Source organism: Nicotiana tomentosiformis, chromosome 12 (genome assembly GCF_000390325.3).
Source record: "Nicotiana tomentosiformis chromosome 12, ASM39032v3, whole genome shotgun sequence".
Taxonomy (NCBI): Eukaryota; Viridiplantae; Streptophyta; class Magnoliopsida; order Solanales; family Solanaceae; genus Nicotiana; species Nicotiana tomentosiformis.
The window spans coordinates 7,499,115-7,571,203 of NC_090823.1; the positions used below are offsets into that span (position 1 = coordinate 7,499,115).

Sequence of the window (72,089 nt, forward strand, 5' to 3'; positions counted from 1 at the left end):
AATAAAATTCTATTTATAACACTCTCCCTTGAATGTTTATTCAATAAATAATATGCCTCATTAAAACCTTAACTAAAATAAAACTCAATGGAAAACAATTCTAGAGAAGGAAAAAGAGTACGCGCATTTAGAAATACGCCTTTTGGTTGCCTCGTTAAAAACCTTGCAAAGAAAACCTAGTGGGACAAAAACTTATAAGGGAAAAAGAGTACAACGCATATTAACTCTCCCTGATGAGAGCATTCACATCCCAATCTTGTACACTATTTTATTGAAGGTTGACATTGGTAGAGATTTTGGGAACAAATCAACCATATCATCACTTGAACGAATCTGTTGCGCATTAATTTCACCATTCTTTTGAAGATTATGTGTGAAAAGTAACTTTGGTGAAATGTGCTTTGTCTTATCTCCTTTTATGAATCTTCCTTTCCATTGAGCTATGTATACTGCATATTCTTCATACAAAATCGTGGGTAGTTTGTCACAATTCAAACCATAATTTTCTCAAATAAGTTGTATTATAGACCTTCGTCATACATATTCTCGACTTGCTTCATGAATAGCAATTATCCCACCATGATTTTATGAAGTAGCCACGATTGATTGCTTAGTCGATTGCCAAGATATGGCAGTGCCTCCACATGTAAACACATAGCCTGTTTGAGATCGAACCTTGTGTGGATCAGATAAATAACCAGCGTCGGCATAACCAACAAGATCGGGACTGCAATTATTGCCATAAAATAAGCCCATATCGGTAGTCCCTTTTAGATACCGAAGTATGTGTTTGATTCCATGCCAATATTTCTTTGTAGGAGTAGAGCTATATCTTGCCAATACATTAACTGAAAAAGTTATCTCAGGCCTTGTAGTGTTAACAAGATATATTAGTGCACCAATTGCACTAAGATATGGTACTTCAGAACCAAGTAGCTCTTCATTCTTTTCTTGAGGTCGGAATGGATCCTTATTCACATCAAGTGATCAAACAACCATCGGAGTACTTAGTGGATGTTCTTTATCCATGTAAAATTGTTTCAATACCTTTTCTATGTAGGTAGATTGATAAACAAAAATTCCGTTTGCCAAATGTTCAATTTGCAAACCAAGACATAATTTTGTCTTTCCAAGATCTTTCATCTCGAATTCCTTCTTTAAATAATCAATTGCCTTTTGGAGTTCTATAGGATTTCCAAAAAGGTTTATGTCATCAACATATACGGAAAGTACAACAAATTTTGATATTCTTTTCTTTATAAAAACACATGGGCAAATGACATCATTTATATAATCTTCCTTTGATAAATACTCACTAGGACGGTTATTCCACATTCATCCCGATTGCTTTAGACCATACAAAGATCTTTGTAATTTGATTGAAAATATTTCTCAGGACATTGAATTATGTGCGTCAGGTATTTTAAATCCCTCAAAATATTTTATGTATATCTCATTATTAAGTGAGTCGTAATGGTAGGTTGTAACGAAATCCATTAAATGCATGTCAAGCTTTTCATGGACAACAGAACTAATGAGAGTGATATGACTTATGATGTGGAGCCGGTGGCCATTTTGGATCGGCAGATTCAGAAGTTGAGGTCAAAGGATATAGCTTCAATTAAAGTGCATCGGAGAGGTCAGCCTGTAGAGGAGGCCACCTGGGAGACCGAGAGAGATATGCGGAGCATATATCCACACCTATTTGAGACTCCGGGTATGTTTCTAGACCCGTTCGAATACGAACGGTTATTTAAGAGGGGGAGGATGTAACGACCCGGCCGGTTGTTTCGAGAGTTATAGCCCCGTTTTCCCTATTTCTTCTTTCTTTTGTTCTTTTCAGCTATATTATGATATATCGGGTTAGTTGGTTCGGGTCTAGAGTGGTTTCAGAGTGAATTGAGATACTTAGTCTCTAAAGTACAAGCTTAAGTTGAAAAAGTCAACCGGACGTAGACTTATGTGTAAACGACCTCGAATTTGAATTTGATGGTTCTGCTAGCTCCGTTGGGTGATTTTGGACTTGGAAGCGCGTTTGGATGAGATTTGGAGGCCCGTGGTAGAAGTAGGCTTGAATTGGCGAAAGTTAGAATTTTGCTGATTTTGGTCGGTAGTGAAAATTTTGATATCGGGGTCAGAATGGAATTCCGGAAGTTGGAATAGGTTTGTGGTGTTATTTTTGACTTGTGTGTAAAATTTGAGGTCATTCGGACGTGGTTTAGCGGGTTTCGACATCGTTGGTGGAATTCGGAAGTTTAAAAGTCCTTAGGCTTGAATCCGAGTGTAAATTGGTGTTTTGATGTTGTTTTGAGTGATTTGATGATTTGTCTAAGTTTGTATGATGTTGTGGGATATGTTGGTATATTTGGTTGAGGTCCCGAGGGTCTCGAGTGAGTTTCGGGTGGTTAACGGACTAATTATGGCCTTTGAGAGATAGTTGATCTGCTGGTTTTTGTTGTTGCTGGTTTCCTCTTACGCGTTCGCGAGGTAGGTCTCGCATTCGCGAAGAGTATCTGGAGATTTAGGAAGAATTGTTGTTCGCGTTCGCGAAGGTTTAGGAGTAGAGTGCATCGCGGACGCGAGATGAGTAACGCGTTCGCGAAGAAGAGAAGAGGCAGTTGGGGACCCCATTCATTTGGTCTACGCGTTCGCGGGGGTGAGGTCGCGTTCGCGAAGAGAAGGTTCAGTAAAGATTTGCGTTCGTGAGTAGCAGATCGCGTTCGCGTATAAGGGATTTCTGGGTAGAGGGAGTTGTGCTTTGCGAACGCGAGTGTACTTCCGCGTTCGCGAAGAAGGAAATCTGGGCAGCAGTGTTAAATTTAAAAATCGAGGGTTTGAACTTTGAACCCATTTTTCATATTTTGAGCTAGAGACCACAGATTTAGGCGATTTTGTAAAGAGATTTTAAGGGAGTTGATTGGGGTAAGTGTTTCTCACTTGAGTTTGGTTAAATTCCATGATTATATCTTGATTTTTATCATCCAAATTGTGATTTGGGGTGAAAAACTAGGGGAAAAGTGGAAGAGTTCTTGAGATGGAATTTTGAGGTTTTGAAGGGGCTTTTATTGTCGGATTTGAGGAAATTTAGTATGGTTAGACTCGTAAGTGAGTGGGCTTTCGGGTTTTGTGACTTTTGTCTAATTTCGAGAAGTGGGTCGGGGGCCGGGTTTGAGCAAATTTCAGGTTTTGAGTCTAATTTAATAGTTTCCTTTTGGAATTGATTACTTTAGCATATATTAATGGTATTGTACTGTTTGTGGCTAGATTCGAGATGCTCGGAGGCCGATTCGAGGGGCAAATGCATTGCAGAGTAGAGATTTGCTCGGATTAAGGTAAGTAACGGCTGTAAATCTAGTTCTCAGGGTATGAAACCCCGAATTTTTGTGTCATGTGTCTATTTGGAGGTGACGCACATGCTAGGTGAAGGACGTGTTGGCATGCACCATTGGGGATTTGTGACTTGGTCCGTCCCGTAGCAACTGTAAAGTTGAACAACTCGTTGTAGCTATATGCTCTTTATGTGCTTTAGAAAGATATACTGTAATTCATGTTAGATACCATGTCTAGGCCTTATGGCAGTTTTGTTTGGACCCTTAGAGGTCGTTTCTTGCTGTCCTTTCACTGCTTTAGTTGATATCCAGTACTCAGTCATGTTCATGCATTCTTACATCATAGCTTAGTATCTGTTATTCTATTTATTACATCATGTTAATGTTGTTTGGGCTGATTTCTTTGATTTCTGAAAGCCCGAGAGATTGGAGAGGTTTATCGCTGAGTGAGGTCGATAGCCTGTTTGTGAGGTATTGTACCTTAGCACGTGAGTTGTCCGTGCGGATTCTGATATGATATTATAGCACGTGAGTTGTCCGTGCAGCACGTGAGTTTCCCGTGCAGATTATAGCGCTTGGGCTGTAGGAGCCCCTCCGGAGTCTGAACACCCCCAGTGAGCGCATGTACCTACTGAGTGCGAGTGCCGAGTGCTGAGTGATTGGAAGGCATGTGCTATTGGGAGGCATGAGTGATTGTGAGGTTGGAGTGATTGGGAGGGCTGAGTGATGTTTTGCCCATGGGGCGGTATATGATTTCATCATATGTGCTCATAGATGCTTTGAGTCCTTGTTTGAGAACTGCTGAAAGATATTTTTATTGGTTTTATTTAAACAAGCGGATTTGACTTAAACACTGGTTTTTAAAGCATGTTGTACTTTACGGAATTTTTGTGACATGAACTATACTTGCATCTAGCTTGTCACTACTTCTCAACCTTTATTTACTATTGTTACTTACTGAGTTGGTGTACTCATGTTACTCTTTGCACCTTGTGTGCAGATCCAGTCATTTCTGGCCACGTTAACGGTTGTTGATATATTCAGTAGCGGATCATCGGAGATAGCAAGGTAGCTGCCTGGCGACCGCAACCCTATTTTTCTCCTTCCTTATCTTCCCCTTAGTTGTATTGGTTGTTTTTTCCCGGACTATGCTAGTGTTGATGTTATCAGACAGTTTGTAACAGTTTCTAATGACTTAGTGACACCCCGATGTCGGGTTATCTTTTTCGCATTTTAATTTTTTATTTTGGTTTGAACTCTTTAATGAAGATTCTAGTAAAGTAAAGTTTTGACTTATCTTTTAAATAAAATATCGATGTGTTTTGGAAATGTGTCGGCTTGCCTAGTACCACGATAGGCGCCATCACGATGGGGTTAGGTTTTGGGTCGTGACAAGTTTGTATCAGAGCCTAGGTTACATAGGTCTCACGAGTCATTAGCGAGTTTAGTAGAGTTTTACGGACCGCTACGGAGACATCTGTACTTATCTTAGAGAGGCTGCAGAACCTTTAGGAAAAATTTCACATTCTTGAATTCTTGTCGTGCGAATCTGTTGATTCTAGTAACTAAACATCTATTATTTCATTCTCTCACAGATGGTGAGGACTCGTACTACCGGACAGGATGGACAACCACCAGTACCACTAGCCAGGGCCGTGAGAGGCCGAGGTCGCGGTAGAGGCCGGGATAGGGGCAGAGGTGCAGCCTGCACATCATCTGGGGCAGTACCTGCAAATCCACCAGTTGTCCCAGATCAGGACCAGATTCCAGTTGTTGATGCACCAGCTCAGGCACCACTTGTGCCTATTATGATTCCAGGACTTCAGGAGGCCATACATCAGATTCTGACCGCGTGCACCAGCCTTGCTCAGGAGGTGTCTATTCCGACCACAACAACCACTTCTCAGGCTGGGGGAGGCACTAAGACTCCCGCCGCTCGCACATCCGAGCAGGTTGTTCAGGGACTCCAAACACTGGGGGACCACCAGCACAACCGGTTGCATCTGCTCAGGACTATGTGGTTCCTGCTATGCCTGAGGATGATCAGCGTAGGTTGGAGAGGTTTGGGAGACTCCACCTTTCAGTGGCACAGAGAGAGAGGATGTTCAGGACTTCTTGGACAGGTGTCAGAGGATACTCTGTACAACTGGTATTCTGGAGACTTGTGGGGTCTAATTCACTACTTTTCAATTTTCTGGGGCTGCACTTAGATGGTGGGAGACTTACGAGAGGCGTAGGCCTGTTGGCGCAACACCCCTTACTTGGCAGCAGTTCTCTGTGGTCTTTTTGGAGAAGTTCGTGCCTCAGTCCCGCAGAGAGGATCTGCGCAGACAGTTTGAGCAGCTTCACCAAGGTGATATATCTGTGATGCAGTATCAGATGTGATTCTCGGAGTTGGACCGTCATGCTATCTGGTTGGTTCCCACAGACAGGGAGAGGATCATGAGGTTTATAGATAGTACCACTTTTCAGCTGCGGTTGCTTATAACCAGAGAGAGGGTGTCTGGTGCTACTTTTGATTAGGTTATTAACATTGCTCGACAGATTGAGATGGTTCGTGGTCAGGAAAGGATTGAGAGGGAGGCCAAGAGGCCTCGAGGACAGGGAGGATTTAGTGGTGCTCATTATGGGGGTCAGTTACAGCACGACAGAGGCCGTCTATTCAGGCATGCTCAGCCAGCCCGCCCAGTTCACCATGGTACATCATCGGGCCATCGTTCTCACAGTTCTCATCGGGGACACTCATCACTCAGTGCCATCCTAGCCCAGAGTTCGTCTTGTGCTCCATCAGTTCAGGGCTCCTCCATGCCAGGTTCTTCTACCATTTATCCCGGTGCTAGGGGTTTCCTTCAGTCCCTGTCACCCGCATCAGGGAGTTGTTTTGAGTTTGGGGAGTTTGGGCATATATGGAGGCAGTGTCCTCGTCGCCATGGGCGTCCATCTCAGTAGAGAAGTCAGCCTTCGACTTCAACACCAGTTACTTCACCACCCGCCCAGTCTGCTAGGGGTGGAGTACAATTAGTAGGGGTCACCCTAGAGGGGGAGGCCGATCAGGAGGTGGTCAGGCCCATTTCTATGCCCTCCCAGCCAGACCAGATGTTGTTGCTTCAGATGCTGTTATTACAAGTATTGTCTCAGTTTGCCACAGAGATGTCTCTGTATTATTTGACCCTGGTTCCACTTATTCATATGTTTTCTTGTATTTTGCTCATTTTCTAGATATACCCCATGAGTCTTTAGTTTTATCTGTTCATGTATCTACTCATGTGGATGATACTATTATTGTGGACCGCGTATATCAGTCATGTGTGGTGACTATTAGGGGTCTGGAGACCAGAGTAAATCTCTTATTTCTTAGTGATGTCTTTTGTGCTGACCAATGCCCCAGCATCGTTCATGCATTTGATGAACAGTGTATTCCAGCCCTATTTGGACTCATTCATTATTGTATTAATTGATGATATCCTGGTGTACTCTCGTAGCCAGGAGGAGAATGCTCAGCATCTGAGGATTATATTACAGATATTGAGGGAGGAGAAGCTTTATGCAAAGTTCTCCAAGTGTGAGTTTTGGCTAGGTTCAGTAGCATTCCTGGGGAACGTGGTGTCCAGTGAGGGTATTCAGGTAGATCCGAAGAAGATAGAGGCGGTGTAAAGTTGGCCTAGACCATCCTCAACCACGGAGATTAGGAGCTTCATTGGTTTGGAGGGCTATTACCGTCGCTTTGTGGAGGGATTTGCATCTATTGCATCGCCCTTGACCAAATTGACCCAAAAGGGGGCTCCATTAAGGTGGTCAGATGAGTGTGAGGAGATCTTTCAGAAGCTCAAGACTACTTTGACCATAGCTCCAGTGTTAGTTGTGCCATCAACTTCAGGTTTTTATACTGTGTATTGTGATGCCTCGAGGGTAGGTATTAGATGTGTTCTGATGCAGGAGGGTAGGGTGATTGCCTATACCTCGTGCCAGTTGAAGATCCATGAGAAGAACTATCATGCCCATGATCTTGAATTAGCAACCATTGTTCACGCCTTGAATATTTGGCACCATTATTTGTATGGGGTTCATTGTGAGATCTATACTAATCACTGGAGTCTGCAACATCTGTTTAAGCAAAGGGATCTTAATTTGCTTCAGTGGAGATTGTTAGAGTTTCTTAAGGACTATGATATCACTATTTTGTACCATCCGGGGAAGGCCAATATGGTGCCCGATGCTTTGAGTCACCAGGTAGAGAGTTTGGAGAGTTTAGCATATCTTCCAGCAGCATAGAGACCTTTGGTATTGGATGTTTAGGCCTTAACGGACCAGCTTGTTAGACTGTATATTTCGGAGCCGAGTCCAGTATTGGCTTGCGTGGTCTCCAGGCCTTCTCTTTATGACCGTATCAGGGAGCGTCAGTATGATGACCCCCACCTACTCGTTCTTCATGACAAGGTTTGACGAGGTGATGTTAGGGACATGACTATTGGTGATGACGGCGTGTTGAGGATGCAGGGCCGGATATGTGTGCCTAATGTAGATGGGCTTCGGGAGTTGATTCTTGAGGAGGCCCACAGCTCGCGGTATTCCATCCATCTGGGTGCCGCGACGATGTACCAGAATTTGAGACAACACTATTGGTGAAGGCGGATGAAGAAGGATATAGTTAGGCTTGTGGCTCGGTGTCTCAACTGTTAGCAGGTTAAGTATGAGCATCAGAGACCGGGTGGCTTGCTTCAGAGGTTAGAGATCCCAGAGTGGAAGTGGGAGCGAATCACTATGGACTTCGTAGTTGGGCTCCCACGGACTTCGAGGAAGTTCGATGCTATTTGGGTGATTGTGGAATGGCTGACCAAGTCTACACACTTTATTCTAGTTGGTACTACTTACTCTTCAGAGCGGTTGGCGGAGATTTACATCCGAGAGATTGTTCGCCTGTATAGTGTCCTAGTTTCCATCATTTCAGATAGGGGCACTCAGTTTACATCGCAGTTTTGGAGGGTCGTGCAATGAGAGATGGGTACTCAGGTTGAGTTGATCACAACTTTTCACCCTCAGACGGATGTCCAGTCCGAGTGCACTATTCAGATATTGGAGGACATGTTGCGCGCTTGTGTCATTGACTTTGGGGGTTCATGGGACCAGTTTCTACCGCTCGCGGAGTTTGCATATAATAACAGTTATCAGTTGAGCATTCAGATGGCTCCGTATGAGGCTTTATATGGGAGGAGGTGTAGATCTCTATTAGGATGATTGGATTCGGATGAGTCTAGGCTCTTGGGTACAGACTTGGTCCAGGATGCACTAGATAAGGTGAAATTAATTCAGGAGCGGCTTCGCACGGCGCAGTCTAGGCAGAAGAGCTACGCAGACATGAAGGTCCGTGATATGTATTTTATGGTTGGGGAAAAGGTTTTGCTGAAGGTATCACCCACGAAGGGTGTTATGAGGTTTGGGAAGAGGGGCAAGTTGATCCCCTGGTTTATTGGGCCTTTTGAGGTGCTTCAGAGGATAGGGGATGTTGCTTATAAGCTTGACTTGACACCCATCTTGTCGAGTGTGCATCCAGTGTTTCATGTTTCCAAGCTCCAGAAGTATGTTTTGGACTTCAGCACGGTTCAGTTGGAGGGTGATATGACTTATGATGAAGAGCCGGTGGCCATTTTGGATCGGCAGATTCGGAAGTTGAGGTCAAAGGATATAGCTTCAATGAAAGTACAATGGAGAGGTCAGCTTGTGGAGGAGGCCACCTGGGAGACCGAGCGGGAGATGCAGAGCAGATATCCACACCTATTTTAGGCTCCAGGTATATTTCTAGACCCGTTCGAGGACGAACGGTTGTATAAGAGGGGGAGGATGTAACGATCCGGCCGGTCGTTTTGAGAGTTATAGCCCCATTTTCCCATTTCTGCTTCCTTTTATACTTTTCAGCTATATTATGATATATCAGGTTAGTTGGCTCGGGTTTGGAGTGGTTTCAGAGTGAATTGAGACACTTAGTCTCTAAAGTCAAAGCTTAAGTTGAAAATATCAATCGGATGTTGACTTATGTGTAAACGACCTCGAATTTGAATTTTCATGATGTCGTTAACTCCGTTAGGTGATTTTGGAATTGGGAGAGCGTTCGGAATGAGATTTGGAGGCCCGTGGTAGAATTAGGCTTGAATTGGTGAAAGTTAGAATTTTGCGATTTTGGTCGGTAGTGGAAATTTTGATATCGGGGTCGGAATGGAATTCCAGAAGTTGGAATAGGTTTGTGGTGTTAATTTTGACTTATGTGTAAAATTTGAGGTCATTCGGACGTGGTTTAGCGGTTTTCGGCATCGTTGATGGAATTCAGAAGTTTAGAAGTCCTTAGGCTTGAATGTGAGCGTAAATTGGTGTTTTGATGTTGTTTTGAGTGATTTGATGATTTGACTAAGTTCGTATGATGCTGTTGGATATGTTGGTATGTTTGGTTGAGGTCCCGAGGGTCTCGAGTGAGTTTCGGGTGATTAACGGACCAATTATGGCCTTTGATAGATAACTTATCTGCTGGTTTTTGCTGTTGCTGGTTTCGTCTTACACGTTCGCGAGGTAGGTCTGGCGTTCGCGAAGAGTATCTAGAAATTTAGCGAAGTAAGGGGGGCGTTTGCGAAGGTTTAGGAATAGAGTGCATCGTGGATGCGAGATGAGTAACGCGTTCACGAAGAAGAGAAGAGGCAATTGGGGACCCCATTCATTTGGTCTACGCGTTCGCGAGGATGAGGTCGCGTTCGCGAAGAGAAGGTCCAGTAAAGGTTCGCATTCGCGTAGAAGGGATTTCTGGGCAAAGGCAGTTGTGCTTCGCGAACGCGAGAGTACTTCCACGTTCGCAAAGATGGATATCTAGGAAGTAGTGTTAAATTTCAAAATCGAGGGTTTGAACCCATTTTTCATATTTTGAGCTAGAGACCATGGATTTAGGTGATGTTTGAAAGGATTTTGAGGGAGTTGATTGTGGTAAGTGTTTCTCATTTGTTTTTGGTTAAATTCCATGATTATATCTTTATTTTTATCATCCAAATTGTGATTTGGGGTGAAAATTGGGGGGTGGGGGGGTGGAAGAGTTCTTTAGATGGAATTTTGAGGTTTTGAAGGAGATTTGTTGTCAGATTTGAGTAAATTTGGTATGGTTAGACTCGTGAGTGAGTGGGCTTTCGGATTTTGTGACTTTTGTCGGATTTTGAGACGTGGGACCGAGGGCCGGGTTTGAGCCAATTTCGGATTTTGAGTCTAATTTAGTAGTTTCTTTGTGGAATTGATTACTTTAGCATATATTAATGGTATTGTACTGCTTGTGGCTAGATTCGGGACGCTCAGAGGCCGATTCGAGAGGCAAGGGCATTACAGAGTAGAGATTTGCTCGGATTGAGGTAAGTAACAGTTGTAAATCTAGTCCTCAAGGTATGAAACCCCGGATTTTTGTGTCATGTGGCTATTTGGAGGTGACGCACATGCTAGGTGACGGGCGTGCACTATTGGGCATTTATGACTTAGTCCGTCCCGTAGCAACTGTAAAGTTGAACAACCTATTGTAGCTATATGCTCTTTATGTGCTTTAGAAAGATTTACTGTAATTCATGCTAGATACCATGTCTAGGCCTTATTCCAGTATTGTTTGGACCCTTAGAGGTCGTTTCTTGATGTCCTCTCACTACTTTAGTTGATATCCCGTACTCAGTCATGTTCATGCATTCTTACATCATAGCTCAGTCTCTGTTATTCTATTTGTTGCATCATGTTAATATAGTTTGGGCTGATTTCTTTGATTTCTGAGAGCCCGAGAGACTGGAGAGGTTTATGGCTGAGTGAGGCCGAGGGCCTATTTGTGAGGTATTGTACCTTAGCACGTGAGTTGTCCGTGCGGATTCTGATATGATATTATAGCACGTGAGTTGTCCGTGCAGCACGTGAGTTGCCCGTGCAGATTATAGCGCTTGGGCTGTAGGAGCCCCTCCGGAGTCTGAACACCCCCATTGAGCGCAGGTACCTACTGAGTGCGAGTGCCGAGTGCTGAGTGATTGGGAGGAATGAGCGATTGGGAGGCATGAGTAATTGTGAGGTTGGAGTGATTGGGAGGGCTGAGTGATGTTTTACCTGAGGTGCGGTATATGATTTCATCATATGTGCTCATAGCTGCTTTGAGTCCTTGTTTGAGAACTGTTGAAAGATATTTTTATTGATTTTCACCTGAACTGGTTTTAAATAAGCTGATATGACTTAAACTCTGGTTTTTAAAGCATATTGTACGCTACGGAATTTTTGTGATATGAATTATACTTGCATCTAGCTCGTCACTACGTCTCAGCCTTTATTTACTGTTGCTACTTACTGAGTTGGTGTACTCACGTTACTCCCTGCACCTTGTGTGCAGATCCAGCCATTTCTGGCCACGGTAGCGGTTGTTGATATATTCAGTAGTGGATCATCGGAGATAGCAAGGTAGCTGCGTGGAGATCGCAACCCTTTTTTTCTCCTTCCTTATCTTCCCCTTAGTTGTTTTGGTTGTTTTTTCCCGTACTATGCTAGTCTTGATGTTATCAAACAGTTTGTAGTAGTTTCTCATGACTTAGTGACACCCCGATATCGGGCTATCTTTTCCGTATTTCTTATTTTTTATTTTGGTTTGAACTCTTTAATGAAGATTCTAGTAAATTAAAGCTTTGACTTATCTTTTAAATGAAATATCGATATGTTTTGGATATGTGTCGGCTTGCCTAGTACCACGATAAGCGCCATCATGACGGGTTAGGTTTTGGGTCGTGACACTTCATAATCAACACAGGGCCTTTGTGAAAATCCTTGTGCAACAAGGCGTGCCTTTTATCTTTGTACCTCAATTTTCTCATTCCTCTTGCGTACAAAGACCCATTTATAGCCAAAATGCTTAACACCATTAGGTGTTTGGACTACAGGCCCAAAACTTCATGTTTTGCAAGTGAATTCAACTCTGATTGGATTGCTTCTTGCCATTTTGGTCAATCACGCATTTGTCAATATTTTCTAATAGATTGAGGTTCAAGAGCCTCACTATGTTGCATAATGCTAGATGCAAAATTATATGCAAAGACATAATCCACTACTATATTCCACTGATTCAAATCTGTCTTAATATCGATTGAGTTTATTGATAGTTCTTTATTTTCTTGAGTCTCAGGCTCAGTGATTTCCTCATGAATCTCATGATTGGTTAAATTGTGGATTTGTTCATGAGACTCTTTCGTAGTGTCATCTTGATCATTTATTTTCTTTTTCTAGGATTTCGATCCTTAGAACCCAATGATTTTCCACGCTTTAGGTGTCCTTTTGACTCATTAGCTATGACATTAGAAGATTTTCCAACATGGACATCAATACGTATTAGAACATTCTCTGTAGGGATATGTGATTTTATTATCCTTTTCAGATCCTTAAATGTGTCTGGAATTTGATTTGCTATTTTCTGCAAATGAATAATCTTTTGCACCTCTTTTTCACAAATATAGGCATGTGGATCAAGATTAGACAATGATGGATTTTTCCACAAAATTTCCCGTTTGATTTCACCAATTTCTCCCCCTAATTTTGGGAAAATTGTCTCATCGAATCGACAGTCTGCAAATCGAGCAGTGAACAAATCCCCTGTTAATATTTCGAGGTAGCAAATAATGGAGGGTGATTGAAACCCAACATATATTCCTAACCTTCTTTGGGGACCCATTTTGGTATGATATACCGGTGCTACAGGCACATATACTGCACATCCAAAAATTCATAAATGGGATATATTATATTCATGACCCAAAACTAATTGCAGTGGGGAATATTTATGATAATGTGTCGGTGTGAGACGAACTAGCATTGCTGCATGTAAAATGGCATGACCCCAAACAGAAGTGGGTAACCTCGTTTTCATAAATAACAATCTTGCTATTAATTGTAGATGTTTAATCAGAGATTATGCAAGGCCATTTTGAGTGTGAACATGAGCTACAGGATGTTCCACTTTTATCCCAATTGATAAGAAATAATCATTAAATGCTTGGATGAAAACTCAACAGCATTATCAAGTCAAATAGACTTAACTGGATTATCAAGAAATTGTGCCCGTAATCGAATTATTTGTGCCATTAATTTTGCAAACGCCAGGTTGCGAGATGATAATAAGCACACATGAGACTATCTAGAAGATGCATCTATTAAGACCATAAAATATCTAAACAACCCACTAGGTGGATGAATAAGTCCACAAATGTCCCCTTGTATACGTTCCAAAAACGCAGGAGACTCAATCCCAACCTTTGTTAGTGATGGTCTAATAATTAACTTGCCTTGATAACAAGAAGTCCAAAAAAATTCATTATTTAAAAAAATCTTTAAATTATTTAATGGATGCCCATTTGAGTTTTCTATAATTCGTTCCATCATAATTGATCCAGGATATCCCAATCGATCCAGGATATCCCAATCGATCATGCCAAAGTACAAAAGTATTGGAATCAATAACCTTTTGGTTTACGATAGAATATGCCTCAATTGCACTAATTCTTGTCCAATACATGCCACAAGATAAAGATGGCAACTTCTCAATAACTTTTTTTCTGGCCAGAGACAGTTTTGGTAACGATGATATATTCAATATTATTCTCATCTATTGTCTCAATATGATATCCATTTCGGTGGATATCTTTAAAACTCAACAAGTTCCTCTTGGACTTGGAAGGAGAACATTGCATTATTTATGATAAGTATTGTTCCCCTAGATACATTATAGTAGCTCTTCCAGAGCCTTCAATTAGGTTACTGCTACCAGAAATTGTAGTAACATCTTCCTTACACATAGTTAAATGAGAGAAATATTTCTTCTCTTTGAATATTGTATGTTTCGTATATGAATCAATTAAACAAATATTTTTACAAATAAACTTTGATCCAAGTTTGCTTTATGAGGTATCCATATTTTCTTACCATAGTTTGACATACAAAAGAAATATACGAATAAACATTAGTATCTTCAGAGAAAAAGGAAAAGAAACAAAGTTAAACCAGTGATTCAATAATTACTTTTAATACAATTTCGAGCAAACTTTGATTATGATACAAATAAGTACGTTGCTATATAATATTGTAATTAATTGGATGAATTTTAAATGGACATAAGAGTGTAAAAATATTTAATTGCAGCTAATATATAGTTAAATCCAACGTAAATCGTAATACTTTCATCACAAAGGACTGTGCACCCAATGACTACTGTTAGAACGAACAAAATTGTCACGACCCAATTTCACCTATAGGTCGTGATGGCGCCCAACATCACCACTAGGCAAGCCAACTAGTGAATTAGACATATTATTCCTCTTTTAATAAGTTTCCGAGCAATTAAGCTTTCCTGATTTGCAAGATTTGAGAAAATAAAAGGTTTAAATAAATAAAACCAAAGTAGTAATTCAATACCATAATTCTACTAGTGTGTGTGCCAAGACCTGGTGTCACAAGTATATGAGCATCTAGTAGATTATACAAAATTCCATCTGTTGTTTGAAATTGAAATAGACATGATACAAATACAAAAGAGAGACACTAGGTGTTGCGGAACGACTAAGGAAAAGCAGCTCACCACTATGCCTCGAGGTAACGGGGATGTGCGCCGGTAGGACCGCCTAATGCAGTTGGCTCAGATCCTGCACAAAAAGTACAGCAAGTGTAGTATGAGTACGTAAACAACGTGTACCCAGTAAGTATCAAGTCTAATCTCGAAGAAATAGTGACGAGAGGTCGACTTCGACACTTACTATAGGTCAATAATATTCAAATAAGATCTTTAAATAAATATTGGATATATAAATAAATTCAAATCATCTCAAGAAGCAGAAGCAAATAATTCTTTCACAGTTATATAATTTCCAAATAAGTCATTCCCTTTAAAAGTTGTAACCTTACAAGCCACAACAAAATATTAATGACAGCAAGTATTATTATTAAGCACGATTTATGCCGAGGTTATATAGCCTAATCCAGAGTGACGTGTACACTGCCGAGGGACGTGCGACACCATCCATAGATACATCTATCTAGTGCCGAGCCATTCGGCCCGCTCCACAAGAAGAGAAGTATACTTTATAAGCATTTGACTTAACATGATTAAGGATTTATATACAAAGTAATACAAATTTCATTAACTACTTTTCACAATTTCTCTAACAAATTCTAATATAATTTAGGCATTTTAACTTAACAAGTATGGTGCAAAAATTCCAAATAGTACATGCATTGGGTCCTAAAACTACCCGGACATAAGCATAACTAGTAGTTACGTACGGACTCTCGTTACCTCGTACGCACGTAGCCCCCACAATTACAAACAAATATTTATTTACAATACCTATGGGGTAAATTTCCTCTTACAAGGTTAGACAAGAGACTTACCTCGTCTCAAGGCTCACTTCCCAGTCACAATTTCGCGCTAAAGTATCAATTTGGTACCGAAAAATCCGAAACTAGCCAAATGTTATATAATTTAATCAATACATGGTCAAAATTTCATAATTTGTCTTTTAGAGTAATTTTCCAACCCAATTTGAAAAAATTCCTACACTTTACCCCGGACCCACGTGCCCGGATTCCAAAAACTTTCCGAGAAAATCGTTACCCATAACCTTAAGAACTAAAGTATACAATTTTCATATCATTCCATAATCATCTTCATGGTAAAAATTTCATTTTTATCAAAACTTAGGTTTTTTCATCTAACCCACGATTTTCCACAATTTATATGTTAAAAGCTACCCATAATCTATGTATTTAACTCACAATAGGTAGGATTTATTTACCTCTAAGTTGATAAGTGAATACCCCGCTCAAGAAGCTCAGAAATTGCCCAAGGATGAAGAAAATGGGCTCAAAAATGTCTGAGCCCCGTTTTAAAAACATTATGCCCGGCACAGAAAAATCCTTCTTCGCGAACGCGATATGGGCCTCAGGTTCGCTAAGGCAAACCTCCCAGGCCCAGAAATTTCCCTTCGAGAACGCGTTAGGGGAATCACGAACACGAAGGCTTACTTGGCCTACCTTTCGCGAACGCGAAGGTTAAATGTGCTGACCCCCCTCCAGGCCCGTTCCTTCTATGCGAACGCAAGATGGCCTTCGCGAACGCGAAGGTCTGGGATTCCCAAGCTTAGCGAACGCGACCCCCTTCCCACGAACACTAAGGGTAACTGCCTAGCTCTCCAAATCCTTCATCGCAAACGCGAGAGTTCTACCGCATTCGCGAAGAAGGAAATCAAAACTGAAAATTTTTGGTTTTTCCAACTTAGCTCTGGGTGGTTCAAACCTCACCCGAGCCACTCGGAACCCCGTCCAAATGTACTAACAAGTCCATAAACAAAATACGGACCTGCTCGAATTCTCAAAACGGGTAAAATAACAGCGAAACTAGAAATTTCACCTTAAAACCAAATTGAATCAAAATATAAAGTTCAAATTTTAAAATTGCTACGAACGCGTTGAATCATACTTAGACTACTCGGAGTGACACCAAATTTTGCGTGCAAGTCTTAAATCACCATACTGAACTATTCCCAGGCTGGGAATTCCAAACGGACCTCAATTACTCCAAAACCTACTCCAAACCAAATTTGAAGAACTTTAAACCTTTAATTAGCCAACTTTCACTATTAAGCGCTGAAACGCTCATTGGTTGTCCAAAATCCAATTCGAGCATACGCCCAAGTTCAAATTCATCATACGAACCTATTGGAACCGTCAAATCCCGATTCTAGGGTCATTTACTCAAAACGTTTACCGAAGTCAAACTTAGCCTTTTTAAAGCCAACTAAGGAACCAAGTGTTCCGATTTCAATCTGAACCCTTCCAAATCCCGAACTAATCATCCCTGCAAGTCATAAAACAGTAAAAGCACATACGACGAGTCTTACTTAGGGGGACGGGATTTTAGAAGGTAAAACGATCGATTGGGTCGTTATATTCCCCACCTCTTAAACAAACGTTCGTCCTCGAACAGGTTTAGAATCATACCTGGAGTGCCAAACAAGTGTGGATATATTCTCCGCATGTCCTCCTCGGCCTCCCAAGTCGCTTCCTCGACTGGTTGACCCCGCTACTGAACTTTTACCGCAAAAATCTTCTTGGACCTCAACTGGAGAACCTGCCTATCAATAATGCCAGTTGGCTCTTCCTCATAACCCAAGCTCTCATCTAGCTGAATCGTGTTGAAGTCTAACACATGCGACAGGTCAGCGTGATACCTCCGGAGCATAGATACACGGAATACCAGATGAACTCCCGATAGACTGGGAGGCAAGGCAAGCTCGTAAGCAACATCCCCAACTCGTCTCAATACCTCAAATGGGTCTATAAAACTTGGGCTCAACTTGCCCTTCTTCCTGAACCTCATGATTCCATTCATCGGCAAAATCTTCTATAGTTTCTCACCTACCATAAATGATAAATCACGCGCTTTCTGATCCGCGTAAATCTTATGTCTGGACTGTGCGGTATGAAGTCGCTCCTAAATCAACTTTACCTTTTCCAAGGCATCATTCACCAAATCCCTACCATATAACTTGGCCTCGCCGAGATCAAACCATCCGATGGACGAACGACATCGTCGACCGTATAGAGCCTCGAATAGAGCCATCTCGATGTTGGATTGGTAACTGTTGTTATAAACAAACTCGGCCAAAGGCAAGAAGTGATCTCACTGCCCTCCAAAGTCAATCACACATGCTCTGAGCATCTCCTCCAAGATCTGAACTGTTTGCTCCGACTGCCCGTCGGTCTACGGGTGAAAGGCTCTGATAAGCTCTACACAGGTCAACAATTAACTCTGCATTGCTCTCCAGAAATGTGAAGTAAACTGAGGGGCCCTATATGATATGATGGAAACGGGCACACCATGCAACCGAACTATCTCCTGAATATAAATTTGTGCCAACCTCTTTGAAGTATACGTAGTCACAACCGGAATAAATTGTGCCTTGATCAACCTGTCGACAATGACCCAAACTGTATCAAATTTTTGCAAGGTCCGCTGCAACCCAACTACGAAGTCCATAGTAATGCGCTCCCATTTCCACTTCGGTATAGTCATCTGCTGAAGTAGGCCATCTGGCCTCTGGTGATCATACTTAACCTGCTGGAAATTTAGGCACCTAGCTACATACTCAATTATGCCCTTCTTCATCCGCCGCCACCAATAATGCTGCCTCAGGTCGCGATACATCTTTGTAGCACCTGGATGAATAGAATACCGAGAACGGTGTGCCTCCTCTAGGATCCTTTCCCTCAGCCCATCCACATTAGAAATACATAGACGACCCTGGAGTCACAGAACACCATCTTCTCCGATAGTAGCTTCCTTGGCACCTCCCCGCAGTATCGTCTCTCGAAGAACCAACAAGTGTGGATCATCAAACTGGTGGGCCTTGATCTGCTCAAATAGTGAAGGCTGGGCAACAACACGGGCAAGAACTCGATTGGGCTCTGAAATATCCAACTCACAAGTCTGTTAGCCAAGGACTAAATGTCCAAAGCTAGAGGTCTCTCCTCTGCTGAAATGAATGCCAAACTACCCATACTCTCTACCTTTATGCTCAAGGCATCCACCACTAAATTCGCCTTGCCAGGATGATAAAGGATCGTAATATCATAATCCTTCAGTAACTCAAGCCACCTACACTACCTCAAATTTAGATCACTTTGCTTGAACAAATACTACAAGCTGCGATGATTAGTGTAAACCTCATAGGACACCCCATAAAGATAATGCCTCGAGATCTTAAGAGTGTGAACAATCGCAACCAACTCAAGTCATGCACCAGATAATTCTTCTTGTGGGGCTTCAGCTGACGTGAAGCATATGCAATAACTCGCCCCTCTTGCATCAATACACAACCCAAGCCAACGCGTGAAGCGTCGCAATACATTGTATACACCCCTGAACCGGAAGGCAACACAAACACCGATGATGAAGTCAATATGGTCTTGAGCTTCTGAAACCTCACCTTATAATCATCGGATCATCGGAACGGAGTACCCTTTTAGGTCAATCTAGTCAAAGGTGCTGCAATAGATGAAAAACCCTCCACAAACCGACGATAATAACCTCCTGATCTCAGTCGCTGAAGTGAGACGATGCCAATTCTGAACTGCCTGGATTTTTTTGGGATCAACCTTAATACCCTCGCCTGATACAATATGCCTCAAGAATGCTATAGAGTCTAGACAAAACTCACACTTGGAGAACTTAGCATATAACATTTGTTTCCGCAGGGTCTAAAGCACCACTTTCAAATGCTGCTCGTGCTCCTCCATACTATGCGAGTAGATCAAAATGTCATCAATGAAGACAATGACGAATGAATAATTATGTGGCATGAACACCATGTTCATCAAATCTATAAACGTCGCCTGGGAGTTAGTAAAACCGAAGGACATCACCAAAAACTCATAATGGTCATATCTAGTCAGGGAAGCAATCTTCAGAATATCTGAATCTCATATCTTCAACTGATGGTATCCCGATCTCAAGTCGATCTTAGATAACACTCTGGCACCCTGCAACTGGTCAAACAAATCATCAATACGTGGCAACAGATACTTATTCGTAATGGTAACTTTGTTCAATTGGCGATAATCAATACACATCCGCATAATCCCATCCTTCTCCTTCACAAATAATATCGGTTCACCCCAAGGCGACACACTCGGCCTGATGAACCCATTTGCCAACAACTCCTAAAGTTGTTCCTTCAACTCTTTTGGAGCCATACAGTACGGTGGGATAGATATAGGCTGGGTATCTAGAGACAAGTCAATATAGAAATCAATATCACGATCTGGTGGCATGCCTGGAAGATTAGAAGGAAACACATTAGAGAACTCTCAGACTACGGGCACTGAATCAATCACCGGAGTCTCTGCAGTAGTGTCCCGAACATATAGGCCAGATAAGCCAAACAACCCTTCTCGACTATGTGTCGATCCTTCAGAAATGAAATAACTCGACTAGATGCACTGGCAGACGAACCCTTCCACTCCAATTTAGGCAACTCTGGCATCGCCAAGGTAACAGCCTTGGCATGGCAATCTAGGATGGCATGATATGGAGATAACCAGTCCATGCCCTTGATGATATCAAAGTCGATCATCTCAAGCAGCAGAAGATCTGCTCTAGTCTCGTCACCACAGAAAGTAACAATGCAGGACCGGTATATCCGATCCACAATAACAGAATCGCCCACAAGAGTGGACACATAAACAGGAGTACCTAAACACTCACGAGAAACACCCAGGAAATGAGCAAACCGAGATGAAACATAAGAATACGTAGACCATGGATCAAATAATACTGAGGCATCTCTATCGCAGACGGAAATAATACTTGTGATCACGGTATCTAAGGCCTTTGCATCTGGTCTGGCCGGAAAAGCATAGAACTTAGTTGGAGCGCCACCTGACTGACCTCCACCTGGTTGGTCTCCACCTCTAGGACGCCCCTACCCACCTGACTTGGCTGGCCTCTAGGCAACTTGACAGCTGGTGGAACAACTGGTGCTGTAATCATAGGATGTTGACCATGTTGCACTGCCCTACCCCGAAGCCTGGAGCAGAACCTCCGCACATGACTGTGATCTCCACACTCGAAATAACCTCTCGGTACGGTGGCCTGTTGACCTGAAGTCTGGCTGTGATGACCCGAATACCCACTGGAGGAACCCTGAATAGCTGGAGAGCGGTAGGAACTCTCTGGCTTAGCACTGAAATAAGGCCGCACTGGAACACCCCGAGGAGGCGGCAATGCTGGGTATAGGGGACCGTTGGACTGACCTCTCTCAAACTGACCTCTACCCCCAGCCGGAACACCTCTGAACTCCCCAGAATATCGGAACCGCTTATCTCTCATAGCCTATTCTCGGCTACGCTGACGCACACCCTCGATCCTCCGGGCTATCTCCACAACTAGCTCGTAAGAAGTCCCTATCTCAACTTCTCGGGCCATAGTGGCCTGAAGACCAGTGTGCAAACCCGCAACAAACCTCTGTACTCTCTCTACATCAGTAGGTCATAAGTGCATGGCAAGACAACTCAGAGAATCTCGCCTCATAGTCAGTCACTGACATCTAACCTTGCTGGAGCTGCTCGAACTGAAACCACAACTCTTCTCTTTGAGAGGGTGGAATATACATATCCAGAAAGATACAGATGAACATGTCCCAAGTCATGGGAGGAGAATCTGCTGGCACCATCTATGGGCCCTGCCTTCCAGTTGAAAAGTAGTAAAGTCTACCCCATGGGACTCCAATATCATCATGTTGTGCAGTCTGTCCCTACACCGATCAACGAAGTCCTGGATTGGCTTATTTTAAGTGATTTTAAGACAAAATAACTTTTAAGTTATTTTGTAGTGTTTGGATAAAGAGCTCGTTTGGATTAGCTGATTTAAAGTAGCTAATAAACATTAGGTGCTACAAAGTGTTGAAACTGATTTAATAAAAAAGCAGTTACGTGTTTGGATATAAGTGCTGAAATTGATAATAAGTTGCTGCAATATTTGATAAAAAAAGGTTTTGATAAGCTCTTTTTCTAGTAAAATGACTTAAATAACCTTAGAACTGTTTACACTTATAATGGCGTAATTTATTCAAAATTTTAGATACTAGATCGATTCAAATACAAAATATTCTATTTGTCATTTTATTTTAAATACAATTGTGCTTAGATAGGATAATTTTTATGATAAATATAATTTATTTTATGATAAGCATATAATCATAAGTTATAATAATTAATAAATTGACAAAGGTTTCTTAGTAAAAAATAAACCTAAATAGGATAAAATCTTTGAAGAGAAACAAACATTGTCTTCATCACCACAACACTTAGAAAGCAATACACCAAAATTTTTATATGTCATCATTTATTACATATAGTTCAAAGATTAATACACAATCACATAGATACAAATATGCAAAAGGAATAGAGAATTTGCTTATCTTAAATAGTCAATGAGAATTACAGACATGAAGAGAGGGGAGGGGGGTTAGGTTGTAAAAATACTTGAGGCAGCGAGTATCGATGTAATAATTTTGTTCCAAAGAGGAATATTTTAAGGATAAAATAGTAAAAATTTTGGTCAAACTTAAAGTGCTTATAAGCTAAAAATTCATAAGTTGGGGGTGACCAGCTTTTGGCTTATTTTTGACTTATAAGCACGTTTAACTTTACCAAACGCGTAGATAAGCCGCAAAGTACTTATAAGCTAGTTTGACCAGCTCACAAGCTTAGCCAAACACTCTCAAAGTAAAAAGTGCTTTTAAGTTAAAACGACACTTGTTTAACACTTGTTTTTAAGTTAAATTGACAAAAACATGCCAAAAGCCAAAAGATAGAATTCCTAATTTATAACTTAAAAGCTATTTTGGCTTAAAATTCACTCCAAATGGGCTCTAAGTTATTTAATGACCAGTCAATTCTCTTTTTCTTTCAACAAAACCCAACAGATTATTACTTGTATATTTTACGAGCCATCCGTAGTTAATTTTATTGAGTTCTAGAAACTGAGGTGGAATGAATAAAAATTTATCCATTCTTAACTAGAAGTCTCATGTAAGAGCTTTAGGAATGAATTATTTTTAGCAGAGATCGCCTTCCCCTTTAATAGGCTTTACGCGTAACAAATTCAGATTAGTAGAAACTTCAATATAGATAACGAACCCCGAGTTGAAAACCAAAAAAAAGAAAAGAAAAAAAAATAGAAACTGGCTTTGTCATTCGTTATCCCATTAACTTCTATAAATCTTTACTTGCTTTAGTTGCAACTATTTACTTACTTTAGTTGTAATTCTAATTTCTAAGACCTTACATGCAGATTAGAGGTGGTGGAGTTAAGGTGCAAATACAGCAAAGTCAAACGGAAAATAAAGGGGTACAGGATTACCCCATTTAAAAACCTGGATCCGCCTCAGAATACATATTCCTTGAGCATCTCTCTCTATAGAAACGTCTGTGCTGACACTTCATGGAACAAGTGGTTTTCTATCCCAGGCCTCTCTTGCTCCAACCAAATCAGGACGGTATCTCTTAGCTAACACTTCTACTTGTGCAGCAAATGACTTGTTTTCATGTTGACTTATTTGACGAACCATCTGTTTCCATCTTTTTCGACATAACTCTCCATCCCTGTGGTCAAGAAGATTGTCCCAATCCACGTCCTCTATGCAGCACGGATCCAGTTCATAAAGGGCATCAATTAGGCGATAGTCATCAGTGTTTGCCCATTCACCTGCGGCCACCATCGGTGATGTTAATTGTTTGTACCATTTAACGTAGCAACATACACTATTCCTGGTGGACAATTTGTCACTAATTTTACTCCAGCTAATATTGTCCCGTAACATCCCATGCTTAGATTTCTTCTCTTCACAGAGCTTCAGTAGCAGATCAGCGTTTACCAAATCAAACAAAGTCTGGATTTCCTCCTGAGCCCAATTTCCTTTCTTCTGATTGGTCAGTTTTATCCTATTCCATGCATTTCCCACATGACTCGAATGTCTCCCAAGTTCATCGGCCAAGACCTTCCACTTGGTTCCATGTTCTCCATGGAACTTTCGTATCATCTCATACTCTTCTTCAGTATATTTACGCTTCTCACCACTTCGAAATAATCGTTGTGCACGCTGATAAACTGCGCCATAAGGCCTGTACGGTATAGCGCTCCCTATTTGTTTCCAGCAGCCCCTTACTTCAGGATGAGATATACAGTTCATAACCTTTTGCAATCCTTCTTTGCCCAAGTTATGTACCTCGATGTATCTATAAACAGTGTCTTTGACAATTTCATCTTCTTCTTTTGTGAACCATTTGCCGTACAGTAATTTTTCTTCATTAATTTCATGCATCTCATCACTTGGATAATCAGATGGAGGGAAAACCTGAACATCACCTGAAAAACTCACTCTTTTTTCACTCCTTTCTTGTGAAAGATCTTTAAAATTGTTTCCTAATTTTTTCTTTTTCCTCTTTCTGATAGTAGCATCATCTGTTTGGTTATCTTCTATCTCTACTATGGTTGAAACATCACCTTGATTGACTCCAGTCACAATATCTACCTGTCCATCCTCTTTCTTCCTCTTCTCCTTCCTTCTCTTCCTCTTCATCTCACTATGCTGTGTCTCACTATCACTTTTATGAGCAATTGTTTTGGTGTCTACAAGTGCATCATGCATTTTCTCCCACTCATTCTTGAATGTATTTTTCTTCTTCACAATATTTTCAACAGCATCCTCGCACCTGTCTATACTGGACTTCCCAGGCTGTTTTCCACCAGCTCTTTCTTTCTTTCTCTTGATGTCACCATCTTCACTTTCTCCGGGTGCTTTAATTCCCATCTTTTCCTTATCCCTTTCTTTCCTGATAGTGATACCTACAAAAGAGAGCTTCTATTTGTTGGAAATTAAATCACGCTCAACGGCTTTAACATCACCCTTTGTCACCCGTAAACCAGTGGTGCTAGCACTCTTTTTCCTTTTCTTGGATTCTTCTCCAACTTCATGAGCATACTCTTCTTGCAATGCACCAAAAACGATTTCTCAAGGAGAAAGAGAGAAAAAGCATGGTTAGGAGACCGAGTATACTACTACCCCCTGATGAGATTACCATAACCCACTTAAAATACTTAAAATTTAGTTTACTTTTGTTTCGTATTATCCAATTCAATTGAAAGTAAAAGCAACACTCAATAAACTACTTACTTCAAGACCGAAGTTCTCAATTTCGGAGTTTCTGATTTTAATTATCAAGTTGCACAGAAGAGTCAATGTTATTTCAGACACTAACCCCAAAACAAAATATTAAATCTAACATCTGTAAAAACGAAAAACTGTTTCAGTTCCCATATTACCATCACAAATTAGAATGGCTATTCAATTAAAGCATGGCGCTAAAACTCCAAAGAATAAGGAAATATATCCCACCTTTAAGTGCACATAGAATTACCTAATCAATTTTAAGCACCAAACTAAAACCCTTCATGCTAGAAATTAGTCTCTAATATGAGACCTATATTTGTGACTAAATTTCTATCAAACTACCAAAACTTAAAACTGCTATTCTCTCTGGCAGTCTCCAAAAACCCTTTAAAACAGAAAGAGTTCCAAAAAATAATTCAAGAGGAGCAGTCTGACTGTACTTATCACCCCCCCCCCCAAAAAAAGGAACAGTATGAGTGCATAATTCCATAGACTCTTGAAACCTCAATATATGTGATAGAAAGAACATATCGATCTTTTTTTTCTGGTGACAGTGGTGTCCGGCCAAATTGCTCGCACCTCTACAATTCCATCGGGTAACCTTCCCCACCAATGTTTAGGCGGATGGGAAGAAATCACTTGTGTCTCAAAGCATATCTATCTGATAAACCAGAACAATCAAGATCTTGCTAAATTTCTATAAGTTTAGCTTCCTTAAAGGCAGATAAAGTCCAAACAAATAGACTTCAGCATTCTATTATTTATACTTATTTAGTGAAAAAATTTTAATACATATAAAGAGCCTGAGCAAAAGTTACTGGCTTCGGATGAACCTATAACTAAAGCACTACATCTGCCTCTGTATTGATCACTCCCCAACAAGATATCTATCAGATCTAACAACTAAGATAACTGATTTTTTCTCCTTTCAGCGATGGGAATCAAACTTTGTAACTTATATAGCATTAAAAAGACCATCTTTTTTCCTCACCAGAAGAATATGCTACAATTTCAAAACTCAAACTCTCTTTCTAAACCCAAGAAAAAGTGACCAGTCAACTTCAAGAAGCCTAAAATCCTTTATCTTTGAACATTTTGTGGACACAAACTCAAGAAAAGGGGTTGGGAGCTATGTTGTGCAGACTCTTCAAAATCCCTGGCGCACCCATGTCGACACGACAGAGTTGTGGGTGTGAGATCCACACAGGATGGTCTTGCACTGACTACACAATCGTGGCAAAGAATGGTTTTTAAAAAAAAACATAGTACTTCGTTTCAAAGTTTATGAAATCTTTGCAAAAAATGTAGGATTGAAGAGAAATTGGTATGCATAAGACCTCCAACATTTGCATAATAGGAAGATAAATAATACCCAAAAATCAACAGCTTGACAAAAAAGACTTCGAAAGCTAAATGTTGTAGTCAAATTTGTCAAACCCGAATGTTCAAATCAATGGTGAGCAGGGATGTATAGGCCAAGTGCGAGAGCTCCAACAGGGTACACACTGCCTTGTGTACGGTAAGGGCATATATGGGCTAAAGTATTAACAAAGGGCAAATGTGCTCAATTTCGTATAGTACAAGAGCATATTTGGACCTTTTCCGTACTTTTAAATTAAAAGCAACAGGCAGTAAACTACTTATTTTCTTGTTAGTGGCTAGCTCCAAGATCCCATCATAACATCTTGTAATGGAGTTAGCATATTTATTTTTGTAATCATTGCATCTACTTGATGCTTTTCAATAAAGCAACTTACCTTATCAAAAAAAAAAAAAAAATACTCCAGACTTGAGGATTATCTAACACTAGGGATTCTCTAGTGGTTATATCACTAATATACTAAGAGTCTTCTAGTAAGCACTAATATTTTAGTTAGTACTACCTATACGGATTTTCAACTTCCATTGTTTTCTATCTTTTTCTAGATTTGCTTGGATTCCGAGATTTCTACGTCTTTTGAGTTAACATATTTTCATGTGATTTTAGGTCTATTTCCTCTTTTAGCTCGTTCAATCATCATGTATTCATTCTAAGAACTGGTGCATCTAGAAGCCTATCTAACACGTGGCAAGTGACATTCTATCATTTTATCCTCTACATGTGATTTTAAGTCTATGTCTTCCTCGTTTAGCAACTTTAATTATCATGTTTTCACATCTAAGAGGCGATGCATCTGGAGGTCTACATAACACGTGGACCATCTCAAACGACATTCTCTCATTGCACAAGAACGATGTGGCTTTACTTAACCAAAAAATAAAGAGGGGGGGTTGTTGATGGTATGAGTGATTATTTCCCATTGACCCTTGAAAACCTCAATTCCTATCAATCTGATGCCCATCAGATCTAACACCTAATATATTTGATTTCTTTTTCCCTTCTAAAGATGGGCACCAAACTTTGTAAACAACATAGCATTAAAAAGACCATCTTTTTTCCTTACCAGAACAAGCTGCAACAAACAGCAATATTATGTTACATTTCAAGACTCAAACTCACCTTATATACCCAGAAACAGTAACCAATCAACTTCCTGAAGCCTAAAAATTCACCAAATTTAGGAGGCATTTGTTCAACACCACTTCTTGCAAAGAGTGAATTTCTAGTTGTTGTTTTTTAAGTTTATGAAATGTTAAGCGAAAAATCTATCAATTTTTTGCAAGAACTTCGTCGAAAGGACACCTTAACATTCGGATAATAGCAAGTGAATAAAACAAATACCTAAAAATCACCAGCTTCAAAAAAAATTTAACTTCAAAAGCTTAAAATGCTGTAGTCAAATTTGTGAAACCTGAATGTTCAAAGGCAATGGCGGGCAGCAAGGAGTCACAGGCCAAGTGCGAGAGCTTGAACAGAGGTAGATACTGCCTTGTGGACAGCCCTAAAGTTTTCTCTTTGATTCATTTTATATTTTGAGGTATCTGATTAGCAGGTAGTTTAAGGGAGAAAGAAACATTTTTTATGCATACTGAAAGTATATTCATATGAAAATATATTAGTATTCTTTTTTATAACAAACTAAAACAATAGTGACATAAACGAAACATTAGTTGCGGAAATAAGTTGTTGTTTGGACATAAGAATTGTAAACATCCGGAAAAAAAGTGAAAAAAATTTCAAGTGATAATGTTATTTAAAAATTAGAGTTGTATTTCGACATAAATACAATTTTGGATTGTTTTTTAAATTTTGTGGGTGTTTTGAAGTGAAAATTTTCAAATAATTAACTTTTTACATCTTTTTAAATTTTCGAAAAATTCTAAAATTTATCTGCAACTAAAAATTGAAAATTTCATAGTCAAACACTGACTTCGAAAAAAAGTGATTTTTTTTTTTTTGAAAAATATACTCTATGTTTTTATGGTGGTGCCGTTTAGTTTTCTCTCTCTCTCTCTCTCTCTCTCTATATATATATATATATATATATATATATATATATATATATATGTGTGTGTGTGTGTGTTGAATTTCCTATATAGTTAGTTGTATTTACTCGCTATCTAAGTTTGCTTTTTTTTATTTCTTTTTTTTGAATCCCCTTACTATAGTATGGAAACATTAACTTTTTTCAACCTCATTTGATTGTAAAATAATTGTAAATATTGGTTTGGTTCTCAACATAACGAACTTTACTACTCGCAATACTGGTGAAAAATAAAAAATTAATTTGAAAAATATTTCAAGTGAATGATAGTTTTAATCACAAATTTTCAGTTTTTTATTCCAACTAAACTTCATGTTCAAACACAACTAGTAAATATTCTTCTTCACCTTAACTGCAACTGCAAATACTACGACAATATTTTTTCAACTTCAACCAAAATATGTCCAAACGCTTAAATAGACGTTTGAATGCAGGGATTAAAACACACTGGATTCAACTACATTATAAAAGACAACAAAAGCCAAAAGTTTCATGCCTAGCTTGGTTTTCCCATAAGGGAAGATCTAGTATACAACAGACTTCTTGATCGAAGCTCTATCACTCATTCAGCCCTTCGCAAGCTTTGAACTTATCTTTATAGCTTCTCGGGCTCTAGGCTCCACAATGTTCACAATTCAGTCTTCAGCTAGTTGTTGATTCTGCACTCTCCTAGTAATATTCATCCATCTGAACATTGGAACAAAAAAAAAAAAAAAAAAGGCAGCCCGGACCAAGCTCTCGCTATGCGCGGGGCCTGGGCACAAGAAAAGGGACGGATCACATGGGTCTATTGAACACAACCTCACCCTACATTTCTGTAAGAGGTTGTTTCCACGGCTTAAACCCGTGACCTCCTAGTCAGATGGCAGCAACTTTACCAGTTACGCCAAGGTTCCCTTCATCTGAACACTATAACAGTCACAAGAAAATGCCCTACTCCACATTCATAACAGTTACCTTTGGCAGACACACGTACACTATATCAGGGCAAGTTTTTCTGGCCTCTTTAACATACAGGAGAAAACCTAGTAATTAAAACTACAGTCCTACCATGACTAGAATTACGAATTGATTATTTTATTTGATGAATTGTCAACATTGCGTTTCATCGCCAACTTTACGTACAGGGAATGAAATGGTCTTCAGGCTTTTGGATTGACATTGTGAGATCAGCGTTTGGTAGCGATATGATCCTGCCCCTTCCTTCCACTTAGCAACATTATGATTCTTTGCATCATGCCATGGCAAATGAACAGATATATTTCCTGTATTAAAAATGAAACAAACAAAGGCAGTTACTACGATATTTCCTGGACACACACATATAGCCCCCTTTTGCACTAGATCAGTCTTTTTGGAGTCCTCTTATCTAAAACTCAGTCTAAAGCAACTACTACTTATTTTTCCCCACCAGACTCCCAAGTCTTAAAATAAGTATATATTCCAAAATATGTCTTAAGTAATACTCAAGTTGATGAAGATGCATTCGAATATAGGAGTAGGATGTATTTAGTACATCCAGTGACGTATTTAGTGTACGTATTGTCTGCACTCAATGCCTTTGATTTGACCTATATACAGTTGAATAATTTTAAAAATTATATATTGACGCAATGTTCAAACTGACTGGAAAATAAAGGGTACAGGATACCCACCTACCGATTTAAAAACCTGGATCCGCCTTTAGAATACATCTTCCTTGAGCATCTCTCTCTATAGAATCGTCTGTGCTGACACTTCATGGAACAAGTGGTTTTCTATCCCAGGCCTCCCTTGCTCCAACCAAATCAGGGCGGTATCTCTTAGCTAAAACTTCTACTTGTGCAGCAAATGACTTGTTTTCATGTAGACTTATTTGACGAACCATATGTTTCCATCTTTTTCGACATAACTCTCCACTCCTGTGGTCAAGAAGATTGTCCCAATCCACGTGCTCTATGCAGCTCGCATCCAGTTTAAAAAGGGAATCAATTAGGCGATAGTCATCAGTATCTGCCCATTCACCTGCGGCCACCATCGGTGATGTTAATTGTTTATACCATTTAACGCAGCAACGTACACTATTCCTGGTGGACAATTTGTCACTAATTTCACTCCAGCAAATATTATCCCGTAACATCCCATGCTTAGATTTCTTCTCTTCACAGAGCTTCAGGAGCAGATCAGCGTTTACCAAATCAAACAAAGTCTGGATTTCCTCCTGAGCCCAATTTCCTTTCTTCTGATTGGCCAGTTTTATCCTATTCCATGCATTTCCCACATGAGTCCAATGTTTCCCAAGTTCATCTGCCAAGACCTTCCACTTGGTTCCATGTTCCCCATGGAACTTTCGCATCATCTCATACTCTTCTTCAGTATATTTACGCTTCTCACCACTTCGAAATAAACGTTGTGCACGCTGATAAACTGCACCATAAGGCCTGTACGGTATAGCACTTCCTATTTTCTTCCAGCAGCCCCTTACTTCAGGATAAGATCTAGAGTTCAACACCTTTTGCAATCCTTCTTCGCCCAAGTTATGTACCTCGATGTATCTATAAACAGCGTCTTTGACAATTTCATCTTCTTCTTTTGTGAACCATTTGCCGTACAGTAATTTTTCTTTGTTAATTTCATGCTTCTCATCACTTGGATCACCGGATGGAGGGAAAAACTGAACATCACCTGATAATCTCACTCTTTTTGCTCTCCTTTCATGTGAAAGATCTTTACAATTGTGTCCTAACTTTTTCTTTTTCCTCTTTCTGATATTAGCATCATCTGTTTTGCTATCTTCTATCTCTACTATGGTTGAAACATTACCTTGATTGACTCCAGTCACAATATCTACCTGTCCATCCACTTTTTTCCTCTTTTCCTTTTTCCTTTTCTTCCTCTTCTCCTCGGCTATAACATTTCCACCAGAGGCCTCGCTGAGTGTCCCAACCACCTCACTATCATGTGTCTCACTATCACTTTTATGAGAAATTGTTTTGGTGTCTACAAGTGCATCATGCATTTTCTCCCGCTCATTCTTGAATGTATTTTTCTTCTTCACAATATTTTCAGCAGCATCCTTGTACCTGTCTATACTGGAACTCCCAGGCTGTTTTCCACCAGCTCTTTCTTTCTTTCTCTTGATGTCACGATCTTTGCTTTCTCCAGGTGCTTTAGTTCCCATCTTTTCCTTATCCCTTTCTATCCTGGTCCCTACAAAAGAGAGCTTCTCTTCGTTGAAAATGAAATCACGCTCAACAGCTTTAACATCACCCTTTGTCACTCCTAAACCAGTGGTGCTAGCACTCTTTTTTCCTTTCTTGGATTTCTTCTCCAACTTCATGAGCATACGTTTCTTGCAGTGCACCAAAAACGATTTCTCTGCAGAAGGAGAAAGAGAGAAAAAGCATGGTTAGGAGACCGAGCATACTGCTGCCCCTGATGAGATTACCATAACCCACTTAAAATACTTCAATTTTAGTTTACTTTTGTTTCGTATTATCCAATTCACTTGAAAGTAAAAGCAACACTCAAGTTGCACAGAAGAGTCAATTTTATTTCAGACACTAACCCCAAAACAAAATATTAAATCTAACATCTGTAAAAATGAAAAACTATTTCAGTTCCCATACTACCATCACAAATTAGAATGGCTATTCAATTAAAGCATGGCGCTAAAACTCCAAAGAATAAGGAAATATATCCCACCTTTAAGTGCAAATAGAATTACCTAATCAATTTTAAGCACCAAACTAAAACCCTTCATGCTAGAAATTAGTCTCTAATATGAGACCTATATTTGTGACTAAATTTTTATCAAACTACCAAAACTTAAAACTGCTACTCTCTGGTTGTCTCAAAAAAACCTTTAAAACAGAAAGAGTTCCAAAAAACAATTCAAGAGGAACAATCTGACTGTACTTATCACCAAAAATAAAAAGGAACAGTATGAGTGCATAATTCCATAGACCCTTGAAACCTCAATATATGTGATAGAAAGAACATATCCATCTCTTTTTTTCTAGTGATAGTGGTGTCCGGCCAACTTGCTCGCACCTCTACTATTCCATCGGGGAACTTTGCCCACCAACGTTTAGGCAGATGGGAAGAAATCACATGTGTCTCAAAGTATATCTATCTGATAAACCAGAACAATCAAAATCTTGCTAAATTTCTATAAGTTTAGCTTCCTTAAAGGCAGATAAAGTCCAAACAAATAGACTTCAGCATTCTATTATTTATACTTATTTAGTGAAAAAATTTTAATACATATAATGAGCCTGAGCAAAAGTTAATAGCTTCGAATGAACCTATAACTAAAGCAATACATCGCCTCTGTATTGATCACTCCCCAACAAGATATCCATCAGATCTAACAACTAAGATAACTGATTTTTTTTTTCCTTTCAGCGACGGGAATCAAACTTTGTAACTTATATAGCATTAAAAAGACCATCGTTTTTCCTCACCAGAAGAATATGCTACAATTTCAAAACTCAAACTCTCTTTCTAAACCCAAGAAGCCTAAAATCCTATATCTTTGAACAATTTGTGGACACAAACTCAAGAAAAGGGGTTGGGGGCTATGTTGTGCGGACTCTTCAAAATTCCTGGCGCACCCGTGTCAACATGACATAGTTGTGGGTGTGAGATCCACACTGGATTTGGTCAACGTACCTTGGGTGCATTGACTACATCAATGACTGAGAAGTGAGAAGTATAAATTGATTGGGCATTTAGTTTGATATTTGGGTTTATTATGTCATATTAGTATGGTTATATAAAGCATGAGAATACTTAGCTATTGCCCTAGATATCTGATGGATAACATATTACTAGGTGTTTATAAGGAATTAAATTTTATTAGTTTTAGTTTCATAGCTTTAATTAATCAAAACATATACTTTATATGTCATAATAAACATTTATTTGCTGTATCTGCACTCGAATCTATACCCCCAAATCCTAAAATTTATGTGATGAGGCATCCGACTTCTAGATACGCACCCGTATCGGATACCCGCACATGAGTCTGAGTCCGACCAACATAGGTGGGAAGTTAGCTAACTGTAAGATCATCTTAAATTCACAAAGCTTAGGTGCCTTAGTTTGACACAATCCTGGCAAAGAATGATTTTGTATTTTTTTGAAAAACCTAGTTCGTTTCAAAGTTAATGAAATCTCAGCAAAAAAAATGTAAGATCGAAGAGAAATTGGTACGCATAAGACCTCCAACATTTACATAATAGGAAAAGAAATAATACCCAAAAATCAACATTTCGACAAAAAACTTCGAAAAGCTAAATGTTGTAGTCAAACTTGTCAAACCTCAAGGTTCAAATCAATAGCGAGCAGGGATGTATAGGCCAAGTGCTCGAGCTCCAACAGGGTAGCAACTGCCTTGCTGACGGAATTCAAGCCCTAATCAGCTTCTCTCTTAATCTCTATTTTGGCCATTAATAATGCTAGTACTCGCTCAAATACAGAGAATGTTTTAAGGCTATTTTGACAAGAACGAGAGTGATCATCATGTTTAAAAAGATTCTTATTTTGGTTAGTTTTGAAAAAATGTGGCCGGATGTGATAGGGTTCGCTACGTATCTCACATCCGCTTCAAATCAGACGTGCGTAGGGTACGTTTTGGAGCGATAGGAAAACGCAACTTATTTTAAAAATGACTTTTTTTTTTTTTCAAAGTTTCAGTACTTTTCAAATACCTTAATTTTCAAAACCGGGTAAAAAGAATTTTTTTTTCTCCTACCTTACTGTTTTATTTTTCTTGGTTCCCTTTCCCTATTCTAGAAGTCGGTCAACATGCAAGCCGAAACAAATATATGCACAAGTAGCACGTAAAATGCATCAAGATGGTCCAATATATTGGGTATGTCTGTCCTAGACGGACCCAACTCCTGTATTGAGTCCCCAAAGTCAAATGCACGTGATGCAAATAAACGTTCCTACTAGGAATCTGGCATGAGGCTATGTTATTCTAGGTTTAAATCCTAGGTGTGTTGTTCTAGACCTTGCTTACCCGAGCAGACAACTCGAGCCGAGGGGGATAGCGTACCGGGAATACACAAGCTTCACCGGCTTTGTAACATGTCCGAACCTCGTTCTAAAATTAGGGTATGACTCTAACAGAAGAGAAGCCACGCGAAGCGCATGCTTCCCAAAAGATTTAGAAGACTCAGAGAGAAGAGGGTTTCGTAACAGTTTATATACATTTCAAGCAATATCAAAGCGGTAAAAAGCGGCATTTATCACATTAGGCTCAAACACGTAAAAATCAAATAATAAATAAAAATCAAGTATAACAGTTATTCTAAGCTCGAATTCTGAACCATGAACCAGAGATTCTGGGTTCTTAGTCCCCAACAGAGTCGCTAGAGCTGTCACACCTCCTTTTTCCCAAGGGTATAGGGGAATAGGGAGTTTTTCCAATTTAAGTGACATTATTCAAAATGGGATTATTTATTTATTCAGAGTCGCCACTTGAAATAATTTATGGTGTCCCAAGTCAACGATTTATTTTAGAATCCCAAATCAAGGAAAATTGACTCTTATTTATGGTGTGCGAACACAGAAGACCGGGTAAGGAATTCTGTTAACCCGAGAGAAGGTGTGAGGCACACGAGTTCCGTGGTTTTAGCACGGTCGCTCAACTATTAATAATTGGCCTAGTTATCTGATTTAATACATGTTTTAAACCTATATGTGCATTTTTATTCCTTTTACCGCTTTTATTACATTACTGCATTTTAAACTTTTATGGAATTAATATGAGACGAGTTACGTTGTCGTACACTCGTTGTTTATACACATCGCAAAATCGCGTCACGTGAAACGCACCCGCAATCTACAACGTGTTTGATTTTATTTATTATTGTTTGAAGTTGTGGTCGAGTCACGTGAAACGCACACTCGAATTGAGGATTATGTATCGTGACCATGCCACGGGAACCGTACCCACAATCACGATGATTTATTATTAATCGCGCCTAAAGCAAGCTACGATGTTCGAATATTATGCAATTACTAATTTTGAGATTATTGTAAGGTCATGAGGTATGTAATTATTTGTGGAAGAATTGATTTATTATTTATAGAAAAGTGGGCTAGTTTAGAGAAAGATGGGCCAGCTATGTTATCTATTACTTTGGGTTTGATGAGACTAAATCTTTTGGCCCAAAATCTTTTCTTCTCCAATAGCCCAAAAAAAAACTCCTTAGAAACAAATCGTGGCCCAAGCAAATTATCCAACACATTATCCCATATTCTGTACATTTTTTAAACAAAACTAATGACACCATAATCTCATGAAACAAGCCAAATTACAGTGATTCAACAGACCCTTTATCCGGTTAAATCAACTCAAAACAAAACTTTGCAACTCTAAATTAACATCATGGTCCAATAAACATATGAACAAGGAAACAATCAGATTCAAATGATCCAAATATCAATAGAGTGAACTATTACTTCATGCTACCCAATAACCACACCAATAGTCAATAGACAAGAAGGTAGATGGACAATTATAATCAGTGAAGAAAGGGAAATAACGGGCCTTTGATATAAATTAACAGAGATGAAATTACAAGAGCGCTAAACAATTCGACGAGTGTTGACTAGAGCTTTCACCGGCCACAAAACCTCGAACAACAAATCGCGACTTGCAACCCCGATCGACCTTGCAAGACCGGTGATTTAGTGACTTGTTTTTTGCTAGGTTTAAGGCTATTTTTTGAGGGGGTGATTTTGCTGGATTTTTTGAAAGAAAGACGAAAAAAGAATAACACAAGTAGAAATTTTCTAATCCTAGATGAAACCTGAATGTTCAAAGGCAATGGCGGGGCAGCAAGGAGTCACAGACCAAGTGCAAGAGCTTGAACAGAGGTAGATAGGCCATAAATAATTTGTCTTTGATTCATTTTATATTTGAGGTATTTGATTAGCAGGTAGTTTAAGGGAGAGAAACATTTTTTATGCATACTGAAAGTATATTCATATGAAAATATATTAGTATTTTTTTTTAGAACAAACTATACAATAGTGACATAAAATAAACATTAGTGGCGGAGCTCTCGTTGAGGAAATGATCAAAACTGTATAACACCAAATGGAAAAGGCAAAAGCTAATCAGTTTGGTCTTTAGCCTTAAAAAGTGACGGTACCCACTACAAATCCGTTAAAATGAACGGAACCATGTGAGAAACAAAAGTACAAACAAAAACCTTGCCTTCTTCCATCATTCCCTAATGTGAACCATCTTTTTTCCAACAAAAATCTTTTTTTATCTCTCTTACCAATTAAAAGTCTTATTTGATTGTGCTTTTTGTCATGAATATGCTACTGTATTTTGAAGGTCAAAGCTAAAAATCAAGAAGAACTTTACATAACAATGAGACAAAGAAAATAAAGTCTCTCTTTGGTTTAAGAAACACCAGAAAAGATAGCTACACAACAATAGTTGACATGGCTTAAACAATTAACTAAAACTACTCTTCTAAGACAGTAGATTCATTCAACAAAAAAGCAGCATCTTCAGGTTTTATCATAGCAAAAAGCAGCAGCATCTTATCCCATTTAACAAAAAATAACAGCAGATCATGTTAAATATTCCAAGAATCATGATTCAGTCCAGTATCTTGAGTTGGTCCAGGATTTGCTCTTCTAACCTGCAAGCAAGATAAAAAATAATATTGTATTATAAATCCTATAATGGAGAGTCAAAATTCATATATTACGCCAAAGATTTTACCAGCAACTTCTCAGAAACTGTTGATGTAGGAGGCATCCAAAAAGTTTAGTCATGTACACCTACTTTTGATTCCACATAGTTTAATTTGCATGTTCTCTTATTGTGTCCAGGTTTGTGACATAAGCTACAATTGACACATGTTTGTTTTTTCTTCATTCTTGTTCTACTTGATCCTGCTTCATCAGACTTTCTTCTCCTCAATTTTTGATTTCTTCCCCGCTTGTTTTGTCTTACAAGTATCGGAGGTAAATGAGGGACTTTATTCGATTTAGCCCGCAATTGTGACCCATTGATAGGAAAGATAGCTTTTTTCATAAATTTTTCTGTACGTGTCAACTTTATAGCAATCATCAACGTAGTCAATAACATCATCATGTTTAGCCCAGATAGCCGATATTGCATGTTTGCAAGAAATTCCTGTTATTGTCCAATTCCTATAACTACATTTTCTATTTTGAAGGTCAACAACCCAATTGTCGGCAGTGGATGATCCAAGAATTTCATAGTTCCACATATTCGGTTTTCTTGGAATACATGCAGTTGCCGCAGACTCATTCTTATGCAGTAAGCTCTTGATCTGAGGGCAAATATTACCCAAGTTCCATCTTTCTGCTTTATCCCTATTAGCTTGGAATCTTGCCATAAGAAGATACCTTAATTTCTCCAACAAGGTAATAATTGGCTTGTCTCGAGCATCAAGAATCATATTGTTAAAACTTTCACACATATTATTCAATAAAACATCACATTTAGCACCTGAAGAGAAATGTGATTTAGTCCATTCACTAGGTGCCTTTTCATTCAGCCACGTAGCAGCTTCGGCATCCAATTCATACATTTTCTCCATGCAAATATCAAAGAACTTCACACTTGTAGCCTTGGCAGCAGCCCAAAGTGCATGCTTGAGGGATTCTCCAATAAATCCGGCCCTCCGGAAAAAAGCGAAAAATATTTCAAATGAAAATGATATTTAAAAATTAGAGTTGTATTTTGATATGAATACAATTTTCGGTTATTTTTTAACTTTTGTGAGTGCTTTAGTGAAAATTTTCAAAAATAAATTTTGGAGCTTTTTTAATTTTCAAAAAATTTTAAAATTCATCTTCGAGTAAAAATTGAAAATTTCATAGCCAAACACTAATTTCAAAAAATATTAATTATTTTTGAAAACAAAAGTGTTTTTTATGGGCAAAAGGCACCTAAGTGTGTGAAGGGGTGTTCAATTCGGTCTCATAAATAAAATAAAATAAAATAATTCTATATATATATGTTGAATTTCCTATATAGTTAGTTGTATTCACTCACTATCTAAGTTTTTTTCTTTTTTTTTAATCCCCTTATTATAGAATGCAAACATTAACTTGTGTTTCGTCCATTACTTTTTTCTATCTCATTTGATTGTAAAATAATTATAAATATTGGTTTGGTTCTTAATACAACGAACTTTACTATTCGCAGTACTGGTGAAAAATAAAATAAAAAATTGAAAAGTATTTCAAGTGAATGATGGTTTTTAATCACAAATTTTCAACTTTTTTTTACAACTAAACTTCATGTTCAAACACAACTTCTTGTAAATATTCTTCTTCACCTTAACTGCAAATAGTACGAGTATTTTATTTTTCAACTGCAACCAAAATATGTCCAAACGCTTAAGTAGACGTTTGATTGCAGGGATTAAAACATACTGGATTCAACTAAATTATAAAATCTCTTAGACAACAAAAGCCAAAGTTTCATGCCTAGCTTGGTTTTCCCATAAGGGAAGATCTAGTTACAATATACTTCTTGATCTAGCTTGGTTTTCCCATAAGGGAAGATCTAGTTACAATATATCTAGTTACAATATACTTCTTGATCTAGCTTGGTTTTCCCATAAGGGAAGATCTAGTTACAATATACTTCTTGATCTAGCTTGGTTTTCCCTTCGCACGCTTTGAACTTATCTTTATAGCTTCTCGGGCTCTAGCCTCGACAATGTTCGCACTTCAGTCTTCAGCTAGTTTATTCTGCACTCTCCTAGTAGTATTCATCCATTTGAACATTGGAACAAAAAAAAGGCAGCCCGGATCACAAGGGTCTATTGAACGCGACCTTACCCTACATTTCTGCAAGAGGTTATTTCCACGGCTTGAACCCGTGACCTCCTGGTCAGATGGCAACAACCTTACCAGTTACGCCAAGACTCCCCTTCATCTGAACATTAGAACAGTAACGAGAAAATGCCCTACTCCACATTCAAAACAGTTAGCTTTGGCAGACACACGTATACTATATCCGGGCAAGTTTATCTGGCCTCTTTAACATACAGGAGAAAACCTAGTAATTAAACCTACAGTCCTACCATTACTAGAATTACTAATTGATTATTTTATTTGATTATTGCGTTTCATCGCCAACTTTACCTACAGGGAATGAAATGGTCTTCAGCTTTAGGATTGACATTGTGAGATCAGCGTTTGGCAGCGATACGATCCTGCCCCTTCCTTCCACTTAGCAACATTATGATTCTTTGCATCATGCCATGGCAAAATGACCAGATACATTTCCTGTATTACAAATGAAACAAACAAAGGCAGTTACTACGATATTTCCTGGACACACACATATATAGGCTATAGCCCCCTTTTGCACTAGATCAGTCTTTTTGGAGTCTTCTTACCTAAAACTCAATCTAAAGCAACAACTACTTATTTTTCCCCACCAGACTCCTAAGTCTTAAAATAAGATAAGTATATATTCCAAATATGTCATAAGTAATACTCAAGTTGATGAAGATGCATTCGAATATAGGAGTAGGATGTATTCAGTACATCCAGTAACGTATTTATTGTACGTATTGTCTGCACTCAATGCCTTTGATTTGACCTATATACAGTTGAATAATATTTTCAAAACTTCAAACTGACTGGAAAATAAAGGGTACAGGATACCTACCGACCGATTTAAAAACCTGAATCCGCCTTAGAATACATGTTCCTTGAGCATCTCTCTCTATAGAATCGTCCGTGCTGACACTTCATGGAACAAGTGGTTTTCCATCCCAGGCCTCTCTTGCTCCAACCAAATCAGGACGATATCTCTTAGCTAACACTTCTACTTGTGCAGCAAATGACTTGTTTTCATGTTGACTTATTTGACGAACCATCTGTTTCCATCTTTTTCGACATAACTCTCCATCCCTGTGGTCAAGAAGATTGTCCCAATCCACGTCCTCTATGCAGCTCGGATCCAGTTCAAAAAGGGCATCAATTAGGCGATAGTCATCAGTGTCTGCCCATTCACCTGCGGCCACCATCGATGATGTTAATTGTCTGTACCATTTATTGCAGCAACGTACACTACTCCTGGTGGAAAATTTGTCACTAATTTTACTCCAGCAAATATTATCCCGTAACATCCCATGCTTAGATTTCTTCTCTCCACAGAGCTTCAGTAGCAGATCAGCGTTTACCAAATCAAACAAAGTCTGGATTTCCTCCTGAGCCCAATTTCCTTTCTTCTGATTGGCCAGTTTTATCCTATTCCATGCATTTCCCACATGACTCGAATGTCTCCCAAGTTCATCGGCCAAGACCTTCCACTTGGTTCCATGTTCTCCATGGAACTTTCGTATCATCTCATACTCTTCTTCAGTATATTTACGCTTCTCACCACTTCGAAATAAACGTTGTGCACGCTGATAAACTGCGCCATAAGGCCTGTACGGTATAGCACTCCCTATTTTCTTCCAGCAGCCCCTTACTTCAGGATGAGATATACAGTCATAACCTTTTGCAATCCTTCTTTGCCCAAGTTATGTACCTCGATGTATCTATAAACTGCGTCTTTGACAATTTCATCTTCTTCTTTTGTGAACCATTTGCCGTACAGTAATTTTTCTTCATTAATTTCATGCATCTCATCACTTGGATAATCAGATGGAGGGAAAACCTGAACATCACCTGAAAAACTCACTCTTTTTTCACTCCTTTCTTGTGAAAGATCTTTAAAATTGTTTCCTAATTTTTTCTTTTTCCTCTTTCTGATAGTAGCATCATCTGTTTTGTTATATTCTATCTCTACTATGGTTGAAACATCACCTTGATTGACTCCAGTCACAATATCTACCTGTCCATCCTTTTTTTCCCTCTTTTCCTTCCTTCTCTTCCTCTTCACCTCACTATGCTGTGTCTCACTATCACTTTTATGAGCAATTGTTTTGGTGTCTACAAGTGCATCATGCATTTTCTCCCGCTCATTCTTGAATGTATTTTTCTTCTTCACAATATTTTCAACAGCATCCTCGTACCTGTCTATACTGGACTTCCCAGGCTGTTTTCCATCACCTCTTTCTTTGTTTCTCTTGATGTCACGATCTTTGCTTTCTCCGGGTGCTTTAGTTCCTATCTTTTCCTTATCCCTTTCTATCCTGGTCCCTACAAAAGAGAGCTTCTCTTTGTTGAAAATTAAATCACGCTCAACAGCTTTAACATCACCCTTTGTCACTCCTAAACCAGTGGTGCTAGCACTCTTTTTTCCTTTCTTGGATTTCTTCTCCAACTTCATGAGCATACGCTTCTTGCAGTGCACCAAAAACGATTTCTCTGCAGAAGGAGAAAGAGAGAAAAAGCATGGTTAGGAGACCGAGCATACTGCTACCCCCGATGAGATTACCATAACCCACTTAAAATACTTAAATTTTAGTTTACTTTTGTTTCGTATTATCCAATTCACTTGAAAGTAAAAGGAACACTCAATAAACCACTTACTTCAAGACCGAAGTCCTCAATTTCGGAGTTTCTGAGTTTAAGTATCAAGTTGCACAGAAGAGTCAATTTTATTTCAGACACTAACCCCAAAACAAAATATTAAATCTAACATCTGTAAAAACGAAAAACTGTTTCAGTTCCCATATTACCATCACAAATTAGAATGGCTATTCAATTAAAGCATGGCGCTAAAACTCCACAGAATAAGGAAATATATCCCACCTAAGTGCAAATAGAATTACCTAATCAATTTTAAGCACCAAACTAAAACCCTTCATGCCAGAAATTAGTCTCTAATATGAGACCTATATTTGTGACTAAATTTTTATCAAACTACCAAAACTTAAAACTGCTACTCTCTGGTTGTCTCAAAAAAACCTTTAAAACAGAAAGAGTTCCAAAAAACAATTCAAGAGGAACAATCTGACTGTACTTATCACCAAAAATAAAAAGGAACAGTATGAGTGCATAATTCCATAGACCCTTGAAACCTCAATATATGTGATAGAAAGAACATATCCATCTTTTTTTTTCTAGTGACAGTGGTGTCCGGCCAACTTGCTCGCACCTCGACTATTCCATCGGGTAACTTTGCCCACCAACGTTTAGGCAGATGGGAAGAAATCACCTGTGTCTCAAAGTATATCTATCTGATAAACCAGAACAATCAAAATCTTGCTAAATTTCTATAAGTTTAGCTTCCTTAAAGGCAGATAAAGTCCAAACAAATAGACTTCAGCATTCTATTATTTATACTTATTTAGTGAAAAAAGTTTAATACATATAAAGAGCCTGAGCAAAAGTTAATGGCTTCGGATGAACCTGTAACTAAAGCACTACATCCGCCTCTATATTGATCACTCCCCAACAAGATATCCATCAGATCTAACAACTAAGATAACTGATTTTTTTTTCCTTTCAGCGATGGCAATCAAACTTTGTAACTTATATAGCATTAAAAAGCCCATCTTTTTTCCTCACCAGAAGTATATGCTACAATTTCAAAACTCAAACTCCCTTTCTAAACCCAAGAAGCCTAAAATCCTATATCTTTGAACATTTTGTGGACACAAACTCAAGAAAAGGGGTTGGGAGCTATGTTGTGCGGACTCCTCAAAATCCCTGGAGCATCCGTATCGACACGACATAGTTGTGGGTGTGAGATCCACATTGGATTTGGTCAACTTACCTTGGGTGCATTGACTACATCAATGACTGAGAAGTATAAATTGATTGGGCATTTAGTTTGATGTTTGGGTTTATTATGTCATATTAGTATGGTTATATAAAGCATGAGAATGCTTAGCTATTGCCCTAGATATCTGATGGATAACATATTACTAGGTGTTTATAAGGAATTTAATTTTATTAGTTTTAGTTTCATAGCTTTAATTAATCAAAACATATACTTTATATGTCATAATAAACATTTATTTGCTGTATCCGCACTCGAATCTATATCCCAAATCCTAAAATTTATGTGATGAGGCATCCGACTTCTAGATCCGCACCCGTATCGGATACCCGCACATGAGTCTGAGTCCGACCAACATAGGTGGGAAGTTAGCTAACTGTAAGATCATCTTAAATTCACAAAGCTTAGGTGCCTTAGTTTGACACAATCCTGGCAAAGAATGATTTTGTATTTTTTTGAAAAACTTAGTTCGTTTCAAAGTTTATGAAATCTCAGCAAAAAAAATGTAAGATCGAAGAGAAATTGGTACGCATAAGACCTCCAACATTTACATAATAGGAAAAGAAATAATACCTAAAAATCAACATTTCGACAAAAAAACTTCGAAAAGCTAAATGTTGTAGTTAAATTTTGTCAAACCTCAAGGTTCAAATCAATAGCGAGCAGGGATGTATATGCCAAGTGCTCGAGCTCCAACAGGGTAGCAACTGCCTTGCGGACGGAATTCAAGCCCTAATCAGCTTCTCTCTTAATCTCTATTTTGGCCATTAATAATGCTAGTACTCGCTCAAATATAGACACTTTTATGACTATTTATAGTATCTAATTATGGTTTAAATTAAACGAGAAGTTTAGAGTTAACGAATTTCATATGAAATTGTAACATCATTTCAATATTTGTCACTTATTGTGGACCGGATGGATAGTAGGTAGTCGAGTGTTATTTTTTTTTTTTCTAGACCGGTATCATTTATTATTAGTATGATATTTTTTTACTCTTAGATTGCTATTACTACTTATTGTTTGATTAGCATCTATTACTTCCGAGGGTGGGTAAGACATTTTCCGCTCTTCGCTTAGCTACACCGGCTTACGGATGCACATGTCCTTTATGGATCTAGGAGTTCATACGAATAATGGCTAGCGAAATTTCGCATTCAATCGGAGTTGCTTTAGTTGGTTTTCGAAGGGAAGGCACTCAAGACTCTTTTTTAATAATGTTCTGTTTAAAATCGAAATGTTAGCTGAAATGTGATTCTTGTTTCTGATTTTTTTCTTCGATGAATCATCTTGTTTCTGATTTTTTTCTTCGATGAATCATTTTTTTTTCCTTCAAAAACTGAGCTTTGTGAAGTCAGCAGACATATCCTGGATGAGTGGTATCCAGAAAACCAAGAGGTTGAGACATATACACCCCTTCTCAAGAATTTAGTGTAAAACTTAAGAGCCCAATTATATGTGCATGGTTTTTTACTTTGTACAAGAGCATTTGTTTTTTAATTTCAATAACTTCAAGAAACATGTGTCTACTTAAGTTACTAATTTTGTCTTAACTTTACAATTGGTTACACATCAAAGATGAATCATTGACGTTGATTTTCTCTACTTAGCTCTAAGATTATGAAACTATCATGCTTTTGGTCGAGGAATGCCATGTGATAGAATAGAAAAAGGCCTTGAGTAGTGGAATAAATAGTGAGAATGAGCTCACTTAAGTTCATCTTAGATGCTATCTCAAAGTTTTGCACATCAAATTGAAAACCTTAAAAGCACAACTGCACAAGATACAACAACAATGACCCACTGTATTTCCACAAGTGAGATATGAGGAGGGTGAGATGTACGCAGTTACCTGGACGGGCATTTCAGATAGACCCTCATACTCACTGTCACTGCACAAGATAAAGAACCAAAAACAATTACAAATATACCTCCTCTAGAATCTCTTAGACAACTAAAGCTAGCCCACATCCTTTGCTTGGTTCTCCTGTGAGGAGGGAAGGTATAGTAAACATTTTTCAGTCTTCTCGGGCTCTGGGTCGACAACGTTCACTAGTTCGCTCTTAATTCCATCTTCAGTTGGTTGATTCGGCACTCTACTAGCAACATTCGTCCGTCTGAACATTGAAATAGTAACGAGAAAATGCTCCACTCCACGTTCATAAAAGTTAACTTTCTGCGTGAACCCGAACAGGAGAAGACACATACTAAATCAGAGCAAGTTTAGCCGGCCTCTTTAACATACAGGAGAAAACCCAGTAATCAAAAGACTAGACCATAGCAAGTTTAGCTGGCCACTTTAACATACAGGAGAAAACCTAGTAATTAAGGGACTACAGTTCGACTCCTACCATGACTAGCATTACAAGATAGAATCTTATAATTGATTGATTTGTCAACAATATGTTTCATCACCAATGTTATGTACAGGGAATGAAATGGTCTTCGGGCTTTTGAGTTGACATTCTGAGATCAGTGTTTGATAGCTATACGAGTTAGTTCCTTCGCTCCAATTAGCAACGTTATAATCTTTGCATCATGCCATGCGAAATGACCAGATACATTTCCTGTATAAAAATGAAACAAACAAATGCAGTTATTACGATATTTCCTGGACACACAAGCCCCATTTTGCACTAGATCAATCTTTTTGGAGTTCTTTTTATCTAAAACTCAGCCCAAAGCAACACGCCATTATTTTTCCCCACCCTACTCCCAAGTCATAAAATAAGATAAGTACTTATTCCAAATATGTCACAACTAATACTCAAGTTGATGAAGATGCATTCGAATATAGGAATAGGACGTATTTAGTACATCCAGTGACGCATTTAGTGTACGTACTGCCTGCATTCAATGCCTTCGATTTGACCTATATACAGTTGAATAATTTTTAAAATTATATATTTTGACGCTATGTTCAAACTGACTGGAAAATAAAGAATAAAGGGTACAGGATACCCACCTACCGATTTAAAAACCTGTATCCGCCACAGAATACATGTTCCTTGAGCATCTCTCTCTATAGAAACGTCCGTGCGGACACTTCATGGAACAAGTGGTTTTCTATCCCAGGCCTCTCTTGCTCCAACCAAATCAGGACGGTATCTCTTAGCTAACACTTCTACTTGTGCAGCAAATGACTTGTTTTCATGTTGACTTATTTGACGAACCATCTGTTTCCATCTTTTTCGACATAACTCTCCATCCCTGTGGTCAAGAAGATTGTCCCAATCCACGTCCTCTATGCAACTTGCATCCAGCTCAAAAAGGGCATCAATTAGGCGATAGTCATCAGTGTCTGCCCATTCACCTGTGGCCACCATCGATGAAGTTAATTGTCTGTACCATTTGTTGCAGCAATGTTGAGAAATCCTGGTGGACAAATTGTCACTAATTGCATTCCAGCAAATATTATCCCGTAACATCCCATGCTTAGATTTCTTCTCTTCACAGAGCTTCAGTTGCAGATCCACGTTTACCAAATCAAACAAAGTCTGAATTTCCTCCTGATCCCAATTTCCTTTCTTCCGATTGGCTAGTTTTATCCTATGCCATGCATTCCCCACATGAACCGGATGTTTCCCAAGTTCATCGGCCAGGACTGTCCACTTGTGCCCATGTCTTCCATGGAACTGCCGTACCATCTCATACTCTTCATCAGTCCATTTACGCTTTTCACCCCTTCGAAACAAACGTTGTGCACGAGAATAAACTGCTCTATAAGGCCTGTACGGTATAGCCTTCCCTATTTCTTTCCAGCAGCCCCTTACTTCAGGATTAGATATAGAGTTTATAACCTTTTGCAACCCTTCTTCACCCATGTTATGTACCTCTATATATCTATAAACAGCGTCTTTAACAATTTCATCTTCTTCTTGTGTGAACTGTTTGCCAAACAGTAATTTTTCATCCTTATTTTCATGCTTCTCGTCTCTTGGATCACTGGCTGGAGGGAAAAACTGTACATGATCAGAAAATCTCACTCTTTTTTTACTCTTGTCATGTGTAAGATCTTTAGAATTGGATCCTAACTTTGTCTTTTTCCTCTTTCTGATATTAGCTTCATCTATTTTGCTATTTGTTACCTCTTCTGTAGCTGTAACATCATCTTGACTGACACCAGCCACGACATCTATCTGTCCTTCCTTTTTTTTCCTCTTTTCCTTTTTCCTTTTCTTACTCTTCACCTCATCTATAACATTTACATCAGAGCCCTCGTTGAGCGTCTCAACCGCCATAGTTTCCTGTGTTTCACTCGCACTTTCATGAGCAATTGTTTTGGTGTCAAAACTCGCATCATGCATTGTCAATGTCTCTCGCTCATTCTTCCACTTATTTTTCTTTTTCACAACATTTTTAACAGCATCGTTGCAACTGTCTTTACTGGATTTCCCACCGCGTCTTTCTTTCTTTCTCTTGACGTCGCGATCTTCACTTTCGACTGGTGCTTTAGTTTCCATCTTAGCCTTATACCTTTCTTTCTTGGTCCCTATAAAAGAGAGATTCTCTTCCTTGAAACTTAAATCACACGCAACAGCTTCGACATCACCCTTTGTCACTCCTAAACCATTGGAACTAGCACTCTTTTTCCTTTTCTTGGATTTCTTCTCCGACTTCATGAGCATACCAACCTTCTCATCTCCTTTGACCATGCCTCTTTCGGATAAGGATACCTGTGCGTCTTCTTGCAATGCACCAAAAGTTGAGAGTCAAATGCATCTCAAATATAAAGCAAACCCCAAAAGAAAAATTAAATCTAACATCTATATAATGAAAAAATGGTGCAGTTCCTATATTACCATCGCAAACTAAAATGGCTACACGATTAAAGCAAGACATTAAAACTTCAAACAGTAAATTTAACATCAACAAAAAGGAAGAAGTAACTGCCATTTTGAAGAGGAAATAGAACTAAACTAATTAATTTTGAGCACCAAAGTAAACCCCTGCAGCTAGAAACTATTCTCTAATATATGAGACCTGTATTTGTGGCTAATCTTTGTAAAACTAGCATGGCTTAGAAGCCATTTGATTTGTGCATATTTTTTGCAACAAGTGAATAATTCCAAGCAAATAAACTTCACCATTCTTTTGATTAAGCCACAATAAAGTTGATGCCGTGTGACCCGAAGGTCACGGACTCGAGTCGCGAAAACAGCCTCTTGCAGAAATGCAGGGTAAGACTGCGTACAATAGACCCTTGTGGTCCGTCCCTTCCCCGAACCCCGCGCATAGCCCAGCTTAGTGCACCGGGCTGCCCTTTTACAATAAGATATCCACCAGATCTAACACCTAAAAGTATTTGGCTTTTTCCTGTCTAAGAGGGGAATCAAATTTTGCAACTAATATAGCATCAAAGAACCATTGTTTTACCTCTCCAGAGGCAGCTACAACAGAGCAATATGTAACATTTCATTTCAAAACGCAAACTCTCTTTTGAAACCCAGAAACATAATCAACTTGAGAGCACCAACTCAAGAAAAGGGAGTTGGCAATATGCTAAGGGGTCGTTTGGTTCACATACCAATTATGCGGATATTATAATGTAAGGTTTGTTATACAAGAATTACTTATCTACCAAAGCATGAGGTAAAACCCCTTATACTTAATGCGGATGTTATTTAATACCGCCAACCAAATTCTGCATTCAAAATGCAGTTATTATTTATTCTTATGCAACCAACCAAAGGCTGCATTTGTTATGCATTAATTATTTTTTCTTATGCAGCCAACCAAATACTCTTATGTGAGATTTTTCACGGGGATTAATTATGTCAATACTGTTAACCAAACGACCACTAACTATCAAATTAACAAACTTAAATTTACAATAAATGCCATAAGAGCACCAAGCAGGGGCAGAGGCACAAGCCAAGCTACTGGATTCCCAAGCTATGGATTCGGCCGAATCCAGTAGCTTTTGCGGTGTTTAGAATTCATAAAATATGTGCCACTATATAAAATTTAGAACCCAGTCATTACACTTGAAATTATTGTTCTAAAATCCAGAACTCATAAGATTGAAATCTTGGCTCCGACTCTAGCACCAAGTGTGTGACTAACATCATAAAAGCTTACTATAAATACCATAAGAAACAAGATACAAATCGCAGCAAAGACAAAAAATTTAAGTAATTTCTTATCATCTGTCTAGGCTTGGAGTAGAATTCTCCCATACCCAGTTGCAGTTTTCCAGATTAACAACTAAATAAATAAAACCCGACCCAATATTTGCCTAATAGCCAGGGAAACAATTCCTAAAATCACAAGATATAACAAAATATCGAAAAGCTTAATTGTTTTTCCAAATTTGTCAAACCTGAAATTGAAACCACTGGCGGGCAACAAGAAGACGGACACTGCTTGTGACAAAATGCAAAAAATCCTTTCAGATTCGAACGTAATTTGATTTGGGGGATTCTCAGTTTATTTTCGGTTTTGAAGTATGGGCCAATTGCTACAGTTAGTGGTAGAATTACCAGGCCTTCATATACAATATATTGGGCCAAATACAAAAAGACATAAATTTCGGCCCATATAATTCAGGGAGTTAAATTTGTCTGCAACAAGAAAAATTAGTTTTTTTTTTCTGACGGAAGAAAAAGAATTAACCTAAATAGTTGTCTCACATGGTCGCTAAAATAAAAAAGTTAACTTATGTATAATATCTAATTTATTCTTATATAATATATGTAATTATGTATAATATGTGTATATTGTTAGAAAAAAGTAAATAGTAAATCTGGCCGGCTATTTGTGTCAAACAAAATTGGAAAAGAAAATTAGTTTTCTGGGTTACTTTTCAATATGAAAAAATTGAAACATAATTTAGGAAAGGGCCTCAAAAAAGGCTATCATGCAAATTTTCGATAAAATTTCTTCTTCTTTTTTCTTCTAAAAGACAAAGGGATTAAGAAAGTCGTCATTAAGGAAAACAAGACAATATTTTCGGTTAAAGCAAATAATTTTTCCAATGAATATATTTTAAGGAGAAAATTTAGAAATTAAAAATACTCTTAGTATCGATAGAAGCTTCCGTTGAAACAATTGTAACAGTTTTTGCACCGATTAATTTTGAGTCTTTTCGTGTCCACTTGTGCCTTGAGTAGATTTTGGGAATATATTCGAGATTGTTTTTTATATTTTCAAGTTCAGAAACTTCTTCCCAATGCCAAGAAATAAAATCCTTTCAACTTATTAGAAATTTGATGGCAAGTTGTACTCAATTATTAGAAATTGCATAACTAAATTCAGCCTTATTTAAACTAGGCATTTTCTGTCTTGATCAAAAAAAGTAGAAAATGACAAATAAACTCTCATCAACTAATACCGTTGTCCATAAATCTAAGAGTTGTCACAATCAAAATTATAAAATGGCTATTTAAAGTCGAGCATTATTATGTGTAGCATCATAACTAACACAATTGGCCCTATTCTAAAGTAACCAACTAGTGGCTATATATGCAAAACAGATAAAAACATCAAAGTACAGTGTTCAAATGGACATTAATTGAAGATCCTAGTATAGTCTTTTATGGTTTCAAGTATCAACTTTGATCAACTTGTTAAATTACATGATGTTCTCCTAACTGAATTCTTTTTTCTTTTTTATTGGGTAATTTGGACACAGAAGGATTGATAATCTTACAAATGAAAGCACCTTTATCCTATTTTGCCAAACATAGGCTAATTTATTAATTCTTTCGACTAACGTGAGACCCTTAACATTTTTACTCCTATTTGCACGTCCAAGATTGAAGATCTAAAGCGTGGATAACATAATATAGGATCTCAACATCGAATAAATCAAAAATAGGGATAGATTTGATGTTGATACCATATTAAAAATGTATCTTGCTCAGTAATTAGTATTATGGGTACGAAATTTTAGCAATCTTTTAACATGAAATGTAGTTAAAAATATATCGGTTCATATGAACTCAATAATATTAATTCGAACCTTGTATATATTTAGAAGATTCATTAAATTTCAAAAAATAAAGTTTGAACCTAGTAAATAAAAGATATTATGGCATGTAACTCCGAACTCGAAACCATTATATTATAATATATATATATATATATATAACAATTTAAAAAGAAGAAAGGTGGTAAATGTTGATTGATTTGATTTGTCAATATCACGTTTCAACACCAAATTTATATAATGGGAATTGAATGGTCTTCAGGCATTTGAGTTGAATTGTCAGATTTGAAAATAGAAAAGGACGGACATTTACATTATATAGACGTTTTTAAAATAATAGTCAATATATATATATATATATATATATATATATATATATATGGGAGAAGGGTCAAAATGCCTCTAAACTATTGAAAAAGATCTAAAAAAAATATTCATTCACCTATTGAGCTAAAAATACCTCTCCATCCACCTTTTTGGTTCACTTATGCCCTTTGACCGTTAGGTCAATGCCTATGTGGCAACTTCTTATTGGTCGAAATAAAACACCTAACCTATTAGAAAGACTCACTCATATTTACTCGTTTTTAGGACTGACCCGCCCCAAACACTAACCTAACCCAAATAAAAAGTTCAAATAAAAAAAAATGCCCCAATTCCATCTAACCCATGGATTTTATGTGTTCATTTTCTTGATTAATCTCATGTATAGCATTATCACCGAATAAAAATTCATAAACAAACAAGAAAAGCCTAACATGAATGAGTCAATGATTTTCTTGATAATAATGTGGGACGGAAAACTAGGAGTAGTCCAACGGTTTATGATATCATCCAAACAATCACTTTGAGATTCTTTCGTTATGTGAAAATGATTAAATTAAACTCATCTTGAATATAATGCAATTAGTGTCTATCATGTGAATTGAACTGGATGCCATAACAAGAAAAAGAAAATCACGTAGTAAAGTTGCGTCTATATGTTCGCTGCAACTTCCATGGAGCTTTTGTTCCATGGAGTTTGATAGAAGTGGGGCCTCTTTTTTTTTGTTGAACTTTTTGTTTGGGTTGGGTTAGTGTTTGAAGCGGGTTAGTACGAAAAACTATTAGATATGGATGAGTCTTTTTAATGAGTTAAATGTTTTAATTTTGGCCAATAAGAAGTTGCCACTTGTAATTTAAATAATTATTATTTTTAATTCAGTATTGACTTAATAGTCAAAGGGGCATAAGTGAGCAAAAAGGCGGATGAAGGGGTATTTTTAGCCATATAGATGGATGAAAGGTATTTTTAAACCTTTTCCAATAGTTTAGGGTATTTTTAACCATTTTTCGTGTGTATATATATATATATATACACACTTTTACGGCTACTAAATATTAAGAGTTTACGAACCACAAGTAGTATGTTATATACCAGCTTTTTTTTTTTAGACCCACACAAATGTTAAGTCCACAAGTTGACGTTTCGTTAATGCAACAATTAGGTCATGAATTGTAATGCCAAAAATACACAAAAAGTGTGACAAGAATGCCTTTAAGTGAATGGAAGATGTCGTATTTTGCTGTATAAAGATTTGTGACAAACGAAAAAAGTGGTCAAATTTACCTAAAGGCAAATTTTTGTTCCCCTTTCTCTATTTTCTCTTCTTTTCTAACTATTTAAAGTTGTGATTGTAGTATGAGCCACAAGCTTGAAATCTTGTGACATTTTACATTTTAAATTCATTTTTTTCTTTTTCTATGAGCCACAAGCTTCATTCTTTTTTTCTTTTTCTTTTTTTTTTCTAACTATTTAAAGGTACGAAGAAGAAATAATGAGTGACATTGAGGAAAGACCCTATAAAATTTAAACCTAATTTTGGTATTATTTGATCAAGAATCCTCTATGTTATTGAAAGTTGCACACAAAATACTCCTTCTGTTTCAATTATGTAAATCTATTTCCTTTTTAGTCCATATCAAAAAGAATGATTCATTTTCATATTTGAAAATAATTTATTTTTTTGCAATTATTTATAACCATACGAAATATTTGTCTCATTTTATACCACAAGTTAAAACGTCTTTTTCCCCCTTAAATTTCGTGTCTAATCAAATAGGTTCTCATAATTTGAAAAAGAGGGAGTAACATTTTTCATTGTTGAAGGGGAGTCTTGGAGCACGATAAAGTTGTCTCTGTGTCACTTATAGGTCACGTATCCGAGTCTTGGAAGCAGTCATTAATTATTGCATTAAGGAAGGATGTTTATATTACACCCTTTCGAATGCGGCACTTCCTCGGATCCTGAATACGAGATATTTTATACACCGAACTACCTTTATGGTACGTGAAAGGAATTTAAGCTATTTATGACCAAGTAAAAAATTAGATTATTTCTTGTCATATTCTTCATTGAATAGCAAAAGTTTAATAGCATCTTATTAAAGAATAATACAACCTTAAATAATACAGATTTTCCTCACTTTACATGAAAATGCCATAAAATATGGAGAATAATGAAGATCTTAAGATCGCATTTTGTTGCGTTAGCTTCTCATCATTTGAAGCAATACTATGATTAGGTGAAATCATTCCAGCCCAAGAATCTTTTATACTAATAAGTCGCATTAAATGATGAAGTTATGAGGTTGTTTTGTAATGATTAAATCTTTTTAATTATTTTTTAACCATAATAATTTCATAAATTTAAATTATATACATTAATATATTTTTTTATATTGTCAGTTCACATAATTTAAATTATTGATGGGAGTAAATTTATAATTTAACAGGATCTCAATTAAAGTACATATTAATACAAATATTCTTCCTTTGTATCACACGTGCAACCCCCTCAAGTTGGGGTATTGAATAATTAAGGGAATCAGTATTATTAACGGGATTCTTGAAATTTTAGGGATTTGCTTAATGGTTAATCACATGTTTACCAGCTAAGCTAATCACATGGGCCAGATATGTAAGGCCCACTAATCCATGCAAAAGCTGGCCCACGACAAACTCCACTGTTCACTTTCTTGGTAACTGTTGCACATGCACGATTGCACGTGTGGGAATCCCTTGATCAAATGATAGACCACAAATATAATTGTTTTTTAAAGGTCGCATTATTTATGGAAAATTATGTCAAAGCCAAGTCATTGTAGTATTCTTTTTATAGAGGTTTAAGTTATATATATTGTTAGAGAAAGAAGTTTTTATATTTTATGTAATTTTTGCTCGTTATATGTATTAGATAGGTAACATGTCTTATTTTTATAATTATAAATTTCATATTTTAAGCGAAGATAAACTAGAATTTAAAGATTATGAGTTCCAAATTCTAGTTCTTCTAAATCACTGAGTTTTAAAATAATAATTTGTATATATTTAATTATTTTTAAGGCAAATACATGATTGCACCAAAGTTACCGGGTTCGGTCGAACCCGCGACCAAAAGTCTAGCTCTGCCACTGATTTTATGAAATTTTACGCATAAATATCCTCTAAGTATCGTGATAGTTTACAAATTATTTACACTAACAATGTATAGAATCTAACTCATTTTTATAACAATGGTAATTTAGTCAGCACTAGTGATTGAGACACATAGAGTAAAAGGTGTTCATGAACACCCTTAATCGAATAATTATATTCAAGGGTGAGGTATGAGTTCGGTCGAACCCAGTAACTTTGGTGCAAATTTTGTATTGATCTTAAAAAATTTATGTAATATGTACAAATTATTAATTTAGAGCTCAGTAACTTAAAAGTCATAAAATTCGGAACTCATAAGTTTCAAATCCTGGCTCCGCTTATGATTATATTGTTATATAAACATTATATTATGTATATAGGTTAATATTACTTTTTATAAATATATATATTAATCTTTTAACACCTTTTACAAAAAAATTGGATTCACCACGGGTCAGCCCCTCATGTTTTTGTCACAACTAAAATTTAAAACATGACCTTCAAAATCTACACATGGTATAATATCTCTTAGTACAATTACATTGCTCGTTAGATTTGTAACACTAAGATAAAAGGTTTCACAAAGCTATAGCCAATATGAGTTTAAGGTTAGACTTGAAATTCTTGGTTCCGTTAGTAACACTTTAAAACCTATAAGATGTCGCAGGCGGAAAATGAGAACGAAGTTACGTTTTTGTCTAATAGATAGAGAAGAGTTTAATTTCACATAAAAAACAAGTATGCCCGTATTTTTTAAGATAAAATAAGAGACATAACCAAAATTTGAAGGTTATGAGTTTTAAACTTGCCTTTAAACTCATGACTCATCTTAATTAATAAGAGAGACATAATTAGTATTTAAAACTTATGAGTCTAGTTTTTAAATTCTTTTAAATGATTGAATTTTAAATTAATATTTTTTATATAATTCAATAATTTTTTAAAATAAATATATGATTTGAATAAAACTTATTGTGTTTTACCGAACCAATATCCGAAAAGCTTGATACACACCTGATTAATGGGTTCATATTTAAATATGTGCACAAACCTAATGAAATTTTTGATATAAATACAGAATCAAGCAAAACTTAATGCGTCCATTGATCATGTACTTGATACTTTATGTATGATAATGCATGAATAATGATCAGATTTTTTTAATTTGACCGTTGAACGGATCTAAGCATGAACAAAGTCACTTTGACCGGTGTGCACGTGTAGGTACACGTATGCGAATCTCATTACATGTGTCTTTGCTGTACTTAGGCTGTTAAAAGAATGACGATGTGCATGTAAGAAGCACATGATGTTGGTCATTAACTTAAATAAAAATAATAAACTTGTTTAATATTTTTTCAACTACGACATTGATATAAATATATTATATTATGGATGTTCATTTAGTATTCCGTTGTAAATAAATTTTTTGAAAAAACTTATCCATATGAGACTCCACCGTAAATATGTTTATCTATTTAGTACTCTATTGAAAATAAGCCTCCTAAAAAAGCTTATCATTTCGGTACTCCTTTATGGATAAATATTACTCATGGTAGAACAGTAGCGGACCCAAGTGGTGGCTAGCGGGTTCAACTGAACCTGCTTCACAAAAAAATAATACTATGTATATGTATAAATTAGGATTAAAGCTGTGTAAATTTTGCATAAATATTTTATTTGAACCCACTTGACAACTACTATCTTGCGACTAAATTGATATACTTCTAAGATTGAACCCGCTTGTACAAAATCTAAGATTATCTATATTTGGCATAACAGCTTAGAATAACAACTTACACAGCAGCTTGCACATCAACTTATTTTCTTCTATAAATAGAGGAGAACTCAGTTCATGATGTATATAAGTTTGAAGTTTGAATAATATATCAGTTTCTCTCTATACTTGTCTTTATTTTATAACACGTTATTAGCACGAGACTCTGTCATCTCGAGAAAATACTTTGAAAGTATCAAAGGTACGAACTTTCTTTTTCTAAATAATATCAAATCTTTATAAACTTGAGTTTGTAGCCATGAATATATCGGACAAAAGCTACATGTCTTGGGTGCTTGATGCCGAAATTCATCTTGATGCGATGGGTCTGGCAGACACCATCAAAGATAAAAATCAGGCATTAAACCAAGACCGTGCCAGAGCAATGATATTCCTACGCCATCACCTTGATGAGGGCCTGAAAATGGAATATATTACTGTTAAAGATCCAATCATACTGTGGAATAATTTGAAAGATAGATATGACCACCTGAAGATGGTCGTTCTTCCACAAGAACGTTATGATTAGACTCATTTAAGGCTACAAGAATTTAAATCTATCAGTGAATATAATTATGTTATGTTCAGAATTATTTCCCAATTGAAACTATGTGGTGATAATATTATCGATCATGATATGTTGGAAAAAACTTTCACCACTTTTCATGCCTCGAATATGCTCCTGCAGCAGCAATATCGAGAGATGGAATTCAAAAAGTATTCTAAACTTATCTCACATCTTCTTGCAGCCGAGCAACATAATGGGCTATTAATGAAAAACCACGAAAGCCAACCTACTGGTTCTTGTCTATTCCCTGAAGTGAATGAGATGAACTTCCACCAAGCTAAGCGTGGAAGAGGACGTGGCCCCAGTTGTGGTCATGGCCGTGGTCGGGGAGGAAACTCTAATCGTGGTAATAACAACGCACCAAAGAACCCTCCTCACCACCAGCACTGGAAAAAGGAAGGAACAAAGCATGAAGCGGTGCAAGCAGCAAAGCTAGAAAATGCATACTATAGATGTGGAGGAAAAGGGCACTGGTCACGTACATGTCGTACGTCAAAGCACCTGGTTGAGCTGTATCAAACCTCCCTTAATAAGACAGAAAAATGCAAAAGCAAATTTTATTTCTGAAGATAATTTAGACTCCATGCATTTGGATGTAGCTGATTATTTTGCACTCCTAGAAGGAGAAACAAGTCATGTAATCGGTAGTGAATCTGTAGAAATGTAAATATTTTTTTTTTGTTTGTAGTAGATAGTATGGTTATGTAATTGTTGTACATAAATAAAAGTTATGCGTTGAAAATAATGTTTACTACCATATTTATTTTGTTTATGTCATTTTGAAAAATATGGATAATCCTCAAATTGTATTTGGATCAAAGACCAATCATGAAGATATTTGTGTAATTTATAGTGGAACAACTCATGCCATATTCAAATTTCAGAAATACTTTTCTTATTTGCATAAGGAAAAAGCAAATGTTTCAACAATTTCTAGTAATATAAGTTTGATTGAAGGCTCCGGAAGAGTTACTGTATTTTTGTCTAAGGGAACAAAACTTATTATCGACAATGCATTATTCTCCTCCAAGTCCCGAAGAAACTTGTTGAGTTTTATAGATATCCGCCGAAATGGGTATCATGTTGAGACAATAGATAAAATGAACGTGGAATATCTTTGTATTACAAATAATATTTCTAGCGAGAAATGCATTGTAGAAAAGTTACCAACTTTATCTTCTCGCTTATACTATTCAAAGATTAGTACAATTGAAGCACACTCTATTGTAAATCAGAAGTTTACTGATTCAAATACTTTTGTGTTTTGGCATAGCCGTTTGGGCCATCCTCGATCAATAATGATGTGATAACCCAAAAGGTTATCTTATGTTTTAGAACTCGAATATGCGCTCTTAAGCATTTAAAATCTTATTTTTACCCTTCTCGATGTACGTGCGTAGTTCGGGCAGGTTTCCGGAAAGCTTTTTGTTGAAAACTAATAAAAATAAGAATTTTTGCCTTAAAAGTTAATTTTAGATGATTTCAGTCAATATTTTTGGTCAACGGGCCCGTATCTGTGCTTTGACGATCCCGGTAGGTCCGTATCGAATTATAGGACCTGGTCGTATGCCTAGAATCTAAGTCGGAGGTCTCTAACTTGAGTTATAAATTATCAGGTCCGTATTTTAGTTTCGGATCCCGATACAGGTTCATTATGATATTTAAGACATGCATGTGAAATTTGGTGAGAAATGGAGTTGATTTGACGCGATTCGGACGTCTAGTTGAGAAAATATAAATTTTAATGTGTTTTTGAGAATCTCATTTGATTTGGTACTAAATTCATAGTTCTAGGTGTTATTTTGGTAATTTGATCGCGCAAGCAAATTCGTATGATGTTTTTAGACTTGTGGGCATGTTTGGTTTGGAGCGCCGAGGGCTAGGGTGATTTTTGGATAGGCTACTCAGTGATTTGGACTTAGAAGAATAACTCGTGTGTTTCAGCTGTGTTGCGGGCCTCAAACCTCGCAAATGCAAGGTTAGGGTTGGCATTTGCGAACACTGTTGAGGTCGCATTTGCGAAGTTCTCATCACAAATGCGAAGAGAAGCTGGGCCATCCTGTGTTCGTAATTGTGAACTTTTCTTCGCATTTGTGAAGGGAGTCTGGGAGGGGTATGGATTGCAAATGCGATCTTTTGTCCGCATTTGCGAGGTCAGTGATCGCAATTGCGTCACTTTCCTCGCATTTGCGATGGGCAGCAGGATTGTGAAGGCTTCACAATTGTGATAGCCCCTTCGCAATTGCGAGCTTCACATTTGCGAAGCTCAGGTCGCAAATGCGACGTCTGTAGCTGAACAAAATGACTTTTGGACTAGAATTTTCATTCATTTTCCAAATTTTCGAGACCTAAAACACAAGAGGCGATTTTGCAAAGGCCATCTCTTCCCCAAATCATAGGTAAGTGATTCTAAACTGGTTTTGTTCAATCTTTATCTACATTTTACAAGATTTCAACTAAAAATCTAAGTTTTTCATGGTATAATTAGGGGCTTTGGGTAGAAACTAGGGATTTCGGAAATTTGGGGATTAAGACCTCAACTTGAGGTCGAATTCCAAAACTAATTACATATTTGGGCTCGAGAGTGAATGGGTAAAAAGATTTTGTTCCGAACCTCGGGTTTTGACCAAGCGGGCCCGACGTCGATTTATAGACTTTTGGAATAAAAATTGAAAATTTTAATTTATGCAATATAATTGATTCCTTTAGCAATATTTGATATTATTGAGTCATTTTTGAATAGATACGAGTGGTTTGGAGGTGAATTCCAAAGGAAAAGTTGTGATTGAGAATTAAGTGGCCTTCAGAGCGAGGTAAGTGTTGTGTCTAACCCTGACTTGAGGGAATTAGGAACATTAGATTATTTGCTAAGTGAAATTCATGTGAGTGGAGTATATGTGAAGTGACGAGTACCTATGCGCCGCCAATTTACCTTTTTTTGTTTTCCATATTTTTCTGTTTTTTCCAATATTGTCTAATTCCTATGCCAACTTGCTACGTGTAATACTAGTATTGTTCAAATTATCGTTCTTATCATGTTTACAGAATTTTCTGGTGATAATTGAGTTTTTATTTCAAGTTGAGATTGATATTATGGAATCAAATATTGAATCAAGGTTTGTACTTGTTATTCTATCTCCCTATTGTTATTTATGCATTGCATTATGGTAAGGGAGAGTGTTAATGCACGAAGGGTGATGTTGTGCCATATTGTGAGTGTTAATGCACGAAGGGTGATGTCGTGCCATATTGTGAGTATTAATGCACAAAGGGTGATGTCGTGCCATATTGTGAGTGTTAATGCACGAAGGGTGATGTCGTGCCATGATATGAAAGTAAAATCACGAAGGGTGATGTCGTGCTGTTTCTATTAATTTTATGGTGAGATTGAGAGTAAAAGCATGAAGGGTGATGCCGTGCATTTTTCTTGACTGTATTCACTATTCCTGTTGATTCATCATATATTGACTGCTCTGGTAATCATTATGTTGTAGTTTTTCATCTTGTATTCCCCTCAATATGCTCCCCTCCCGACGTTTCCTGTTATTTGTGTATACACTATTAAATTGTACAAGTTGATTTGTAGGTGTCTTGCCTTTGCCTCGTCACTACTTCGTCGAGGTTAGGCTCGACACTTACCAGTACATGGGGTCAGTTGTACTGATGCTACACTCTGCACTTTCTATGCATATTTTGATACCAGCTCTGGTTGATCGAGATTTTGCTATTGGTCCGTTGTTCGGAGACTTAAGGTAGATTTGTCGGCGTCCACATACCTTGAAGTCCCCGTCCATCATTTTTGTTCTACTGTTTCTTTATTTGAGACAGTTGTATTTCTTTCAGACTATTACTTATAGCAAATTCTAGAATGCTCGTGAATTGTGACTCTAGATCCGGGTAGTAGTAATTAATATATTTTTATTATATTCCGCACTTAATATATTTCATCTTAGTTAATTATTGTTAATTATTGAATGGGAATAAGGAATTGGTTTGATGATTCTCTAACGTTGGCTTGCCTAACCAGTAAAATGCTATGCATCATCACGGTCCCGTCGGTGGAAAAGTTCGGGTTGTGACAAATGATGAGACGAATTACTGAAAATTCGAGTGGGCGTCCATTAAAGAACCTGAATATTCTTACAAATGATGAATTTTCTTGTGATGTTTGTTATCAAGGCAAAATGATCACTAGACCATCACCAGTGAAGGTTGGCATTGAGTCCCCTGCCTTTTTAGAACGTATACATGGGGATATATATGGACCTATTCACCCACTAAGTGGGTTGTTTAGATATTTTATGGTCTTAATAGATGCATCTTCAAGATGGTCTCATGTGTGCCTACTATCATCTCGAAACCTAGCGTTTGCAAAGTTATTAGCCCAAATAATTCGATTAAGGGCACAATTATCATATTATCATATAAAGGCTATTCGCCTTGATAATGCTGGAGAATTCTCATCTCAAGCTTTTGATGATTATTGTCTATCAGTTGGGATAAAAGTTAAACATCCTGTAGCTTATGTTCATACTCAAAATGGCCTTGCAGAATCATTTATTAAACGACTGCAATTGATAGCAAGACCACTACTTATGAAAACAAAATTGCACACTACTGTTTGGCGCCATGCTATCTTGCATGCAACATTACTTATCCGTCTTAGACCAACACATTATAATAAATATTCTCCGTCACAATTAGTTTTTGGTCATGAACCAAATATTGCCCATCTACGAATTTTTGGATGTGCTGCATATGTGCCAGTAGCACCACCACATCGCAGTATGATGGACCCCCAAAGAAGGTTAGGAATATATATTGGGTTTGAATCACCCTCTATTATTCTTTTTCTTGAACCATTGACGGGAGATTTATTTACTACTCGATTTGCAGATTGTCGATTTGATGAAATAAATTTTCCACAATTAGAGGGAGAGAAAAAGGAAATCAAAAGAGAAATTATGTGGAAAGTTTCATCATTATCTCACTTTGATCCACATACCCCTATATGTAATCAGGAGGTCCAGAAGATGATCCATTTACAGAATATAGCAAATCATATGCCAGACGCATTTACTAATTTGAAAAGGATAACTAAGTCGCATATCCCTGAAGAGAATGTGCCTATTAGAATTGATGTCCCAGCAGAACCATCTACTAGCATGAGATCTAGTGAACCTAATGCACGCCTAAAGCGTGGCAAACCTTTGGATTCTAAGGATCGAAATCCTAGAAAACAAATCAACAAATGATCAAAATGATATTATGAAGGGATCTCCTGAAGAGACCCAAGATATGATTAGTTATGAGATTCCTGAAGAAATCAATGAACCTGAGATTCAAGTGAGTGAGGAACTTTAATAAGTTCTACTGGTGATGGGATTAATTTAAATTGATATAAAATAGTGGTGGATATTATTTTTGCATATAATGTTGCACTTAACATTATGCAAGATAGTGAGAATCTTGAACCCTGGTTTATCGAAGAATGTCAACAAAGATCTGATTGGCCAAAATGGCAAGAGTCAATTCAATCGGAATTGAAGTCACTTGATAAAAGAGAGGTCGTTGGACCAGTAGTCCAAACACATGCTGGTATAAAGCGAGTTGGTCATAAATGGTTTTTTGTGCGAAAAAGGAATGACAAAAATGAAGTTGAAAGATACAAGGCTCGCCTTGTTGCACGAGGATTCTCACAACGACCTCGAGTCGATTATGAAGAAACATATTCACCAGTTATGGATGCCATAACATTTCGATATATCATCAGTTTAGCCTTACGTGAAATGCTTGAAATACATCTAATGGATGTGGTTACAGCTTATCTGTATGGGTCACTTGATAATGAAATTTACATGAAAATTCTTGAAGGATTTAAAATGCATGAAGCATATTCAAAATCTCGGGAAATGTACTCAATCAGATTACAAAGATCTTTGTACGGTTTAAAGCAATCTGGGCGCATGTGGTATAATCGCCTTAGTGAATATTTGCTGAAAGAGGGTTACATAAATGATGTTATTTTCCATGTATATTTTATAAAGAAAATGGCTTCAGAATTTGTTATACTTGATGTTTATGTTGGTGACATAAATCTTGTTGGAACTTCAGAATAGCTCCAAAAGACAATTGAATATCTTAAGAAAGAATTTGAGATGAAAGATCTTGAAAAGACAAAACTTTGTCTTGGTCTGCAAATTGAACAATTAACAGATGAGATCTTTATCCATTAATCTGCCTATACAGTAAGGGTCTTAAAACGCTTTTACATGGACAAAGCGCACCCATTGAGTACACCAATGATTGTTCGATCACTTGAAGTGAATAAAGATTTGTTTCGACCTCCAGAAGAGGATGATGAACTCCTTGGTCCCGAAGTGCCCTATCTCAGTGCAATTGGTGCACTAATGTATCTTGCTAATGCTACAAGACCTGACATAGCATTTTCTGTTAATTTACTAGCAAGATATAGTTCTTCTCCTACACAGATACATTTGAACGGGATTAAACATATATTACGATATTTAAAGGGAACTCTTGATATGGGTTTGTTTTATGCTAACAAAGATAGTGCAGATCTTGTTGGTTATGCAGATGCAGGTTATTTATATGATCCCCATAAAGCTAGATCTCAAACCGTGTATGTTTTTACATTGGGAGATACTATCATATCATGGCGCTCCACAAAGAAATCTATTGTTGCTATTTCTTCAGATCATGATGAAATAATAGCTATTCATGAAGCAAATAGGGAATGCGTATGGTTGAGATCAATAATTCATTTATTCAAGAAAAATATGATTTGTAATGTGAAAAAAGACCCACAATTTTATACGAAGACAATGTTGCATGCATAGCCCAATTGAAAGGGGTATTTATAAAAGGAGATAGAACGAAACACATTTCACCCAAAATTATTCTACACACACGATCTTCAGAAAAATGGTGGCATTGATGTGCAACAAATCCGTTCAAGTGACTATCCGATAGATATATTCATTAAATCTTTACCAACTTTAGCTTTTGAGAAGATGATATACAAGATTGGAATGCGAAGACTTAAATATTCAAAACAAGGTTTTCATTAGGGGGAGTAAAATACGTGATATACTCTTTTTTCCTTACTAAGATTTTTTCCCATAGGGTTTTCCTTATAAGGTTTTTAATGAGGCAGCTAACAATGCGTATTACTAAATATGTGTACTCTTTTTGCTTCACTAAGATGTTTTCCCACGGAATATTTTTCTAGTAAGGTTTTAATGAGGCGCATTATCTTTTAATGAATATTCAAGGGGGGGTGTTTATAAATATATTATATTATGAATGTTCATTTAGTACTCTGTTGTAAATAAGCTTCCTGGAGAAGCTTATCCATACGAGACTCCGTCGTAAATATGTTTATCTATTTAGTACTCTATTGGAAATAATGCTCATGAAGAAGCTTATCCGTTCGGTACTCTGTTATGGATAAATATTACCCTTGGTAGAAGATTATCTATATGTGACACAACAGCTTAGAGTAGCAACTTACACAGCAGCTTACACAACAACTTTCTTTCTTCTATAAATAGAGGAAAATTCGGTTCATTATGTACATAAGTTTGAAGTTTGAATAATATATCAGTTTTTCTCTATACTTGTCTTTATTTTACTGTCTTTATTTTATAATATACATGACATTTCTTTTTCTTTATTTTGTTTTTGTTATACAGAAAGGTGCGGAAGGGAAATTGGGACAAGGAATTATAAAGTGGGAAATCAAACTCTTACTAACAGCCACAGGTGCAAATTCAGAATCCAACCAATTAAACTGATAAGATTTTTACTTTCTTTTTTGTTTCTTTTATCGTGTTTTTTCTTATCCTGGAGGGAATCTAATTATGCTCATTTTGTGGCTAATTTGAGGGTTCTTGTACATGTTTATGAAATCGAATATTTTTGCTTTGTTTTTAGATATTCAGAAGTTTGCTCGAAATAAAGGCGTTTGGACATAAAAATTGTAATTCTTTTGAAAAGTAGTATTTGGAGTTATGTTAAAAAATCGTATTTGAAATTATGTTTTGACATGTTTTACTTGAAAAAATATTAGTACTTTTGTGAGCGAGGAAAATTTTAAAAAAATTGAAAAAGTGATATTTTTGGTTTTGAAAAACTCATTTCTGAAAAATTTCAAAAATAATTGTAAAACCTTATGGTCAAGCACATTTTTTTAAAATAATAATTTAAGGACAAACGGGGTCCTTTAATGCTAATAATCATGATTGGTTTTCCTTTTTCGAATTTAGTTAGTCCCTAAAATGACAAGTGCTTGGAAAAGGTTAGCCAAGTTGAAGAATTAATGATGGAGTTGTAGCCAACTAACATAAATACAATGATTAGACACAAGAGATTTGTTGAATAATTAAGAAATTAAAGCTAGCTAGCTAATGTGTGATATACACATGAAATTCGGAGTAAAAATGAGTTATCAATAATTGTCTGTCAAATCATGTCGTTGTCGGAAACCAAATCCTTAATAAGTGGTCTTGAGCTCATCATTTGTTGATTAACATCATTAGGATTTACTTTTCTTTTGTTGTTTTTTATTAACATAATATAATGTTATTTACATATTTAATTAATTATTTACTAAAGCTCTTTGAATGCTAGAACCGTCACTCAAAACCCTTTGCAGTTAAAAGTTTTTTATATAAAGGCATAGAATAGAGAGCTGAGAGGCACGTTCTTAAGGAATTTATAAACATAAATGCAAGTAGCGAAAACAAAATGGATAAAAGAAAATATTTATTTAATCGTATTATTCATTAAAAAATAAATTAAATATTAAACTTTTTAAAAACGTGTCAATTATGGATAAGAACCATACTATCCATTTAGAAAATAAATAACTAATGAGTTTAATTTTTACATTTTTAAACTCTCAAATTGAAGATTTTTCAAGTTTGTAAGACTAGAAATTCTCTCAAAAGTGATCATATTTAAAAAAAGCAATTTATGCTAACTACCTATGAAAACTAAAATATTTACCCGTGTTTACCCATCAAAAACTTTGTTACAATTTATACACATTTGAACTAAAAATATTACCTAACTACCCATGATTGGGTATCCAAAGAATCTTTCTCAAACTGATCTTTAATTAGTTTGTGGCCTGATTGTTATTAGATTTGAACACCTTCTTTGAAGTTTTTTGTTCCTTTTTAAAAATAAATATTCCCTAGAGCTATTTTTTATTAATAAAAGTTCAAAAAATCTGTAATTTTCATTGCTTCTTGAGATTGAGAGCCGGAATGAATATATATTTTACGCTTTTTTGAGATTTTTTATTCTAATTTTTATTAGCTTCTAGTATTGCATCATAAAATATTTTTATCTTGTCATTTTGTTATCTTAAATTATCATATGTTATTACATTTTTTAAGTTGCACAAAATTAATTTTTCAGAGATTTATTATAATAAAAATAAAATTCACTATTACAGGATCTTGAAGGTTGAAGTGCAAAAATTAATTTGTTGAGGTTGTAGTTATTTAGATCCAATTTTAACTAGGGTGGGTTTAAATATTGATTTGAGGTTTTGGCTAAATTTTGAGTTAATTAGATTATGTGAAAACTGATATTATTTCAGTTTAATAATTGAATTAAAAAAATAATTAAACCCTTTGCGTATAATTATATACCATGTTGGTATAGCTATATACTACACTAGTATCATACGTTAGTTGGAACCCTTTATTGATTGTATTAGATATATTTAATTGGTACACTATTTGATTTTTCTTTAGTAATAGTAGAATAGTACAATATCTTAATTTTTTTTAATTTTCTTTTATGCATGTGTATTATGTAATCATTTTAATTTTTTCTTTATGTGTTATTTTATATAATAGTATTATAGTACAATACTTGAAATACATTACTATATTAATATGTGGCACACTATTTTTTGATTTTTCTCTTTATGCATGTGTATTATGTAATAGTAGTATAGTCATATATAGTTGTCATGAATTAATTAGTAGAATTATATACCCTATTGGTATAGTTATATGTCATATTGGTATCATATAGTAGTTGGAACATTTTTTTGGTTATTTTAGATACATTTTAAGTGAATTCTATTTTGAAATGATTTATATGATCATGTTTTGCTGTGTTGAATTTTATTGTATTTATGGACATATATTTTGTGTATTATGTAATAATTTTTATAGCTATATGCAGTTGTTGGAACGACCACATACAACTATATACGCTATTAGTATAGTTATATACTATATTGGTATCATATGCTAGTTGAATCCTTTTTTGGTTGTATTAGCTGAATTTAATTGGTACACTATTTGATTTTCTTTTAATAATAGTAAAATAGTACAATATCTTGAAATACTTAATTATATTAATATGTGGTACATTATTTTTTTATTTTTCTCTTTATGCATGTGTGTTATGTAATAGTAGTATAGTCATATAGTTGCCGGAAATTAACTAGTAAAACTGTATACGATGTTGGTTTAGTTATATGCCATATTGGTATTATGGTAGTTGGAATATTGTTTTGGTTGTTTTAGCTGCATTTTTAAGTAATTCTATTCTGAAATTATTTATGTGAATACGATTTGCAGTGCTGGGATTTTTTTGCGCCGATGAACATAGATTATTTGTATTATGTAAAATTTTGATAGTTATAGGCAGTTGTCTGAACGACCACATACAACTATATACCTTGTTAGTATAGCTATATACTACATTGGTATTAGTTGATATAGTTATATGTCATATTGGTATCATATGGTAGTTGTAACATTTTCTGTTTGTTTTAGCTGCATTTTTAAGTGAATTCTATTATGAACTTATTTATATGAACATGTTTTGCAGTGTTGGAATTTTCTTGTGCCGATAAACATAGATTACAAACCAAAGATAGATAGGAGCCAACTGCATCATCATTCGTGAGTTGAAAGAGAAGTTAACAAAGAAGCAATTTCGGATGTTAAGAAAAATATGATTTGGATATTTGTAAGATACGCCACAAGTCATTGTGCAGATTCGAGTTATGCACCATTTACTTACTAGGGAAGTACATCATGAGGTGAAAGATGAGATGTGGTTTGTAATGAGCGGTTCTAGGTTGCGTTTTGGTTTGGGTGAATTTGCACTCGTTACTAAGATGAAATGTAAGGGTGATACAAGTATAGAGAGCCCATTAGAGAATAGGATGATATTAAAATATTTTGGGACTTCATCAACCCAACTAGTAGACTGTTTTATGAATGAGGAAATATGAGTGAGATGATGATGCAGTGAAGATAGTAGTTCTTTATTTCGTGAACACCTTCTTAATTTCTATGATCAAAACAACGATTATTTCACGATATTACATTGACTTGGTTAAGTGCGGTGATGTAACGACCCAACTTGTCGTTTATGTTCAGTGACTTAAAGTCTCGAGCAGTTTCGCAATATGTATTATGACTCATAGGTGTGGTCGAGTTTGATTTACTGAAGATTCAGAACTAGATTAAAAGAACAATCCTTATTTAGAAGCATAAATGGAAAGAGTTGAGCGGAGAGTTGACTTTTGAGTAAACAATCTCAAATTCAAATTCTCATGGTTCCAATAGCTCTGTATGGTGATTTTGGACGTAGGAGCGTGCCCGTAAAATTATTTGGAAGTCCGTAGTAGAATTTGGCTTGAAATGACGAAAATAGAATTTTTGGAAAGTTTACCCAGGGAGTTGACTTTTTGATATCGGGGTCGTAATCCAGTTCTGAAAACTTGTGCAATTCCGTTATGTCATTTATGACTTGTGTGCAAAATTTGAAGTCAATCGCACGTGATTTGATAGGTTTCAGCCTTAAATGTATAAGTTAAAATTTCTTAGTTTCATTAAGCTTGAATTGGGTATGATTCGTGGTTCTAGCATTGTTCGATGTAATTTGAAGTTTCGACTAAGTTCGTATGATGTTTTAGGACTTGTTTGTATGATTTGACGGGTCACGCGGGGCTTAGGTGTATTTTTTGATCATTTGTTGAAAGACTAGTAAAGTTAAGAAATTTTGGGAGTTTAACCATAGTCAATATCGGGTCAAGACGGCCTCCTTTCAGTATTTTGAGTATGCGAGCAAGTCCGTAGCATGTGTTTATGATTGAAATTCAAGTATGGTTTGTGTCCGGAAGGTTCCGGATGAGTTTCAGGGTGCTTTTAGATCATTTCGGAGAATTTTGAGTTTGGTGGTTTCTCGTGAAACACTATTCATTCGCAATTGCGAACCATTTATGGCAATTGCGAAAACACTGCGAACCATTTATGGCAATTGCGAAACCATTGTTCATGTAAGATACTGTTCATTTGCAAGTGCGAAATTTTTTTCCGCAAATGCGAACCTAGGCAGAAACTTAAGGATTGAAAATCTGTCATTTCTTCATTTTCGATTGAGATTTTTGGAGCTCGATTTTTGGGCGATTTTGAGGATTTCTTCACGACTTCGACTGGGGTAAGTGTTCTATATCCTAAAGTGATTATATTTCATGAATCTATGATAATATTCATCGTTTAATTCGGATTTAAATGGAAGAAATCAAGATTTTTATAAAAATCTTTCAAAACTGAAAATTTAAGATTTGGAGGTCGAGTTGTTATTGGAATTTGATAAAATTGGTATGGTTTAACTCGTATCGGAATGGGTGTTCGAATTTTATTAAAATTATGTCAGGTTCCGAGGGGCGAGCCCCCCGTTAACTTTTGTTGACATTTTGGAATAAAATTTTAAGTCAACGCATTATCATCCGGAATTGTTTCCGATGAATTTTAATGAAGTTATACAATTAATTTAGATAGATTTGAGCTGTACGGAGGCAAATTCAAGCAAGAAGGCTATTTTGCAATATCGGCCTAACTTCAAAAAGGTAAGTGTCTTACTTAACCTCGAGTGGGGGAATTACCCCTTAGGCATTGAGTCTTCTGTGCCATTTGTGAAATGTGAAAAACCGTGTACGCGAGGTGACGAGTACGTACTCAGGCTTATACGTGAAAAATTCATTGAAATAAAGTTTTAGGAATTATTGCGTTGTAAATTGGGAAATTGTGGAAAATTATTAAATTATCTATTTGCCATGCCTAAATCCTTATTGTTGAATTTATTTTTATATGATAATTTGATGTGATTATTACTTGAAATATTTATGAAACTTCGTGAGTATTGTTGTTTTAATATTTTTTGGAAATTAATTCCAATATGAATCTTCTGATGCAAATAATTAATTTAAACGAGCTTAAGAATAATTGTTAATATAATTATCTAAATTTGCATTAATGAAGAATTTGATTTATGTTGAGTAATTTCTATCTCAATTAATTATTTTTGGGTGTTATATAATTGTGTGGAGCCTTGGTCTATTTGTTGTGAAATTAATTGATTTTATTATATCTTTGAAATTTGGTTGTGGCCATTAGGAAAATTATGATATGAATTGATTTTATTATATTGTCGTGTTATTTTTCCGTGTAAATTGTTGTGTTGTGTGCGTTACTATTTTGGGGAGATAAGGGTGGCATTTCACCGTTGATATTATGTGGGTATAAGGGTGATATTTCATTGTTGTATTGTTTGTTGGAATATTATCTAGGGAAGAGCGATAAATGTGGCTATAAGAGCGATAAGGGTGGCAATAGGAGCGATAAGGATGGCAAAAGGAGCGATAATGGTGGCTATTGTCACGGACGATATGTGATGATGTGGGGTTGTGGTGTTTATAATTTTCATGTGATGTTGTGATTTTATTGTGTTTATTTATATACCTTGTGTAACTTGTCTTGTTGTTGGTAAATTGATAACATTCTGATTTATGTTGAAATTGAGAGCATGTGGCTATTTCCAGACGGATTATAAAATGAAATATGGGCACGAGGTGCCGTGAGTAAATAATGAGAATATTTGGAACGTGAATTGTTCGTACAGTTGTGATATGAAATGTGGGAACGAGGTGTTGTGATGAAATGATAATGATAATTGGCATGTGAATTGTCCGTGCAGTTGTGATATGAAATGAGGCCACGAGGTGATGATTTAATTATGGGAACGAGGTGTCGTGGAAATATAAAAATGGGTTGAGACCCGTGTTTACAAAAAATATAAAAATGAGTTGAGACCCGTATTTTTATGATTATGAAATGAGGTGTCACATGGTGACTTTTTAATTGAAAGAATTATATTCAAAAAAATTTATTTGAAAGGATTTTTACTTAGAAAGTATTATATGAAAGAATTTTATTTGAAAGATATTTATTTGAGGAAATTATATTTGAAAAGATTTATTGAAAGAATTGTATTTAAAAAATAATTATTTGAGAAAATTATATTTGAAAGAGAGTTATCTAGAAGAATTATATGTGAAAGATATTTATTTGAAGGATTTGATTTAATTGGGTGTACTTGTGTTTATTAATTGTTGAGTGATATTAATGGTATTCTTGTTGTTTGTTGTGCATATCACTAGTTGTTCCATGTTGTCCTATTGTTATGTGTTTCCTATTATTTTGTATATTATATTGCACAAGTTATTAGACTAGTGAGTGTCTTGACTGTACCTCGTCTCTACTCCATTGAGGTTAGTCTTGATACTTACTGGGTACCGACCGTGGCGTATTCATACTACACTTCTGCACATTTTTATGCATAGTCAGGTATTGAAGATATCGGACTTGAGCAGAGTTAAAGCATGATCATAATGATTCAAGGTAGAGCTGCTTGGCCGTCGCAGTCCCTTAGAGTCTTTTCATTTCATTGTACTATTAATTTGTAATCAAACAGTATTATTTATTCGGTCCTCGTGATCATTCCATGTATTCAGTTAGAGTTCGTGAGTCAATACTACCAGTCTTGGGAGGTTGTGTATTGTAATTATTTCCGCTGTTAGATTTTAATTCAAAAAAAAGGGCTTCAAAATGTAATAGAAATCGGCTTATCTAGTCTTAGAGAATATGTGCCATCACGACGCATGTGGTGGGATTTTGGATCGTGACAAGTGATTTTAATAATTATCCTCGGAGTATAGATATTTATGACGCAGAAACAAACTTTCACGAATTTTGAATTGAGTAGTCAAAGATCATATACGGAATGAGCAAGTTGCTTTGCGAATATTTAGCTTGCAATGCGAGC

At 36.8% G+C, this 72,089-nt stretch overlaps 4 protein-coding genes and 1 pseudogene across 4 annotated transcripts; all 5 read right to left on the bottom strand.

Annotated features, from left to right (window-relative positions):
- Positions 1-23,246: 23,246 nt before the first annotated feature.
- LOC104092528 (uncharacterized) lies at positions 23,247-24,943 on the bottom strand. The gene has a single exon (XM_009598143.3). The coding sequence runs from the start codon at positions 24,719-24,721 to the stop codon at positions 23,351-23,353; it is 1,371 nt and encodes a 456-aa protein (XP_009596438.1). The 5' UTR covers positions 24,722-24,943; the 3' UTR covers positions 23,247-23,350.
- A 3,982-nt stretch (positions 24,944-28,925) lies between these two features.
- Positions 28,926-36,379, bottom strand: LOC104092529 (uncharacterized). The gene is made up of 3 exons (XM_070192143.1): positions 36,312-36,379; positions 30,162-31,863; positions 28,926-29,771 (listed from the first exon to the last, which is right to left on the bottom strand). The coding sequence occupies exon 2, from the start codon at positions 31,829-31,831 to the stop codon at positions 30,245-30,247; it is 1,587 nt and encodes a 528-aa protein (XP_070048244.1). The 5' UTR covers positions 31,832-31,863; positions 36,312-36,379; the 3' UTR covers positions 28,926-29,771; positions 30,162-30,244.
- Positions 36,380-37,511: 1,132 nt separating this feature from the next.
- LOC138902202 (uncharacterized) lies at positions 37,512-38,081 on the bottom strand. The gene has a single exon (XM_070190042.1). The coding sequence runs from the start codon at positions 38,079-38,081 to the stop codon at positions 37,512-37,514; it is 570 nt and encodes a 189-aa protein (XP_070046143.1).
- An 854-nt stretch (positions 38,082-38,935) lies between these two features.
- On the bottom strand, positions 38,936-41,976 carry LOC104087432 (uncharacterized; annotated as a pseudogene).
- Positions 41,977-44,870: 2,894 nt separating this feature from the next.
- Positions 44,871-49,637, bottom strand: LOC104087433 (uncharacterized). Its single transcript, XM_033653736.2, has 3 exons — positions 49,512-49,637; positions 46,155-47,876; positions 44,871-45,756 (listed from the first exon to the last, which is right to left on the bottom strand). The coding sequence occupies exon 2, from the start codon at positions 47,842-47,844 to the stop codon at positions 46,237-46,239; it is 1,608 nt and encodes a 535-aa protein (XP_033509627.1). The 5' UTR covers positions 47,845-47,876; positions 49,512-49,637; the 3' UTR covers positions 44,871-45,756; positions 46,155-46,236.
- Between the last annotated feature and the right edge of the window lie 22,452 nt (positions 49,638-72,089).

What these genes read in the sequence shown, in the direction of transcription:
- LOC104092529 (XM_070192143.1), bottom strand. Translation starts at nt 31,831, where the DNA reads ATGCTCATGAAGTTGGAGAAGAAATCCAAGAAAGGAAAAAAGAGTGCT.
- LOC138902202 (XM_070190042.1), bottom strand. Translation starts at nt 38,081, where the DNA reads ATGTATGAATTGGATGCCGAAGCTGCTACGTGGCTGAATGAAAAGGCA.
- LOC104092528 (XM_009598143.3), bottom strand. Translation starts at nt 24,721, where the DNA reads ATGGGAATTAAAGCACCCGGAGAAAGTGAAGATGGTGACATCAAGAGA.
- LOC104087433 (XM_033653736.2), bottom strand. Translation starts at nt 47,844, where the DNA reads ATGGTCAAAGGAGATGAGAAGGTTGGTATGCTCATGAAGTCGGAGAAG.